Consider the following 72,089-nt stretch of genomic DNA (forward strand, 5'->3'; position numbering starts at 1 on the left):
TTCTAATTAGCTTATCCTTTTATTTCCAATTTAAGCACAATCCCCTGTGGGAACGATATTATTTTTAAAACTATACTACTGTGACCCGTGCACTTACGGAAGCTACTTCACAGCTAGCACACATCAACCACTGCTATTTCACCTTGCCACCACCACCATTTAACTATTGTTGTCACCATCACCACCATCACCTAGCCACCACTATTACTTGACTACCAATCATTACAACTATTATCACTTATTATTAATGTAATAAATAAATTAAATATTAAAATAAAAATTATCATTATATTACATTACTTATATTTTTATTTTGCTACTAAATATGGGAATGTAAAGATAATTACATTATATTACAATATTGATTGTGTTAAATAATTGATTACATTATATTACATTGTGCTGTTCCAAAATGACCATGCAATTGTCCGAATCAGTGGAACTATCAGCAATAGTCTAGCTAGTTTCTTCCGTTTAACTAGGCCAAATTACAAGAAAATTTGCTAAATTTGTGCTGTGTATCAATTTTAATCAGATGTTTTGATTTTGTCAATCATCAAATTTAAACTTTCAATTGCTATATATTCCAATAATTCTTGAGAACATCCTCATTTCTATCACTATTCAAGAAGTTTTTCCCGCAGGATACAAATTATGAATCATGCGAAAACGCTTCCCAGTATATTGCTGATTGTCTTTATACATCAATTTTGCACTTCACTAGACACCATAACCATTAACCAATCCATTGTAGATGGCAACATTATAGTTTCTACAGGGGAAACCTTTGCACTTGGTTTTTTCAGTCCAGGTAAATCAAGCTACCGTTATCTTGGAATTTGGTACAAAAATTTCAGAAAAATCTGTTGTTTGGGTCGCAAATCGGGATTCTCCTATCAATGATACATCTGGTGTCCTCTCAATCAACAGTCATGGAAACCATGTCCTTAACAACAGAAACCAAACGACTCCCCTATGGTTCACAAACGTTTCGGCTTTGCCAACAAACAATTGTGTAGCTCAACTCTTAGATTCGGGAAATCTTGTATTGTTTCATAGTGGAAGTGCCATATGGCAGAGCTTTGAACACCCGACAAATACCTTGCTTCCCAACTTAAAACTCGGGCTAGACAGAAGAACAGGTCTGAACTGGTTCCTAACATCTTGGAAATCTTCAGATGATCCCGGTACTAGCAATTTCTCGTTTAGGATCAACCCTGAAGGTTGTCCGCAAGTGTTCTTATACGAGGGTCATGTTCCAAAATGGAGGAGTGGTCATTGGAATGGCGTTAGATGGTCTGGAATACCTCAAATGCAGAGAGTTACATTTATCTTCAACTACAGCTATGTGGACAATGAGAATGAGATTTCCTTCTCGTGGAACAATGCATATGGCTCAATCTTGACAAGAGCAGTGCTGAATGAGTCTGGCATTTTCCAGCGGTCCAAATGGCATGAGAACGAAGGTCGATGGGAAGAGTTCGCGTCTGCGCCCAAGGACCAGTGTGACAGCTATGGATTATGTGGAGCCTATGGTAACTGTGTTCGTTACAATGGTGAATTTGACTGCACTTGTCTTCTCGGGTACCAGCCCAAATCACCCCAAGAATGGCATTGGACAGATGGGTCAGGCGGGTGCGTTAGGAAGAATCAAATGCCACTCTGCAGAAACGGTGAAGGATTCGTAGAGGTGGCAAATGTGAAGGCTCCGGATACTTCAGTTGCCCATGTATTGGCAAATTTGGATACGAAAGCTTGTAAAAATGAGTGCTCGAGGAATTGTTCATGCACTGCATATGCAAGTCTAGGTACGACAGAAGGAAGTGGATGTTTGACATGGTGTGGTGATTTCCTAGATACAAGAGTATTTAAAGAAGGTGGACAAAGTATATATGTGCGTTTGGATGCACTCGAGTTAGGTATCTTCAAGCAAACTGTCATTAGAAATTCGGGTTTCTTTTGTTTTCTATTTATTTTGTTGATTATGTGTTTAAATCTGCTCTTCTGCTAACTCTAGATGACTGGTTGATTATCATATTAATAGTTGCAGTGTTTCTTTTTTCTCATCTTCCCTTTTCAGGTCAATATGCAAATAAGCGCAAGGACCTTCTTGCAAGAAAAGGGATATTGGTAATTATGATACTGTCCGTAGCTACAGCAGTTTCCTCTGTTGTTCTTTTCTCATACTGCTTGGTGGGGAGGCAGAGGAGATTATGTAAGCAAATAATTAAATTCCTTTCAGATAGTTTTCCCATTTCCTCGTTATTTTTCAATTTAATAATTGTTAAACTACAATTTATCAATTAACTATGCTTGATTACAAAAAGTTTAAAACTATTTCCTACATTTGGTTGCCAAGAAAGTAAAAGAAAAGATATAAAAGATTCTTATATCCAATTCTAATTAGTTTAAAACTGAGACTTGGTTGACACATGTTCAGCTTTTTATTTTTTTATTATTTTTTTTTTTTTTGATAAGCAATTCATTTTGTTAATAGAAAAATAGTCAAGGAGAAACTTAGCATTAGAACGTCGACTAACCCAAAATGGACAACAATGCTAGTAAATCTTATCTCTAATTATCCGTTTTTGTTCTACATACAGCACAAAATGGGCAACATGAACTGTCTATCTATAGTTCTAGTACTCTCCCAGATGATCCTCCAAGGGAAAAGAAGCTTGACAGATCTGGAAGTCATCCACATTTACCTTTCTTCAATATAGACACAATAGTTGAAGCAACTGACAATTTTTCCAACAAACTTGGAGAAGGTGGTTCTGGCTCAGTGTATAAGGTAGTATCCCATGAAAAGTAAAATTGTCAACTCCTTCATAAAATTTAATGTGAATATTTGGCATGTCACACTTTTAGTACTGTTGTGTGATATATGCGGCCATGGTAGGACGTCTGTGAAATAAGTCTAGAAATGTACTTTCAGGGTCAACTATCAAATGGACAAGAAATAGCAGTGAAAAGATTATCTAAACAGTCAGGACAGGGGATAAAGGAATTCAGGAATGAAGTACAATTCATATCAAAGCTCCAGCACATAAACCTTGTTAGGCTTTTTGGTTGTTGCATTCATAAAGAACATAAGATGATAATCTATGAATATTTACCGAACAAAAGCTTGGACTACTTCATCTTTGGTATGGCTCTTCTTCTATTTGCTTTCACCCATCTTTAATTTGCACTTCTTTCCATAATTCCAATAATCTAAGGGTCTCCAAAACTCAAATTGACTACAGATAAGTCAAGGAAACAAATATTGGACTGGAGAAAGCGTTTTGAAATTATTTTTGGGGTAGCTCGAGGAATTTTATATCTACATCAAGATTCAAGATTAAAAATCATCCATAGTGATTTGAAAGCAAGCAATATTCTATTAGATGCTTCAATGGAGCCAAAAATTTTAGACTTTGGGTTGGCTAAATTGTTCAAGGAACATCAAATTGAAGCCATTACAAAGCAAGTGGTTGGAACATAGTAAGTTACTTAACTCCAACACCATCTCCCTGCTTGGAAACATTAAAAGGTCACAAACCACCAATAAAATCTGATGTCTTCAGCTATGGTGTCTTAATACTAGAGATCACAAGTGACAAGAAAAACACAGAGTATGACAAAGAAAGCCCTTCTCTGAATTTGATAGGGAATGTAAGTTGATAGACATATCTTTTTTAAGATTAATTTCCTATTAGATTCACTGCTAAAGTAGTAAATGATTTCCTCAACTGTGTTTCAGGTTTGGAAGCTATGGAGGGAAGGAAAAGGCTTGGACATAGTTGATTATTCATTGTTGGAACATTCATACCCTTGTCAAGAAATTTTGAGATGCATTCAGATTGGACTTCTATGAATTCAAGAACACCCAGCTGATCGGCCAACCATGCTTGAAGTTGTGTTCATGTTAGGCAATGAAACAAGTCTTCCTTCTCCTAAAAAACCAGCATTTGTTTTCAGGACTCAAAGTGGGCAAGAATCTTTAATAGCTAGAGGAGAAGTGTGTTCTATAAATGATTGCACAATTACTATGATTGAAGGTCGATGAAATTCTAGTAGGATTTTTGACGGAGAAAAGGTCACGTATGTAAAATCTTTGGATCAAACATGTTGTCAATCTTGCAATGGACGAGGCCTTAAGGTAAACCACGTAAATCTTATCTCTCTTTGGATCAAACATGTTGTCAATCTTGCAATGGACGAGGCCTTAAGGTCAAACCACGTAAATCTTATCTCCATTTTTCTTCTCTTTTGTATATTGTGTGTTTATGCGATTGTATAAGAGGTACAGATATACAAGTGGATAGATATAAAACAGCCTTATCACATTTTAACTGTGATTGTAATTACATTGAATTCTGCATATTTTTAGACCCAACCAAGTCTGTTTGGGATTTTCAGAAATCCTCCATCAAAGGAGGGTTTTGAATTTGCATTCCAGTTGTCTCCTTTCTTTTAAGTTCAATGTCGCTCTTAAAATAGATGAAAGAGACAAATTCAGGTGAGGTAGAGGTTTCATTATGAATGCAAATGGAAGAGAAATGCTGGTAGTAAGAGGGTTACCGGTTGAGGACGGAATTTGACCAGGGAGCGCAACTCATGAGAGAGATCAGAGAAGAGACTGGCTGGCTCTGACTCTTGAGTCCAGGACAAGCCATTTTCCACTCGGACTTCTCCAGAGTCCTGAGGACAGGAAAACTTTGACCAGGGATTTCTCCAGCGGTGGACTGGATGCAACTTGCCATGTTTAAAAAGAATTCAGACAAGATAATTGATAATGGGCTTCTCACTAGCTCTTGTAACGAAGAATTCTTTGAGCTTTATGTGACTGAGACTATTAATTTTCAAAATCCAGGTGGATCCAGGCTCAATGTATAAGGCTTAGGATCCACCAATAAGCAAGCAAACTGCAGCTTACTGTTTGCACTATTACAATATTGTCTTTTAAAGACACATATCTTGAGATAAATAAAATATTTATGGCTAATAACTTTTATTTGAGGTAAAATTTTATTAATTTTTAAATATTATATTATTTATTTTTAATGACTCGTTTTTTTTTTGACAAAACTAATTAGTTTCTAAATATTATATTGATTTATTTTTTATAATTAATTTTTAAGTAAAAACTTATTAGTCTCTAAATATATAATTATTTATTTAAAATAATTAATTTTTTGAGGCAAAACTTATTAGTCTCTAAATGTTATATTATTTATTTTTAATAATTAATTTTTTGAGACAAAACTTATTAATCTCTAAATGTTATATTATTTGCTTCTAATTCATTAAGATTAACTTCATTTGTATAAGAAGTTTTAAGGGTTTTTTTTTAATTTGTCACTAAAAAATTCCTTTTTTCCATATTAAAAAAATTGTAATAACTAATCAAACTCTCTCTCTCTCTCTCTCTCTCTCTCTCTCTCTCTCTATATATATATATATATATATATATATATATATATATATATAAGGTGTGTTAAGTATATATGGATTATATTTAGTTAAATAAAAATGTGATTTTAAAAATTAAACGTATAAATACTGACACATATACACTTACATTGTATTATGTTTGTATGTATTAAAATAAAAAATTATATATATATATATATATTAATCAATAAAATTAAAGCTTTTAATTAACATATTGTTATTAATCATTGAGCTAACACGTGTTATTAATTTCTTGAGAAAAAAATTCAAAATTTTGATAAAAATACTTTTAGCATTATGCTACAAATATTTTGATCACTTGAATTTATCAATTATACATATTAATATATTTATTTTAATTATTATTTTTTATTAAACTTGTTCTTAAAATATATAAGTACTAAAATAAATAAAATAAAATTTGATTTTTTCTGAATTGTACGTCTAGGCCCAATCAAATCCCAATAAGACTGCTTCAAGTTCAAATCTATAATTGCAGCAACACTTGAGTTTCATAATATATAATTATTATTACGTTACTTTAAATATAATTGATTATGTTATATAATTATGATTTTATTACATCAAATTTTTTGTGTTATCAAAAAACATAATCAAATATGTAATATTATTTTAATTACATTACAATTTTGATTATGCTATGTCAAACATAGCTTACATTTAATATGATCAGTTTTCAATTTTCTGTTCATTTAAAAAAAATAATAAAAAAGAAGAAGTATTGTTGTTTTCATTTTAAAAGCTTTTCTCATAATCATTTTCAAAACAAAAGCCATAATTGAGAAATCAAAATTCTTGAATTTATCTTCAATATTTCTATTTACATCCATTAAAATTCATTTAATATATTTTTTTAATATGAATAATTATAATTTTAATAGTAAATTATATGAAAAAGTGAAACTTGTGCTAAATGAGTGCAAATTACATTTAATGAATTATAAATTGTAATTCTCTATGCTAATAGAATGCTTTAATTGAATGTTTTACACCCATTAGAATTACTTTTTTTTTTTGTTTTTTTAATTTATGCTTCTCGAGAGTTGCTTGTGTTTGTCTTACATTTCGTGTTCCCCTCCTTCTCATCCTTTGTTTCTTTAAATTTTCCCACTCCTCCTTATCATACTCTTATACTTCCCTGCTCTAATGGCTGCTCATCACTCTCAGGCAATGTGTTTTTGCTAGATTTTCCAAAACTTTGAAATCTTATGTCTACGATTTTCCCAAATATTAAAATGAAATCTGTGTGAAAGTCAAAGAGTTGCACAAATTAATTAATTAAATTGATTTTGATTTCTATGAGTTTATGCAATTGATTTTTGAAGTTGATTAATCCAAATCTTTTTAATATTTATGAAATATTAAGTATATATTAAAAAAATAACACACATATATATATATAATGGAAGTAATTTAATGGAAGTATTATTTTTAATCAAAGAATGACAATTAAGTTAAAAAAATAGTTATTATTTTTAAAAGAAAAAATTGTTTTTAACAGGTAATATATAACTGCACTTTGTGGGACCCATAATCACTCATTTGGCATTTAATCACTGGTATGCCATTCCACATTTGCAAACCTACGTGACGTCACCGGGTTAGGATATAATTTCTCATAAAACTTATGATTTCCTTTGAAATAAATTATTTGCAAGGAAAAAAAATTTTTAAATTTTTACACAATTATTTTTTATTTTTATTTCTTTTAAAATGAAAATTTTTTAAGTTAAAAAGAATTAAATTAAAGAATTAAATTTTTTTTCATTTCAAATACGTGATTGACCAAAAAGAAATCAATTAAATCAAATTATTACAAAATTTTAGTTTTCAAATAAGAGGTTTATGAGGTTTTCAAACTTAAAATAGGTAGATGGAGACGTTAAAATAGGTTGTCTAGCTTATGCTTGATGAATCTTTAAGGGTAGGAAAGGGTGGGCTTGTAAGGTTCAGGTGGGATATATGGTTTCTTTCCCTCATCTTGCTCACTTTTGCTTTCTTCTTCTTTTTCATTTTTCTCGCTTTCAACTAAATTTTCTTCTTTTGTACTCTCTTTTTCTTCTCTCTTGTTTTCACTCTCTTGACCAACTTTCTTACCACTTCTCAAGGTCACAACCTTACATTGTTCATGGGGGTTTTGTGGTTGGCTAGGTAGTTTCCCATAGGATTTGCTTCCCGATGAGCTTGCTTGTTGAGACAATTGAGTCTCCAACATACGATTGTGGACTTGTAATTGATCCATGGTTTGTCTCATGTGTTGCATTTCTTCCTCCAATTTTCTATTCATCTTGCTTTGTTCAGCAAAAAATTTCTCCATCATGCTTTCCAAGGTTGGCTTTGGTTCATGAGGTGGAAGGGATTATTGTGCTCTTGCTTGATATCTAGGTTGTGGCTGCCTTGTGAGCTGAAATTGAGGCTGAAACTGAGGTCTATTCTGCTGCATATACTGCTGGTTATGAGCATAATTTGAGCTTTGACCTTGTTGAGCAAAAGTTGCTTGTGGCCTCCATGCTGAGTTGTTCACATTAGAGTAAGAATTTCCCATAGGTTTTTGTTAATAACCTCCTGCATAAGCAGCTTGTTCTTGCAAATAATCATCACCATAAGAAGAGTAATCAACTCCACAACTTTGGGTTCCATCTGTGTAGGCAACTTGTTGCATAGTTGTAGGAGTTGAGGTTGTTGCCTTTGTGCAAAAATCACTAAGAAGCTGAGTCAACTGATCAAATCTTGCATTCATGTAACTAACTGAGTCAAGTTCATAAATCCCAGCCTTCTTTGGCTCAAGTGCTCTAGGATTTCCCCATAAATGGGTATTATGAGCAATCTTCTCTAATAAATCATAGCATTCTTCACTTGTCATTCTCATGAAATCTCCTCCTGCTTGTGAATCAATTGTGTTTCTTATGGCTGCAGTAACTCTAGTGTAGAAATTCTGAACAATCATCCATTTGGGTATTTCATGATGAGGACATTGCCTTTCAAGCTCCTTAAATCTCATCCAAGATTCATACAAAGTTTCAACATCCCTTGGCTAAAAAGCTACCATCAAATTCCTCAAATAAGTAGTCTTCCCAGGTGGGAAAAACTGAGATAGAAAAACTTGAGATAGTTGCTCCCAAGTAGCTATAGTAGCTTTTGGAAGTGAGCCATACCACTCCAATGCTGAATCCCGAAGAGAGAATGGAAATAAGGTGAGCCGAATAACTTCATCTGAAACTCCAGGCTGCCTTTGTGTACCACATATTATCAAAAATTTCTTCAAATGAGAATGAGGATTTTCAAGTGGACTACCTCCAAATTATGAATTCTGAGCCATTTGAATAAAACCAGTCTTTAACTCAAATTGATTAGCTCCAATAATAGGTCTGTTATCTCTCACATCAGCACATCTAGGAAAAGCATAATCTAACATGGATCTTCTCTGAGGATCATTTTGATTAATAACTTCATTCTGCCTATTTTGCTCATTTCCTCCATTATCTCCACTAATAGCTCTATTTTGATTCTCCATATTTTCAATTATCTCCTCTTTGTCAAATCTTTGTTATTCTTCTTTTTCTGCTTCCTTTCTTCTCTTGTATTCCTTTTTGTTGGCTCGACAAAATTTTTCAATTTCAGGGTTGAACAACAATTCAGTATCACTTGTACTTTTCGATCGTCTCATAAACAAGAAAAGTACCTGAAAAACACAAGGAACAGTAATGAAAATAAAAGAAAATAAAAATTCTAATCGGCTTAAAATAATTAAAATCTAACTTAAAAACAAACAAGTCCCCAGCAACGGCGCCAAAAACTTAATGTGTGCTAGCTGTGAAGTAGCTTCAGCAAGTGCACGGGTCACAGTAGTATAGTTTTAAAAATAATATCATTCCCACAGGAAATTGTGCTTAAATTAGAAATAAAAGGATAAGCTAATTAGAATGGTAAAATTTAAAGATATTAAAAATGAAATTTAAAATTAAAATTGGTATTTGAGGAATTTAAACTAAATCAAACAATTAACTAAATTAATTAAACTAGATTACCAAAATTTAAATTGAAATTGCTAATTATGAAATTGGGAGGAATTAAATCTAAATTCAGTAAAAATTAAAGTGATTCTAGAGATAGGGTTTTCAATATTGTTTGCATGTGGCTTATCCCTAATTTAGCCAAACACATGAGAATTGCAATTTTGAGGGAAATCAATTCTTAGTTCTTTGAAACCTTTTTCAAGCATTTCAAAGTTGGTATTCATTAAATCAAACCCTGTTTTCATAGTATTTCAAACCTAACAAAAACCCAATTAAAGCTCTAATTGATTTTGGAAAGTCCCCTTAATCCTCTTAGCTTATCTCTAACACCAAGAAAACTACGTTTATTGCAAGATTATCTATCCCAAATATTCACTTTTCAGTCCATCTGTTAAGGATTAAAGCTTAACTTAATGAGGGCCCATTCATCAAGCAAGGCAACAAGCTCACAAGTAATAAATCAAAATGCAGCAAATCTCATTTAAATGACTAAATTAGTTCAAAAAAAACCACAATACAAAAGAATATTTACAAACCCATCTCTAGAATCTCAAATATCTACTCACAAATCATGGTTTCAAGACAAACCCAAGTATAGAAATGAAGAAATAATGAAAATCTAAGCTAAGGAATAGAAAAACCCAGTAGAATGATGATGAATCTGCTGCTGGAGAGTTGCAGAAATGTCCTCTGCTGCTGCTGCAAAATGATTCACGTGCTCCTCTTCCTCTCCTTCTTTCTTGCCAAAAATCTCTCCCTCCTTCTCCTTCTTTCTTGCAAAATCTCTCTCTCTTTCTCCTTATAGAAAGAAAGAGATAAAGGAGCTTTTATATGGTTCAGAGGTCTGCCCTAGAATGGGTAAAAAGGCAGAAGATTCTAGAGAAAGTGATGTATTAAATCAGAGGAACGAAAATGCCACGTCAGCCATTTTCAGTAAAACGACACAAGTGATGCATACATTTTGCATAATCATTTAGGTTTAATTTCATAGCCATTTTATTTGTTTATTAGTCACTTTTAGCTAATTTCATTAGTTAATTAGTTAGTTTTTCATAATTGTCAATTATAAATTAATTTGTAATTTTTACTTTGTTTTGTAGGAAAAATGGTATTTTTGAAGGACTGAAAAGAAATTTTGCCATTGAGGAGTAACTTCTACAGCTAAATATGTCAAAAACAAGTTTTAAAGTTGAAATATGCATTGGCCAAATTGCGCATAACTTGCCGCATAAGCTATGCAGATCTGCATAAGGAGAAGAAACACTGTCCAACACCTGCCGAATTGTGCATAAGGAGAGTGCATAGCCTATGCAAATTCATGCATCCCTTATGAAATCTCACTGAATTGTGCATAACCTATGCGCCAAGTCATGCAGTTTCGCATAAGTGAACCAGAAACAGCCAAAAACTGCATAAGGGACTGCATAACTTATGCAGTCCACTTATCTTGATCCACAAAGGTTTCATTAATGAGCTGGCAGAAGATTCTCTCAGAAAATTCCTCCTAAAACACACCATTTTAGGGCTCCATGTCAGAAAATGCTATATATAGCCCCATTTCCCATTTTAGAAAAGAAGAGAGTAGAGGAAGAAAAGGAATAGGGGAGGCAGCAGCTGAAGAGTCACAATCATCTCCCACTCCATTTCCAACCAGATTTGGAGATTTCTTTCTTTTCTTACATTTTTCCTACATTTCTAGTGTTTAGTTTCTTGTTTCTTAGTTTAGATTAAAGCTTTATTTGCATATAAATTCAGAATATCTTGTAAATATTATGGATAGTGAGTACTTTACCTTAGATTCTGGAGTAAGGGTTGTAATATTTGAGATATTTTATGGATTTTGATTGGGTAATCCATATTTTGTGGTCTTAATGAGTTTTATTCATTTCTTGTGTGCTTAATGACATACTTAGTGTAGGATCCCATTAAGTGATGTTCTTAATCCATGGTTGAGGCACCAAAAGGAGAAGGCCTTGTGATAGATAATCAAGAAATTGGACTTAATTAACTTAGATCTAGAAATAGACTAAGGATTAAGAGGATTTACAGATTAATTAAAAAACTTAATGGGTCTTAATTAACTCTAACTCCACGAAAGTAGGATTAGTTTGATTAAGGCACTATTTGTCTCACTCGAAAGGGTATTCAAAGGATTTAAGAATTAATCTCCTTAAAACCCGTAAGTTCCATAAGATTGGATAACCAATTTAAAAATCCCGAAATAGCTTGAATATGAAATCCCGAACTCCGGAATCGCCTTTTTATCGTTATTAATTTCTAATCGAATTTAATTGCTTGCCATTTTAAATATTGCCACATTTGAATTTCCTTATTTTAATTTGATGCAAATTTAGTTAAATCATTACATAATTGAATAGATTATTAATTTTGCACATATAGATTTCATACTCCAATACCCATCAATTTACTGCTTTAATTTCGAAAATAGTTCAGTTTAGTCAACTTTTTATATCAAAAATTTAATCATTAACACAACTCCTCGTGGGAACGATATCTTTTCTATATTACTTGTACGACCCGTGCATTTGCGGTTGGGCCACATCAACAAGCTGAATCAGTTGTGTCGCGGGTTGTGAAACCTGCTGCCCAAGAAAAACTGCATGTCTGACAATCGACACAACTTGTGACACAAGCTGTGTCGCAGGTTGTGTAACTTTCGGTCTCTTTAACTCAACTTCAAAAATTTTTGCAATTCAACTCTAATTTCTTCCAAATGGCTGCTCTGATCAAAATACACCAAGTTTCTCCAAATTTAACCTGCAAAACAAATAAATTCTAAAAATTAAACTAAGAAGTGTAAAATTGCAAAATTGACTAAATATATGCTAATATCTATGGTAATAGCTATGAACAAGGGTAAATTATGTGCAAAAATTATACCTAAATGATGATATAAAATGCATGCATCAATTATGTATTAATAACTCAATTCAAAATTTAAATGCTAATTCAAGTATGACTTTTTAAGGAAATAATTATATAAAATTATTTTAAGAACTGAGAACCGAACAGGAATAATACCAACCGAACCGAAACCGAAGAACTGAGAATTGTACCGAACTGAAACCGAAACAATGAAGAACCAAACCGAAACCGTACCCAAATTTCAAAATTCAGGTTTGATTCCGATTCCTAGGCAAACCCCGAACTGAAATGAAACCGAACACTCCTAGTGATTAAGACTATTAATTTTCCAAATCCAGGTGGATCCAGGCTCAATGTATAATTCTTAGGATCCACCAATAAGCAAGCAAATTGCAGCTTACTGTTTACACTATTACAATATTGTCTTTTTAAAGACATATCTTGAGATAAATAAAATATTTATTGCTAAAAACTTTTATTTGAGGCAAAATTTTATTAATTTCTAAATATTATCTTATTTATTTTTAATAACTCATTTTTCTTAGACAAAACTTATTAGTCTCTAAATATTATATTGATTTATTTCTAATAATTAATTTTTAAGGTAAAACTTATTAGTCTCTAATTTTATAATTATTTATTTATAATAATTAATTTTTTGAGGCAAAACTTATTAGTCTCTAAATGTTATATTATTTGTTTTTAATAATTATTTTTTTGAGATAAAACTTATTGATTAAATGTTATATTATTTGCTTCTAATTCATTAAGATTAACTTCATTGATATAAGAAGTTTTAAGGTTTTTATTTTTTTAATTTGTCACTAAAAAATTCCTTTTTTCCATATTAAAAAAATTGTAATAACTAATTAAACTCTCTCTCTCTCTCTCTCTCTCTCTCTCTCTCTCTCTCTCCATATATATATATATATATATAAGGTATGTTAAGTATATATAGATTATGTTTAGTTAAATAAAAAAGTGATTTTAAAAATTAAACATATAAATATTAACACATATATACTTACATTGTATTATGTTTGTATGTATTAAAATGAAATATATATATATATTAATCTATAAAATTAAAGTTTTTAATTAACATATTGTTATTAATCATTGAGCTAACACGTGTTATTAATTTCTTACGAAAAAAACTCAAAATTTTTATAAAAGTATTTTTACCATTATGCTACAAATATTTTGATCATTTGAATTTATTAATTATACATATTAATATATTTATTTTTAATTATTATTTTTTATTAAATTTGTTCTTAAAATATATAAGTACTAAAATAAATAAAATAAAATTTGATTTATTTTGAAGTGTACGTCTAGGCCCAGTCAAATCCCAATAAGACCGCTTCGAGTTCAAGGCTAAAATGGCAGCAGCACTTCAGTTTCATAGCATTACTCATTGAGGGAAAACATTGTAGATATTAATAATGGCTGCCACCCAACTGTTTGTGTATACATTCTGTCATAAGATTCAGGCAATCTTGTTCTATTCCAGGATGATACTGAAAGGGTTATTTTGTGGCAATGCTTCGACCATCCCACAAACACTATACTTTCTTCTTTGAAACTTGGGCTCCACCAGAGAACCGGCCTCTAACGCCTTGAAAGTTCGCCAACGATCCAGGAATTGGGGACTGGTCTTACCAGTTAAGACCACTGGGGATCCCCTTAGATGTTTTTGAACAAAGAATCAGGGGGTAAAAGAGTAGTTTCATTTTGACAATTGGCAAACCTATTATAACAAGTCAAAAAGACATTTTAAATGTAAATTAAAATTGAGTAATATTATTTTAACAAATTAAAATTGAGTGACTAAAATAAAACAATTAAATGACAATTGATAAAATTTAGTCTATTCCAATATGTGATTTGGTAGTTAACTCTTTAACATGAACTTACTTTAGTGGTTATCAATAATTAACTTATAGAACATTATTTATAAAAAAAAATTTATTTATAAAAATGAATTAAAAAAGAGAAAAAAAATTTGCATATGAAATTATGGTCCTCTATAAGAATGGTAATTTTGTCTCTGGATAACAAAACTTTTTTTCATATTAATTAGGTTATGTATGGCAAAGTGTAATGTAATGTAACATAATTAACAATGTAATGCAATCAAAATCGTAATTGTCATTACATTTCTATATTTGATTATAAAATAAAAATATAAATAATGTAATCTAATGATAATTTTGATTTTAATATTTAATTTATTTATATAATATTAATAATAAGTAGTAATGGTTGCAGTGATTGATAGTCGAGTGGTAGTGGTTGCTAAATGATAATAATGGCGGTGGCGACAGTGATAGTTAGATAGTGATAATAGTGGCAAAGTAAGTTAGTGGTGATGGTATTAGCCAGGTAGTTATAGAGCTGACAATGTTTAAGTGGTGATAGCGGCGGTCAAGCGATAGTGATAGCGATAGTAGTAACATGGTGGTGTTGGTGGTTGTGGTGGTAGTCATAATAGTAGTAGCAATGGTGACAAAATAGGGGTAGTGGTTGTGGCAATAGTTATGGTGGCAATAGTAATGGCCGAGTAATGGTGGTGGTGGTGGTGGTGGTGGTGGTAGTATTGATAATAAATAAAAAAAAAATATAAATAAATAATCATGATTATATTAATTTTTATATGTAATGATTATTACGTTATTTTAAATATAATTGATTATGTTATATAATTATCATTCTATTACATCAAATTTTTTTGCGTTACCAAAAAACATAATCAAATGTGCAATATAATTTTAATTACATTACAATTTTGATTACGCTAGGTCAAACATAGCTTACAATTAGTATGATTGGTTTTCAATTTTCTGTTCATTTAAAAAAAAAAAATGAAAAAAGCAGAAGTATTGTTGTTTTCATTTTAAAAGCTTTTCTCATAATCATTTTCAAAACAAAAGCCATAATTGAGAAATCAAAATTCTTGATTTTATCTTCAATTTTACTATTTACATCCATTAAAATTTATTTAATATATTTTTTAGTATGAATCATTACAATATTAGTAACAAATTATATGAAAAAGTGAAAACTGTGCTAAACGAGTGCAAATTACATTTAATGAACTATAAATTGTAGTTCTCTATACTAATAGAATGCTTTAATTGAATGTTTTACACCCATTAGAAAAACTTTTTTATTTTTTAATTTATGCTTCTCAAGAGTTGCATGTGCTCCAAAATCCTTTCATTTATTCTTTGTGTCACATTTCGTGTTCCCCTCCTTCTCATCCTTTCTTTCTTTAAATTTTCCCACTCCTCCTCACCATACTCTTATCCTTTCCTGCTCTAATGGCTGCTCATCACTCATTTGGCATTTTATCAATGGTTTGCCATTCCACATATGCAAACCTATATGAAATCACCGGGTTAAAATATAATTTGTCATAATAGACACACACACCAAACTAGTCCAATTAATTTGGACTTTAAAAACTTTTGATTTCCTTTGAAATAAATTATTCAGAAGAAAAAAAAAATCAATTGAATTCTCAAACAATTATTTTTTATTTTTATTTCTCTTAAAATGAAAATTTTTTAAGTTAAAAAGAATTAAATTTTTTTTCATTCTAAATGTAAGATTGACAAAAAAGAAATCAATTAAATCGAATTATTACAAAATTTTAGTTTTTAAATAAAACAAGAACAATAAATCGCAGGCTACAAAGCAATGTTTGAGTTGAAATTCAAAACCTCACATCCTAACTATAATTTTATATATATATATAATTTTTCATCTACATGTATAGACCATTTCTGAGTGGTATCCGAGCAGCATCACGACTAAACTTCATAGACAAAGCCTCAGGTGGTATCCAAGCAGAGAATGTGTTTCTTCTTCAATAGTTTGATCGAAGCAAATTTTAACCAAAATAAAAAAATTCAAAATTTTTTGCTATTGCTAATTTTTTCCCCTCTATACTCATCAATACTATTCAATGATTAACCAACCCACCCATCTTTCAAATTTAAGAAAAAATGGGAAAATAAAAATGAATTACCCATTTTAATTCCTTCTTGCGAAGCTCTCTTGGCATCAAGGGTTCATAACTTTGTCTGTTTTCATCTTCTTCATCTCGAAGAGAAGAAAGAGAGGAGGTGGGGGGTTTGTGGTAAGAAAAAGAGCAACCCAATAGCCTGGAGAGCACAGAGACCATGGGCACTCCAACAATTATTCTACTGAAAGTAAGCTTGAAGACCATCAAATCAAAGTAAAAGGTAGCGAAAGAGTAGAAGAAAATCCCTTTCTCAATAAACACGTGAATGAGCATTGCAAGAAAAGAGAAACATCATAAATTTGAGAACGAATCGTCTCAAAAAAGGAAGAGGAACCATCAAAGCAGCACTCTTTGCAGTAAAACAATATGGTTTTGTGTGGATGGCATGTTTAAAGGAAATGGTTAATTTGATGTGGTACGTGTAAAGTGGGGGAAAAAACTGTGCGAAGGGAGACGGAAGACAAAATAAAACCTCAAAGGAAACGACAATAACACCTCCAATTAAGCCAAAACCACAAAATCACACTCCAATTTTCACTGTACAAACAATAGTAAAATTTTTCGGATAACTTTTATAGCTAGTCTCTGAATTTTGTTTTGTATTTCACTTATATCTCTTTACTTTAATTTGTTATAAAAAAATTCTTAAATTTTAATTTTATTTCGAAAAAATTACTTTAGCCTGTAATAGCAACTTTTCATATTAAAAAAATTTCTTTAAGCTATAGTATGACATCTATAAATACAGATTTAATACTTTCCAGTGAAGAGTAATCTTCCTCCTTTACAAGAAGCAGATCGTTGTGATAGCATTAACATTTTCGTGAAAAGTCCAGATGGTGGTTGAAATGGTCGGTGTTTTTTAAGTGTGAGAGGAAAGGAAGGCAAAAGGTAATTTCATTACTTTTATTTAACCTAAAAAACCTTCTATAGCAGCTTAGAGGGATTTTTGTAAAATAAAAATAAAGTTCAAAGATTTTTTAGTAACAAATTAAAGTTAAGGGACGGAAGTGAAACACGGAGCGAATTTTAGAGATGGGCTGTAAAATTAGTCAAAATTTTTCACAAAAAATTACGTATTTTAATGTATTTAATCATGTGGAAACAGGTGCATGAAAGAAGTAAATATGAGGAAAAATATTTCTCAAATGTATTTTTAATTGGCACAAACTTGACTATAATCCATTGCGTTCCAACGTGAAACTTGGCCAATCCTTCCTTCCAAGATCAAATATTGAACATTTCTATTTCCATCATAGGTAAATTATTTTGCATGACTCAACGGGACGGTCGTACTCAGATTCCTAAAGTTCATGCTCTTTCTTTTCCTCTGTTAAGTATTACATTCTCTTGTAGTATTACTCGGCTAAAATTATCTATGAGTTTGAGTCTGCTTTAAGCTAGGCTTATTTGCTGGTCTGTTTGGGCTCTAGATTTGGTGCATTTTGTTGTTTGGGCTTCGGCCTCATCATAGCCAGCTCATGTATCAGTCTTCAAATTAAAATCTAATATCAGTTCAAAAAAGAAAAAAAAAAAGAAAAAGAAAAATTGATGCCTTCAAAATTAGGCTCTCTTTCCACTAATTGCAACTTGATTATGTAAAAACATATGAGGAAAAAAAAGTTATAATGTCACATCTCATGTGGGCTAGATGTTTGCAGGTATCCATTTCTCAATGAGAACGACAAGAAGCGTACGTCTAGACAATTGGATTTATTTTGAAGTGTACGTCTAGACCCAGTCAAATCCCATTAGGACCGCTTCTAGTTCAAGGTTATAATGGCAGCAAAACTTCAGTTTCATATCATTACTCCTTGTGGAGAAACAATGTTGATATTGATAGTGGCTGCCGCCCAACTGTTTATGTATACATTCTCTCACAAGATAAGAAGTTGTTCCTGGATTCAGGTAATCTTGTTCTAATCCAGGATGATGCTGAAAGGATTATTTTATAACAATGCTTCGACCATCTTGGGCTCTACCAGGCTCTTGCTTAATATGGCACATTCCCTTATCGGGTAAATTATTATTTACTTTTCAAATTACATCATAATTAATAAATTATTTTTTATATCTTTAAAATTACTTTTTTATTATACATATAAAGAAAAAAAATTAAACTTAAATCTTTCAAATATATATATATATATATATATATATATATACACATTTACTATATAGCCCCACTAGTAGCAGGAGGGGATATATTATTAATAGATTGAATTGATTGGACAAAACATGGATTTTATATCGGGCAGGTGTCTTGAGCTGCCGGCATTCTTTTGTTCTTTATCCATAATTTTTAGAAGCTAGCCAGCTAAACAAGATGGAACTGGTCTGGTCCTACTACACCTCTACCTTCGCGTTGGGCATGTGCCTAATAATTCAATAGACCAACCTAATTATCGTAACTACTACTTTATAATTAAATAAATACAAATTTTATATAGCATGTTAAATATATATATATGGTCTACGTGTCTATTAATTAGTGTTAAGGCCTCTATTCTCAAGGGATGGGATATCCATCAATGATAAGCTACTATATAATAAAAATGATATTAATAAATTATAAATACATATTTGCAAAACATATTGATAGTCTAGCAATTAAATATTTATCTTAAAGTGGTAAAAAAAATTAATAATTTCTTCTATAAAACTTGGGCTCTATCAGAGAACTGGTCTTAACCGGTCCCTAACATCTTGGAAGAATTCGCAAATGATTCAGAAACTAGGGACTGGTCTTATCAGTTAGATCACAAGGAATCCCCTCAGATGTTTTTGTTCAAAGAATTAGGGATAAAATTGTAATTTCATTTTGACAATTGACAAACTTATTATGACAAGTCAAAATGACATTTTTTAAATGTAAATTAAAATTGAATGATATTATTTTAATAAATTGAAAATGAATGATTAAAATAAAATAATTAAATGATAATTGATAAAATCTACTATATCTCAATATCTGATTGCTTCGTTAGTTAACTCTTTAGCACGAATTTATTTTAGTGGTTATCAGTAATTAATTTATATAATATTATTGATAAAAATTTTATACATAAAAATAAATTAAAAATTTTCCTTCTAAATATGAGATTGATAAAAAAAGAAATTAAATTAAATTAAATTATTATTAAATTTTAATTTTTAAATAAAAAATTTATGAGATTTTCAATCTTAAAATAAATAAGTGGAGAGATTTGTACTTAAAACATCCCTCGTACTACACTTTGATGGTGAAGCAAGACCATGCTATTGGCCCTTAATAAATATGACAACAAAGCAGAGAAAAATTCAATGTCAAAAATTCATCCCTGGTACCTTAAAGCTGACAAAGAAATCAATAAAATTAAGTGTCAGGCTTGTTTTTCAAAGTTTGAATGATTCAACTTGTTACTCCATGTGGCACATTGTTGTTGTCAATTATTTAGATGATTTAATCCTCGCATGGACCAAATATAAGTTTTAGTCTAGCTCCAAGATTTTCCACGTGTCATGTCATGGTGGCGCAAAGTGTTGGAAAACTATTGGGTTAATTTTATTTGTGGTTATACAATATAGGTGGTTATATAAGTAAAGTAACTTAACTATAATTTATATTATTAAAATTTTTAAACTTTAATTTGAGTATTATTAAAAATTTTGTAATTTGATATTATTCATTTGAAGATTAACTTATGATTAAATTTCACTCATTATCCCTTAATTTAGATAAGCATACCATATAAGTCTCTCATAAAAATTTCTAAATTTTAATTTAATATATAAATAATTTTTAATACAAAATGTGTTAAATAATAATTTAAATTTGAATATATTATTTGGCAAATGTAAGAAAGAAAGACAAAAACTATATAATATCAACCCATGCAATCCATTTTTAATTAGAGTATGAATATCATTAAAATAAAGTAAAATAGTATATTATCAATTTTCTTCCATTAAAATAAAATCAAAGAATTAAGATAAATTATATGTGAATTATTTAGACATCAACCTAAAATTGAATTAAAAAGTAATACAAGTAAAAATAATATTATTAATTTTTATTTAAAATAATAATATTAATTATATAACTTTTAATAAAAAATTAAATAATTGATCAATTATAATTATTTATAAAAATATTATACCATTTTTTAAAGTACGATTTTTATTTTAAAATAAGTTAAAAATAAATAAATTTTTAAAATTTTAAATTACCTATAAAAGTTTGAAAGAAAATTTATATAATCATAATTTATGATTTACTGTAAATACTTTTATAAAATTTTTTTAACAAATAAATTAAAGTATAAATTTTTATGATGCAAAACGAAGTTCAGGAATAACTATGATACACTCATTTAAGTTGAGAGACAGTAAGTGAAATTTAGTTATTAGTTAACCTACATATTGATATAGTAAGTTACATGGATTTTAATACACTAAAATTGAAATTAAGTTATTTTTATTACACAAATTAATTGCTTTTTCTTTGCATTTTTTGCTCTTTCGTCTTTTTTCATCTGAGGAGGCCGACCTCTATGTGATTGTTGTTCAGTGATTCCCTTTACCCCCTTTGGGCCGAGAGAACCTCCATCCCTGTCCAATACGTAGGTTGTGTCCTCTCCTCCTTCGGATGGGGTTTTGTTTATAAATAAGGTTTTGAGTGGATTTTTTGGTGGTAGACCATTATTAATTAGCGAGGACGTCTTGTTAGTCTAGTATGTTGGGTTTTGCTTCTTTGGTTGGATTTCTTGCATGCAAGAGATTGTTTTATATGTGTGATATTTTTGCTCTAGGATAGGAACACATTTTTAGAATAATGACATCTCAAGGGTGCTTAGTCGGGTTCGCCTTCATAGCCGACCCTCAAGGCTTTCATTGCCATTTTGAGCTCTGCCTCATCACCCTCCATGAGCTGTTGACCTTACCTGCAATGGTGATCTTGGTTACACGATCTTCTTCTCTTTGGTGCTTCATGTCTTTTCTTTTGCATTGCTTGATCTTGCCGTTTGTGAGTTTATTGATTAGGCAATGGTTTTGCTAGGACTTCCTCAGGAATCGTCATTGTTTTCTTATCCTTGATTTGGAAGGGCTTTGCCCCTATGATCCATTTGATCATTGTTTCTTCCCCAAACGGTGTTGCAACATTCAATTTGTGGTTCAACCTATTTTCATTTGGGTTACTTGAATAGATTAATTAGGGTTTAGTTATCTAATGGGGCTTGGGCTCTTATCTTTTAAGTCTCTTTGTTGCTTTGTAGATTGGACTACTTTTGATGGGCCTATTATTGTATAACCCCTTCTTTTTATTAATTAAACTCTACATTCTGAGGCAAAAAAAAAAGGAAATTTATTATACAAATTAAAGTTGGACATCATTGATACAATCAGCAAATTGAGGGACAAGTGGTGAAAATAACCCATATTTTAGAGTAAGCACTGGTGTCTGGTCTTCCATGTCTCATGCCTTATGTATTGGTAAATCCTATCTACTGCAATTACACTGTCATGTTTGGTATGATATAATCAAAGTTATAATATAATTATGATTATATTGCATTTTTTATTTTGTTGTTTGGTACAAAAGAATTTGACATAATAGAATGACAATTACATAATATAATCAATTATACTAAAAGTAACATAATGATCATTACATATAAAATTAAATAAAAATATGATTACTTGTTTTGATCTTTTTTTTTATATATATTGTCAATACTGCCACCACCATTACCACTACACGCCCATCATTACTACTACCACCACCACCATTCTGTTACCACCATCGCTATCACCGCTACCACCATTATTGCCACTTAGCTACTATCACTTATACTACCACTTAGCCACTACCACCACTACTATCTCATCTTGCCACCACCACCATCTAACTATCGTTGTCACTGTCACTACCACCACTTAGCCACCACTACCACTCAACTACCAATCACTAGCACTAGCACCATTATCATCACTTAGTCGCTATCATTTCTATCATCACTTAGCCATTACCACCACTGCTATTTCACCTTGCCACCACCACCATTTAATTATCATTGTCACTATCACCACCCCCACTACCACTTGATTACTAATCATTTCAACCATTAATATTTATTATTAACACTATAAATAAAGTAAATATTAATTAAAAATTATTATTGTATTACACTATTTAGATTTTTATTTTGCAACCAAACACAGGAATGTAATAACAATTATATTACATTAAAACTTTGATTGCATTATATAATTAATTATATTATATTGCACTATGCTCTATCAAACATAACCATGCGATTGTCTTAATCAGTGGAACTATCAGCAAAAGTGTAGTTAGTTTCTTTCCATTAATTAGGCCAAATTACAAGAAAAATTTGCTAAATTTGTGCTACGTGTATCAATTTTAATCATATGCTTTGATTTTGTTAATTATCAATTTTAAACTTCCAATTTGCTATATTTTCCAATAATTCTTGGGAACATCCTCATTTCTATCACTATTCAAGAAGTATTTCCTGCAAGATACAAATTATGAATCATGTGAAAACGCTTCCCATTATATTGCTGATTGTCTTTATGCATCAATTTTGCACTTCACTAGACACCATAACCATTAACCAACCCATTGTAGATGGAGACGTTATAGTTTCTACAGGGGAAACCTTTGCACTTGGTTTTTTCAGTCCAGGTAAATCGAGCTACCGTTATCTTGGAATTTGGTACAACAAAATTTCCGAAAAAACAGTTGTTTGGGTCGCAAATCGGGATTCTCCTATCAATGATACATCTGGTGTCCTCTCAATCACCAGTCACGGAAACCTTGTCCTTAACAGCAGAAACCAAACGACTCCCCTATGGTTCACAAACGTTTCGGCTTTGCCAACAAACAATTGTGTAGCTCAACTCTTAGATTCGGGAAATCTTGTATTGTTTCACAGCGGAAGTACCATATGGCAGAGCTTTGAACACCCGACAAATAATTTGCTTCCCAACTCAAAACTCGGGCTAGACAGAAGAAAAGGTCTGAACTGGTTCCTAACATCCTGGAAATCTTCAGATGATCCTGGTACTGGCAATTTCTCGCTTAGAATCAACCCTGAAGGTTATCCGCAAGCTTTCATATACGAGGGTCATGTTCCAAAATGGAGGAGTGGTCATTGGAATGGCGTTAGATGGTCTGGAGTACCTAAAATGCAGGGAGTTACATTTATCTTCAACTACAGCTATGTGAACAATGAGAATGAGATTTCCCTCTCGTGGAACGTTGTATATGGCTCAATTTTGACAATAGGAGTGCTGAATGAGTCCGGCATTTTCCAACGGTCCAAATGGCATGAGAACGAAGGTCGATGGGAAGAGTTCGCGTCTGCGCCCAAGGACCAGTGTGACAGCTATGGATTATGTGGAGCCTATGGTAACTGCGTTCGGTACAATGGTGAATTCGACAGCACTTGTCTTCCCGGGTACCAGCCCAAATCACCCCAAGAATGGCATCGGAAAGATGGGTCAGGCGGGTGCGTTAGGAAGAATCAGACGCCACTCTGCAGAAACGGTGAAGGATTCGTGGAGGTGGCAAATGTGAAGGCTCCGGATACTTCAGTTGCCCATGTATTGGCAAATTTGGATACGAAAGCTTGTAAAAATGAGTGCTTGAGGAATTGTTCATGCACTGCATATGCAAGTCTAGGTACGACAGAAGGAAGTGGATGTTTGACATGGTATGGTGATTTGCTAGATACAAGAGTATTTAAAGAAGGTGGACAAAGTATATATGTGCGTGTGGATGCACTCGAGTTAGGTATCTTCAAGCAAACTGTCATTAGAAATTCGGGTTTCTTTTGTTTTCTATTTATTTTGTTGATTATGTGTTTAAATCTGCTCTTCTGCTAACTCTAGATGACTGGTTGATTATCATATTAATAGTTGCAGTGTTTCTTTTTTCTCGTCTTCCATTTTCAGGTCAATATGCAAATAAGCGCGAAGACCGTCTTGCAAGGAAAGGGATATTGGTAATTATGATACTGTCCGTAGCTACAGCAGTTTCCTCTCTTGTTCTTTTCTCATACTGCTTGGTGAGGAGGCAGAGGAGATTATGTAAGCAAATAATTAAATTCCTTTCAGATAGTTTCCTATTTCCTTGTTGTTTTTCACTTTAATAATCGCTAAACTACAATTTATCAATTCAAAATGCTTGATGACAAAAAGTATAGAAAATATTTCCTAGATTTGGTTGTCAAGAAACTGAAAGAATGGATATAAAAGATTATTATATCCAATTCTAATTAGTTTAAAACTGAGACCTAGTTGACATATGTTCAGCTTCTTCTTCTTCTTTCTTTTTTTTTTCTCCTTTTTTTTTTTTTTATCTTTTGTAAGCAATTCATTTTATTAATAGAAAAATAGCCAAGGAAAAACTTAGCATTAGAACATCAACTAACCCAAAATGGACGACAATGCTAGTAAATCTTATATCTAATTATCTGTTTTCATTCTAAATACAGCAGAAAATGGGCAACTTGAAATGTTTATCCATAGTTCTAGTACACTCCCAGATGATCCTCCAAGGGAAAAGGAGCTTGACAGATCTGGAAGTGATCCACATTTACCTTTCTTCGATATAGACAAAATAGTTGAAGCAACTGACAATTTTTCCAACAAACTTGGAGAAGGTGGTTTTGGCTCAGTGTATAAGGTAGTATCCCATGAAAAGTAAAATTGTCAACTCCATAAAATTTAATGTGAATATTTGGCAAGTCAGAATTTTAGTATTGTAGTGTGATATATGCGGCCATGGTAGCACGTCTGTGAAATAAGTCTCGAAATGTACTTTCAGGGTCAACTATTAAATGGACAAGAAATAGCAGTGAAAATATTATCTAAACAGTCAGGACAGGGGATAAAGGAATTCATGAATGAAGTACAGTTGATATCAAAACTCCAGCACAGAAACCTTGTCAGGCTTTTTGGTTACTGCATTCATAAAGAAGATAAGATGTTAATCTATGAATATTTACCCAACAAAAGCTTGGACTACTTCATCTTTGGTATGGCTCTTCTTCTATTTGCTTTCACCCATCTTTAATTTGCACTTCTTTCCATAGTTCCTATAAGCTAAGGATCTCCAAAACTCAAATTGACTACAGATAAGTCAAGGAAGCAACTATTGGACTGGAGAAAGCGTTTTGAAATTATTTTTGGGGTAGCTCGAGGAGTTTTATATCTACATCAAGATTCAAGATTAAAAATCATCCATAGGGATTTGAAAGCAAGCAATATTCTACTAGATGCTTCAATGGAGCCAAAAATTTCAGACTTTGGGTTGGCTAAAATGTTCAAGGAACATCAAATTGAAGCCATTACAAAGCAAGTGGTTGGAACATAGTAAGTTACTTAACTCCAACACCATCTCCCTGCTTGGAAACATTAAAAGGTCACAAACCACCAATAAATTGTTTCTTTTTATCTACTTGTAGTGGCTATATGTCTCCGGAATATGCAATGGATGGTCTATATTCTGTAAAATCTGATGTCTTCAGCTATGGTGTCTTAATACTAGAGATCATAAGTGGCAAGAAAAACACCGAGTATGACAAAGAAAGCCCTTCTCTGAATTTGATAGGGAATGTAAGTTGATAGACATATCTTTCTTAAGATTAATTTCCTATTGGATTCACTACTAAAGTAGTAAATGATTTCCTCAACTATGTTTCAGGTTTGGAAGCTATGGAGGGAAGGAAAAGGCTTGGACATAGTTGATTATTCATTGTTGGAACATTCATACCCCTGTGAAGAAATTTTGAGATGCATTCATATTGGACTTCTATGCATTCAGAACACCCGGTGATCGCCAACCATGCTTGAAGTTGTGTTCATGTTAGGCAATGAAACAAGTCTTCCTTCTCCTAAAAAACCAGCATTTGTTTTCCGAACTCAAAGTGGGCAAGAATCTTTAATAACTAGAGGAGAAGTGTGTTCTATAAATGATTGCACAATTACTATGATTGAAGGTCGATGAAATTCTAGTAGGATTTTTGACGGAGAAAGGGTCACGTATGTAAATTCTTTGGATCAAACATGTTGTCAATCTTGTAATGGACGAGGCCTTAAGGTCGAACCACATAAATCTTATCTCCATTTTTCTTCTCTTTTGTATATTGTGTGTTTATGCGATTGTATAAGAGGTACAGATATACAAGTGGATAGATATAAAACAGCCTTATCACATTTTAATTGTGATTATAATTATATTGAATTCTGCGTAATTTTTAAGTTTGTGCCAATATATTTTAGACCCAACCAAGTCTGTTTGGAATTTTCAGAAATCCTCCATCAAAGGAGGGTTTTGAATTTGCATTCCAGTTGTCTCCTTTCTTTTAAGTTCAATGTCGCTCTTAAAATAGATGAAAGAGACAAATTCAGGTGAGGTAGAGGTTTCATTATGAATGCAAATGGAAGAGAAATGCTGGTAGTAAGAGGGTTACCGGTTGAGGACGGAATTTGACCAGGGAGCGCAACTCGTGAGAGAGATCAGAGAAAGAGACTGGCTGGCTCTGACTCTGGAGTCTAGGACAAGCCATTTTCCACTTGGACTTCTCCAGAGTCCTAAGGACAGGAAAACTTTGACCAGGGATTTCTCCAGCGGTGGACTGGATGCAACTTGCCATGTTTAAAAAGAATTCAGACAAGATAATTGATAATGGACTTCTCACTAGCTCTTGTGACGAAGAATTCTTTGAGCTTTATGTGACTGACAGGGCTGTGCACGGTTTTTGGGGAAACCGAACCAAACCCGAAGAATCGTACCGAATTAACAGGAATAGTATCGAACCGAATTTATTTTATATTTTGGTTCGGTTCTGATTCTTTACTAATAATCGAACCGGAACCGTGTCAAAACCGAACCAAAACCATACCAAACAAGAACCGAACCGAGAACCGAATTTGTATATACGTTTTTTTATATTTTTTTAAATGTATTATATACTTTCAATACAATTATATATACTTATGTATATATATAATTATGAACTAAATATAACTTAATATTACATTTTATTTTTCTATATTTTCTTAATAATTTTAGTTATAAATATATTAAATTACCTTATCATTCTTAATTATAAATAAATAAATATATATATATATATATATATATATATATGTATCTTATAGTTAAATATTATATGATTAATAAATAGTTAAAATGTATATTATATGTATAGTTATATATTATATAATATATTTAATCTTAAGTTATATATGCACCTTATATTTAAGGATTATATAATTTAGGTAGAGCTAAAAGATATATTATATGATGGATTATGTATTAATAACTCAATTTAAAATTTAAATGCTAATTCAAGTATGACTTTTTAAAGAAATAATTATATAAAATTATTTTAAGAACCGAGAACCGAACTGGAATAATACCAACCGAACTGAAACCGAAGAACCGAGATATGTACCGAACTGAAACCGAAACAATGAAGAACCAAACCGGAATCGTACCCAAATTTCAAAATTCTGATTTGGTTTCGGTTACTAGGAAAACCCCGAACTGAACTAGAACCGAACACTCCTAGTGACTGAGACTATTAATTTTCCAAATCCAGGTGGATCCAGGCTCAATGTATAAGGATTAGGATCCACCAATAAGCAAGCAAATTGCAGCTTATTGTTTGCACTATTACAATATTGTCTTTTAAAGACATATCTTGAGATAAATAAAATATTTATTGCTAATAACTTTTATTTGAGGCAAAATTTTATTAATTTCTAAATATTATATTATTTATTTCTAATAACTCATTTTTTTAGACAAAACTTATTAGTCTCTAAATAGTACATTGATTTATTTCTAATAATTAATTTTTAAGGTAAAACTTATTAGTCTCTAATTGTATAATTATTTATTTATAATAATTAATTTTTTGAGGCAAAACTTATTAGTCTCTAAATGTTATATTATTTTTTTTTAATAATTATTTTTTTGAGATAAAACTTATTAATTAAATGTTATATTATTTACTTCTAATTCATTAAGATTAACTTCATTGATATAAGAAGTTTTAAGGTTTTTATTTTTTTAATTTGTCACTAAAAAATTCCTTTTTTCCATATTAAAAAAATTGTAATAACTAATTAAACTCTCTCTCTCTCTCTCTCTCTCTCTCTCTCTCTCTCTCTCTATATATATATATATATATATATATATATATATATATATATATATTAGGTGTGTTAAGTATATATAGATTATGTTTAGTTAAATAAAAAAGTGATTTTAAAAATTAAACATATAAATATTAACACATATGTACTTACATTGTATTATGTTTGTATGTATTAAAATGAAATATATATATATATATATATATATATATATATATATATATATATATATATATTAATCCATAAAATTAAAGCTTTTAATTAACATATTGTTATTAATCATTGAGCTAACATGTGTTATTAATTTCTTAAGAAAAAAACTCAAAATTTTGATAAAAATATTTTTACCATTATGCTACAAATATTTTGATCATTTGAATTTATTAATTATACATATTAATATATTTATTTTTAATTATTATTTTTTATTAAATTTGTTCTTAAAATATATAAGTACTAATATAAATAAAATAAAATTTGATTTATTTTGAAGTGTACGTCTAGGCCCAATCAAATTTTGTCCTATTCCAGGATGATGCTGAAAGGGTTATTTTGTGGCAATGCTTCGACCATCCCACAAACACTATACTTTCTTCTTTGAGCCTTGGGCTCCACCAGAGAACTGGCCTCTAAGGCCTTGAAAGTTCGCCAATGATCCAGGAATTGGGGACTGGTCTTATCAGTTAAGACCACAGGGGATCCCCTTAGATGTTTTTGTACAAAGAATCAGGGGGTAAAAGAGTAATTTCATTTTGACAATTGGCAAACCTATTATAACAAGTCAAAAAGACATTTTTTAAATGTAAATTAAAATTGAGTAATAATATTTTAACAAATTAAAATTGAGTGACTAAAATAAAACAATTAAATGACAATTGATAAAATTTAGTCTATTCCAATATGTGATTTGTAGTTAACTCTTTAACATGAACTTACTTTAGTGGTTATCAATAATTAACTTATAGAACATTATTTTATAAAAAAAATTATTTATAAAAATAAATTAAAAAAGAGAAAAAAAAAATTTGCATATGAAATTATGGTCCACTATAAGAATGGTAATTTTGTCTCTGGATAACAAAACTTTTTTTCATATTAATTAGGTTATATATGGCAAAGTGTAATGTAATGTAACGTAATTAACAATGTAATGCAATCAAAATCGTAATTGTCATTACATTTCTATATTTGATTATAAAATAAAAATATAAATAATGTAATCTAATAATAATTTTGATTTTAATATTTAATTTATTTATATAATATTAATAATAAGTAGTAATGGTTGCAGTGATTGATAATCGAGTGGTAGTGGTTGCTAAATGGTAGTAATGGCGGTAGTGACAGTGATAGTTAGATAGTGATAATAGTGGCAAAGTAAGTTAGTGGTGATGGTATTAGCCAGGTAGTTGTAGAGCTGATAATGTTTAAGTGGTGATAGCGGCGGTCAAGCGACGGTGATAGCGATAGTAGTAACATGGTGGTGTTGGAGGTTGTGATGGTAGTCATAATAGTAGTGGCAATGGTGACAAAATAGGGTTAATGGTGGTGGTAATAGTTATGGCGGCAATAGTGATGGCCGAGTAATGGTAGTGGTGGTGGTATTGATAATAAACAAAAAAAAATCTAAACAAATAATCATGATTATATTAATTTTTATATGCAATGATTATTACGTTGTTTTAAATATAATTGATTACGTTATATAATTATCATTCTATTACATCAAATTTTTTTGCGTTACCAAAAAACATAATTAAATGTGCAATATAATTTTAATTACATTACAATTTTGATTAGGCAAAGTCAAACATAGCTTACAATTAGTATGATTGGTTTTCAATTTTCTGTTCATTTAAAAAAATAATAAAAAAGCAGAAGTATTGTTGTTTTCATTTTAAAAGCTTTTCTCATAATCATTTTCAAAACAAAAGTCATAATTGAGAAATCAAAATTCTTGATTTTATCTTCAATTTTACTATTTACATCCATTAAAATTTATTTAATATATTTTTTAGTATGAATCATTACAATATTAATATCAAATTATATGAAAAAGTGAAAACTGTGCTAAACGAGTGCAAATTACATTTAATGAACTATAAATTGTAGTTCTCTATACTAATAGAATGCTTTAATTAAATGTTTTACACCCATTAGAAAAACCTTTTTTTTTTTTTATAATAGAATTCTTTCATTTATTCTTTGTCTTACATTTCGTGTTCCCCTCCTTCTCATCCTTTCTTTCTTTAAATTTTCCCACTCCTCCTCACCATACTCTTATCCTTTCCTGCTCTAATGGCTGCTCATCACTCATTTGGCATTTTATCAATGGTTTGCCATTCCACATATGCAAACCTATATGAAATCACCGGGTTAAAATATAATTTGTCATAATAGACACACACACCAAACTAGTCCAATTAATTTGGACTTTAAAAACTTTTGATTTCCTTTGAAATAAATTATTCGGAAGAAAAAAAAAAATTAATTGAATTCTCAAACAATTATTTTTTATTTTTATTTCTCTTAAAATGAAAATTTTTTAAGTTAAAAAGAATTATTTTTTTTTTTTCATTCTAAATATAAGATTGACAAAAAAAGAAATCAATTAAATCAAATTATTACAAAATTTTAGTTTTTAAATGGAAAAAAGAACAATAAATCGTAGGCTACAAAGCAATGTTTGAGTTGAAATTCAAAACCTCACATCCTAACTATAATTTTTTTTATAATTTTTCATCAACATGTATAAACCATTTCTGAGTGGTATCCGAGCAGCATCACGACTAAAATTCATAGACAAAGCCTCAGGTGGTATCCAAGCAGAGAATGTGTTTCTTCTTCAATAGTTTGATCGAAGCAAATTTTAACCAAAATCAAAAAATTCAAAATTTTTTGCTATTGCTAATTTTTTCCCCTCTATACTCATCAATACTATTCAATGATTAACCAACCCACCCATCTTTCAAATTTAAGAAAAAATGGGAAAATAAAAATGAATTACCCATTTTAATTCCTTCTTGCGAAGCTCTCTAGGCATCAAGGGTTCATAACTTTGTCTGTTTTCATCTTCCTCATCTCGAAGATAAGAGAGAGAGGAGGGGAGGGGGGGCGGTGTGGGTGTTGTGGTAAGAAAAAGAGCAACCCATTATTCTACTGAAAGTAAGCTTGAAGACCATCAAATCAAAGTAAAAGGTAGCTAAAGAGTAGAAGAAAATCCCTTTCTCAATAAACACGTGAATGAGCATCATAAATTTGAGAACGAATCGTCTCAAAAAAGGAAGAGGAACCATCAAAGCAGCACTCTTTGCAGTAAAACAATATGGTTTTGCGTGGATGGCATGTATAAAGGAAATGGTCAATCTGATGTGGCACATGTAAAGTGGGGAAAAAAACTGTGCGAAGGGAGACGGAAGACAAAATAAAACCTCAAAGGAAAAGACAATAACACCTCCAATTAAGCCAAAACCACAAAATCACACTCCAATTTCACTGTACAAACAATAGTAAAATTTTTCGGATGATTTTTATAGCTGGTCTCTGAATTTTGTCCTATATTTCACTTATATCTCTTTACTTTAATTTTTTATAAAAAAATTCTGAAATTTTAATTTTATTTCGAAAAAATTACTTTAGCATATAATAGCAACTTTCCATATTAAAAAAATTCCTCTAAGTTATAGCATGAAATCTACAAAATATAGATTCAACACTTCCCAGTGAAGAGTAATCTTCCTCCTTTACAGGAAGCGGATTGTTGTAATAGCATTAACATTTTTGTGAGAAGTCCAGATGGTGATTGAAATGGCCGGTGTTTTTTGAGTGTGAGAGGAAAGGAGGCAAAAAGGTAATTTCATTACTTTTTTTCACTGAAAAACTTTCTCTAGCAACTTAGAGGAATTTTTATAAAACAAAAATAAAATTCAAGGATTTCTTAGTAACAAATTAAAGTTAAGGGACAGAAGTAAAATACGGAACAAAGTTTAGGGATAGACTATAAAAATTACTCAAAATATTTCATAAAAAATTATGTATTTTAATGTATTTAATCATGTGGAAACAGGCGCATAAAAGAAGTAAATACGAGGAAAAATATTTCTCAAATGTATTTTTAATTGGCACAAACTTGACTATAAGCCATTGGGTTCCAACGTGAAACTTGGCCAATCCTTCCTTCCAAGATCAAATATTCGACATTTCTATTTCCATCATAGGTAAATTATTTTGCATGAATCAACGGGACGGTCGGACTCAGTTTCCTAAAGTCCACACTCTTTCTTTTCCTCTTTTATGCTCTGTTTTTCCTCTGTTAAGTATTGCATTCTCATGTAGTATTACTCGGCTAAAATTATCTATGAGTTTGAGTCTGCTTTAAGCTAGGCTTATTTGCTGGTCTGTTTGGGCTTTAGGTTTGGTGCATTTTGTTGTTTGGGCTTCGGCCTCATCATAGCCAGCTCATGTATTACTCTTCAAATTAAAATCTAACATCAGTTCAAAAAAGAAAAAAGAAAAAGAAAAAGAAAAATTGATGCCTTCAAAATTAGACTCTGTTTCCACTAATTGCAACTTGATTATGTAAAAACAAATGGGGAAAAAAAAAGTTATAATGTCTCATCTCATGTGGGCTAGATGTTCATGGAATCCAGTTTGCAGGCGTCCATTTCTCAATGAGAACGACAAGAAGCTTCACATCGGTTCATGTAGAAACAAGCTAACAGCTCCATTAAAACAATTGGATTTTATTTTGAAGTGTATGTCTAGACCCAGTCAAATCCCATTAAGACGTCTTCTAGTTCAAGGCTATAATGGCAGCAAAACTTCAGTTTCATATCATTACTCCTCGTGGGGAAACAATGTTGATATTGATAATGGCTGCCACCCAACTGTTTATGTATACATTCTCTCATAAGATAAGAAGTTGCCCCTGGATTCAGGTAATCTTGTTCAAATCCAGGATGATGCTGAAAGGATTATTTTATAACAATGCTTTGACCATCCCACAAACACTATGCTTTCTTCTATGAAACTTGGACTCTACCAGAGAATTGCGCTTAACCGGTCTCTAACATTTGGGAAGAATTCACAAATGATCCAGGAATTAGGGACTGGTCTTACCTATTAGACCACAGGGATCCCCTTAGCTGCTTGTTGCAAAGAATCAGGGGTAAAATGGTAATTTCATTTTGACAATTGCAAACCTATTATGACAAGTTAAAATGACATTTTTTAAATGTAAATTAAAATTGATTGATATTATTTTAATAAATTAAAATTAAATGACTAAAATAAAATAATTGAATGACAATTGATAAAATTTAGTATATTCTAATAACTGATTGCTTGTTAGTTAACTTTTTAGCATGAATTTATTTTAGTGGTTATCAATAATTAACTTATATAACATTATTGACAAAAATTTTATGCATAAAAATAAATTAAAATTTTTCATTCTAAATATGAGATTGACAAAAAAGAAATCAAATTAAATTGAATTATTACCAAATTTCAGTTTTCAAATACCACTGTCAGTTCGGCGAGTGAATAATGCAGAATCATGTGAACTAGAGAGAAAACCAAGTTGAGCAAGAGTGGAACTAAATTTGGCAAACCAAGCCCTGGGAGCTTGTTTTAATCCATATAAGACACGCCGAAGTTTGCAAACCTTATGAGGAGAATGATAACCAGGAGGAGGATGCAAATAAACCTCTTCTGTTAAATCACCATGAAGAAAAACATTTTTGACATCCATCTAGAAAAGTTTCCATTTACGAACTGCAGCAATAGCTAAGAGACTGCGAATAGATGTTAATCGGGCCACTGGAGCAAAAGTTTCTTCATAGTCGATACCATACTCTTTAGTGTACCCTTTGGCTACTAAGCGAGCTTTGTAGCAATCAATAGTTCCATCAGAACGGGTCTTGATTTTGTAAATCCATTTGCAACCAATAGGGGTCTTGTTTGGTGGAAGATCAACTAAAGTATGAGTTTTCTCTAAAGCCCAAGTTCGCCGCTATAGCTTGTCGCCAAAGAGGGTCGATGCTTGCCTCACGATAAGAACGAGGCTCATGAAGGGTTGCAATAGTAGAGTAACAAAGTGAAAATCGAAAGATAATGAGGAGTTTCTCTTACACGGTAGAACGACGAAGAGTAGTGCTAGGAGGAGATGCAGCGCAGTCTTTGGATCAACAATCGTGCCGATTTAACAAGGGCAGGTGTAGTTGGGCTAATATTGAGCACATCACAATCACCTGGATCAGGACTTGGAAACAGCTCTTTGGAGGAGTCAGTGAAAAATAGAGAGTCAGTATTGACAGAGTGATGAAATTTGGAAAGAGAAGAGAACATAGTATTGTCCCAAAAGTTAACATGACGAGAGATGCTTAACTTATTAGAAACAGGATCCCAACAACGATACCCTTTGTGTTCAATGCCATAACCAAGAAAACAACATAGACGAGCACGGGGTTCTAATTTGGTATGTTCATGAGGTTGTAAAAGAACAAAAGAAACACATCCAAAAGGTTTAAGGATGGAATAGTCAGGAGGTTGTCCAAACAACTTTTCAAAAGGAGATAAATTAAGTAGAACCAAGGTAGGAAGACGATTAATAATATAAACAGCATGAAGAGCTACTTCTCCCCAAAATTTTTTTGGACATGAGGCAAAAAGAAGAAGAGTACGTACAGAATCAAGAATATGGCGATGCTTGCGTTCGGCTTGCCCATTCTGTTGAGAGGTGTGAGGACAAGAACGTTGAACAACGGTGCCTTGTTGACTAAGAAACTAAAGTAAAGAAGAATCCCGATATTCCATGGCATTGTCTGTTCGGAGAATTTTAATATCACAAGAGAACTGAGTTTTAATCATTTTTGCAAATGTGATGTAAATTTGTGATAACTCAGATCGATGTTTCAAAAAATATATCCAAGTAAACCGAGAATAATCATCAATAAATATTACAAAATAACAAAAACTATTTATTGAAGAAATAGGAGAAGGACCCCAAATGTCAGAATGAATTAAACCAAAAGGAGTGTCTGAAGTAATATTATTATGAGAAAAAGATAATGCAGGTTGTTTTGTAAGCTGACAATTTAAACAATTAAATGACTCAAACTTAGTAGATCCTAATAATCCACGAGAAATTAAAGGTTGAATTTTACTGGCAGAAGCATGACCAAGACGAAGATGCCATTGGTGAATGGAGGAATTAGGGATTGTAGCTGCAGACACAAATCTCTAAGGAAGATGTAAAGATGTAAGCTCAAATAATCGACCCACTCTGCGACCCTCCCCAAGAATTTGTCCCATTTGTGGATCCTGTACCTGGACACCATGGTGAGAAAAAATAACATTTAGTCCTTTTTCACACAACTGACCAACAGAAATAAGATTGAGTGCCAAATTAGGGATATAATAGGTGTCAGGGAGATGAAGATTTGAGGTAGACACATGACCAGTATGTGTGATGTTCATTTTAGTACCATTTGCAGTATGGATTGGTGGTAAGGAAGATACAGGTTTTGCAGAAGACAAGAATTTAAGATTAGTGGTCATATGATTACAACATGCAGAGTCAAAAAGCCAATAAGAATTACCCGGAGTGGCAGACATGGCAGCAGGAGAATTAGAAGAGATAACCTGTTTGAATAGTGCCTCAAGATCACTCATGGTGATGGCAATAGAGCCCTCAGTAGCAGTAACAGCAGTGACAAAGGAAGATCCAGGCTTTGAGACATTCTTGAATTTAGAATGCCCTCCTTTTGGTCTTGGAGGACGTGTGGGACAATGTTCAAGAATATGACCATAACCATGACAATATTTGCATTTTATAGTAGGACAATATGCAAAAGCATGACCAATTTGATTACAATTCTTACAGAGTTGATTGCCAGATTTTTGATGTGAGGATCAAGTAGTTGCAAGAGTAGCTTCAAATTGAGAAGTTTTATCCAAACTGAGACGAGTCTCTTCAAAAATAATCTCTTGAATAGCAGTATCCAATGATGGGAGTGGATTTCGATGTAGCAGGGACGCTCGAACGACCTCATATTCTGATCGAAGAGCCATTAGAACTTGAATGAGATGAAGATGATCTTCACTGATTTTGGCCTGAGATATTTGATTCCAAATAGGTTGGACCTGGGCAAGAAAATCATTCACAGATTAACCTGCTTCTTGTTTCAGATTATGAAGAGTAGTCCACAACTGATAATAGTGGGCAAGTCTAGTGGTCTGATATCGATTAGCCAAAAAATCCCAGATTTCTTTTACAGAGTCATAATTAGCAAATTGGATGTGGATGGACGAGACAGAGGTATTGCGAAACCAGGTGATGATCTGATGATTTTTACTATCCCAATCCTCAAGATGGTCAGCAAATTTTGCATCAGTTTCATCGTTCTCTCTTGTCGGCGTAGTGATATCTCCGGTAACAATACGCCAAAGCTTACGACCTATCAAAAAACTTTTCATTCCTTGAACCCAAAGATTATAGTTGGAACTAGTCAGAACTGTTGCAATAAGTTTTGAAATATCAGATTTCTCCATTGATAATAAGATGAGGAGAAAAAAAAATGGTATAATAATAGGTATGAAAGAATGAACTAGAACAGGTTGTAGAGAGAGAAGAGAGACCCCAGAAACTAGAAATAAAAGCTTTACGGCTCTGATACTATGTTAGAAGAAAGAATACAAGTAATGAATGAAAGAATAGTGTATTTGTCTGTGATTTATTTATAGAGATATTACATCTATTTATACATAAGAATATGAGCTAATTTGGACAAGAATAATAATTGCTATAATTATGCTACATAAATCTCCTATAATCATGCTAATTGCTGTAATTATGCTACACAAATCTCCTATAATCATGCTAATTGCTGTAATTATGCTAACAAGAGGGTTTACAAGGTTTTCAATCTTAAAATAGATAGATGGAGAGATTTGAACTTAAGACATCCCTCTTACTGCACCTTGATAGTGGAGGAAGACCATGCTATTGGTCCATAATATATATGAAAGCAAAGCAGAGAAAAATTCAATGTCAAAACTTCATCCCTGGCACCTTAAAGTTGACAAAGAAATCAATAAAATTAAGTGTGAGGCTTATTTTTCAAAGTTTGAATTATTCAACTTGTTACTCCATGTGGCACTTTTGGTTCCAAGTAGAATCAACCATTATTGTTATCAATTCTTTAGATGATTTAGGGTTTGTTTGGTTTAACTATTGAATACAGCTGATAATTGTTAGCTGATAGTTGTTACTATTAGTTGATAGCTGATAGCTGATAGCTAATTTATGTTAAGTGTTTAACAAAATTATATTTAGTTGTTGCTGTTGATATATGAAATGACTAATAATGATATATATTATATAATTTATTTTATTATTGAAATAAATATAAAATTATAAATTTATTATATTATATTATTATTTTATTATAAATTTAAATATATAATTATCAAATTAATATATTATATTATTTATTATATTATTAAAATAAAAATATAATTATTAATCTATTATATTATATTATTTATTTTATTATTGAAATAAGAAATAATTAAGTTTTTTTAAAAAAATTAATAAGATATAGATAAAATAATAAAGTAATTATTATTGTTGATAAAGAAAAAATTTATAATTAATTTTAAGTTTTTAGATATAAATAAATATTTTATATTTTATGTTATTAATAAAAAATATTTTAACAAAAAGTTTAAATGTGTTTATTAAAATATTAAAATTATAAATGAAAAATATAAAAATATTAATAATATTAATTTTTGAGTTAAATAAAAAAAGATAATATTATCAAAATAAAAAATAAAATCAAATCAGCTATCAGTTGATGAGAAACAACTCTAAAAATAGAGTTGATACAAATACAGCTGATCTTATCAGCTATCAGCTTTATTTTTTTAAACTTACCAAATACTTTAATTTACCTATTTGGGTGTCTATCAGCTATCAGTTGCACCCAATAGGAGAACCAAACACCTCCTTAATCCTCGCATAGATCAAATATAAGTTTTAGTCTAGCTCCAACATTTTCCATGCGTCATGTCATGATGGGGCAAAGTGTTGGGAAACTTTTGGGTTAATTTTATTGGTGGTTATACAATATAGGTGGTTATATCAACAAAGTCCCTTAACTACAATTTATATTATTAAAATTCTTAAACTTTAATTTGAGTATTATTAAAATTCTTGTAATTTGCTATTGTTCATTTATAGATTAACTTATGATTAAATTTCACTCATTATCCCATAACTTAGATAAGCATACCACATACGTCTCTCAACTTTAATTTACATCACAAAAATTTTTAAATTTTAATTTAATATATAAATAATTTTTAATACAAAATGTGTTAAATAATAATTTAAATTTGAATATATTATTTCGCAAATGTAAGAAAGACAAAAACTATATAATATCAACCTATGCAATCCATTTTTAATTAGAGTGTGAACATCATTAAAATAAAGTAAAATAGTATATTATCAATTTTCTTCCATTAAAATAAAATCAAAGAATTAATATAAAATATTTTTAAGTTTGTGCCAATATATTTTTAGACCCAACCTAGTGTATTAATTGTGTTTGTGAAGTGTAATTATAGACCAAACCAAGTCTATTTGGGATCTTCAGCAATCCTCCATCAAAGGTTAGTTTCGAGTTTGCGTTCTAGTTGTCTCGTCTCTTTTTAAATTCAAAGTCGCTCTTAGTAGATGGAGACAATATAAGGTGAGATGGAGGTTTCATTATGAATGCGAATGGAAGAGAAATGCTGGTAGTAAGAGGGTTATCGGTTGAGGTGGAAATCGGACCATAGGACGGAATTTGACCAGGGAGCGTAACTCGTGAGAGAGAAGAGACTGGCTGGCTCTGACTCTGAGTCCAGCGACAAGCCATTTTCCTCTCGGATTTCTCTAGAGTTCAGACGACAGGGAACTTTGACCAGGGATTTCTCCAGCGATTGAATTTCTGGTATTGCCCGGGCCCTAGTTTATGGGCAACTTGCTCTGTTTAAAAAGAAGTCGGACAAGATAATAAATAATGGGCTCCTCACTAGCTCTTGCAGTGAAGAATTCTTTGGGTTTGATGTGGCTGATTCTACTAATTTTCAAAACCATGTGGATCGAGGCCCAATATAAGTCTTGAGATCACTTTTCGGCTAGTTTTATCTAAAATTTGCAATTCTGGAAAAGACTCCTGAATTTCCTATCAATCTGTGGGAAAAAAAAAATGTTGAATTTCCACCTTTAAAGAATGACATTCTGAAGAATAATACAATGCACATACTTTGACCGTTGTCGAGTTATACATACTGTTATTCTAAAATTTTTAGGTCTTAATAGTTTCCATTTTTTCAAAGAACTTTTTAAGTAAAAAGTATGAAATTTCCACCAACTCCAATAAAAATTCGTCCGAGAAAGAGTGAGGAGGAGGTTTGGAAGGTAAAGAAAGAGGTGGATATACCATCATACAAGACACTACTTATAATATTCGAATTTCGAAACCATAAAAGAGGTGGATTGCTAGTGACTACAAGAAGCATGAGAGGAAGAACAAGTATGTGGTTTTTACGCTCAAGTTGGAAGTGATATTCATATAAAGTCCTCTCAATAATGACAATTCTAGAATTTAAACAATCCGTTTTATAAATAAAATTCGCATAGAGATCAATTCCATACCACTGATAACTTTGGTGACGAGATTATAAAGGATAGATCTGTCTATAAGGCCAAATTAAATAAAAGTTTTTATTTCTAGATAAGAAACATCGTTAATTATTCTACAATGAATGGCTTCTTGCGATGGAAATTTTTCATTGCATTCATTTTGTTTTTACTCCTCATCAATGTTTGCATTTCTATTGATATCATTACTCCTAACCAACTGATTGCTGATGGTGACATTTTAGTCTCTAGTGGACGCATCTTTGTCCTAGGGTTTTCATCTCTGGCAATTCAACCAATCGGCACTTGGGAATTTGGTATCTTGTTCACAACCAAACTGTTGTTTGGGTGGGAAACAAAGATAATCCTGTCAATAACACTTCACGGCTCCTTTCAATTCAAAGCGATGGAAACCTTGTTTTATTTGACATGAATAACAACATTTCCATCGGGGCCACAAACACTTCAGTGTCAATCAAGAAAACTTTCCTAGCTCAGCTCCTTGATTCAGGTAATCTTGTTCTATTCCAAGATGATGCTAAAAGGTTATTTTGCGGCAAAGTTGCGACCATCACACAAACACTATGATTTCCATCTTCAATAATCAATGCAGACAGACTGCATTCTTTTTTCCTAGGAGGAAAGGTGTATCTTGCAACGTAAATATCTTCTTCAAGTAATGACCTCTCAACCTCAATTTTTTCTTAGCATGCATAAGATTGGTGATATCAGTGATTATAATTATAAATACCGTTGATCTCCTTATCTTACGAGAGAAAAAAACAGGTCTTACCGTTCAATGTTATTCTTAAATTCATGACTTCATGATTCCAATGCATATAGAATATTAAGAGTTAGATTAACCTTCTAGGCAAAACATCATGGCTAGAAAAGCATTTAAATTTGTCTATCCATTAAATTAGCTATTCAGGCTACAAATAATATTTAGATAATGAAACATGAAAAATTTTTTTTCAAAAGGCAGTGAAAACAGGTTTGCATTAACGCATTGGGGAATATGAGGATTAAAACATATAGTTAAAAGCAACATAAATCTAATAAGGAAATAAATACCCCTGAAAATAAATAACTCTAGCAGCAATAGCTGGACAGTCCAAGAAAGCAGAATAACTCAACACGATAAAGGTCATTTCGGTAATATTAGATGTTCTAGTAGCCATTAGCTGTTTTATAGCTATTAGATATTAATTGCTAGTAGTTAGCTGTTTATATTATGATTTAAAATAAAAGTGTTCAATAAAAATAATTGTTGGATTAGCTGTTAAATATAAAAATAGTAATATAATCTTGTTGATCCTACTCAAAACGCTCCCTCAACCTCTAAAAACTATGAGGTGTAGCTTTTTATGAAGTATCCCCTAGTGTTTTGAATAGTTGTTGCCTAACAAAGCCTAAATATATATACTAGTTATCTTAAATAAATAAAAAAAAATGGAAAAAAAAAAAATGGCAGGCTACAAAGCAATGTTTGAGTTGAAATTCAAAACCTCACATCCTAACTATAATTTTTTTTTATAATTTTTCATCAATATGTATAGACCATTTCTGAGTGGTACCCGAGTAGCATCACGACTAAACTTCAGACAAAGCCTCAGGCGGTATCCAAGTAGAGAATGTGTTTCTTCTTCAATAGTTTGATCGAAGCAAATTTTAACCAAAATCAAAAAATTCAAAATTTTTCGCTATTGCTAATTTTTTCCCCTCTATACTCATCAATACTATTCAATGATTAACCAACCCACCCATCTTTCAAATTTAAGAAAAAATGGGAAAATAAAAATGAATTACCCATTTTAATTCCTTCTTGCGAAGCTCTCTAGGCATCAAGGGTTCATAACTTTGTCTCTTTTCATCTTCTTCATCTCGAAGAGAAGAAAGAGAGGGGGGGGGGGGGGGGGGGGGGGGGGCCGGGGCGGCGGCGGGGGGGGGGTGGGGGGGGGGGGGGTGGTGGTAAGAAAAAGAGCAACCCAAGAACCTGGAGAGCACAAAGACCATGGGCACTCCAACAATTATTCTACTGAAAGCAAGCTTGGGGACCATCAAATCAAAGTAAAAGGTAGCGAAGGAGTAGAAGAAAATCCCTTTCTCAATAAACACGTGAATGAGCATTGCAAGAAAAGGGAAACATCATAAATTTGAGAACGAATCGTCTCAAAAAAGGAAGAGGAGCCATCAAAGCAGCACTCTTAGCAGTAAAACAATATGGTTTTGCGTGGATGGCATGTATAACGGAAATGGTTAATCTGATGAGGTAAGTGTAAAGTGGGGAAAAAAACTGTGCGAAGGGAGACGATGACAAAATAGAACCTCAAAGGAAAAGACAATAACACCTCCAATTAAACTTAAGACATCCCTTTTACTGCACCTTGATAGTGGAGGAAGACCATGCTATTGGTCCATAATAAATATGAAAACAAAGCAGAGAAAAATTCAATGTCCAAACTTCGTCTCTGGTACCTTAAAGTTGACAAAGAAATCAATAAAATTAAGTGTGAGGCTTATTTTGCACAGTTTGACTGATTCAACTTGTTACTTCATGTGGTGCATCTACCATTAATTTTTTTGGTTCCAAGTAGCAACAACCATTATTGTTATCAATTATTTAGATGATTTAATCCTTGCATGGACCAAATATAAGTTTTAGTCTAGCTTCAAGATTTTCCACTCGTCATGTCATGGTTGGGCAAAGTGTTGGGAAACTTTTGGGTTAATTTTATTTGTGGTTGAACAATATAGGTGGTTATATCAGTGAAGTCCCTTAACTACAATTTATATTATTAAAATTTTTAAATTTTAATTTGAGTATTATTAAAATTCCTGTAACTTGCTATTATTCATTTGTAGATTAACTTATGATTAAATTTCACTCATTATCCCCTAACTTAAATAAACGTACCACATACATCTCTCAACTTTAATTTATATCACAAAAATTTCTAAATTTTAATTTAATATATAAATAATTTTTAATACAAAATGTGTTAAATAATAATTTAAATTTGAATATATTATTTTGCTAATATAAGAAAAAAAAGACAAAAACTATATAATATCAACATACGTAAAAACAAAATCATCCATATTTAATTAGAGTGTGAATATCATTAAAATAAAGTAAAATAGTATATTATCAATTTTCTTCCATTAAAATAAAATCAAACAATTAAGATAAATTAGATGTGAATTATTTAGACATCAACCTAGAATTGAATTAAAAAAGTAATACAAGTAAAAATAATATTATTAATTTTTATTTAAAATAATAGTAATAATTATATATTTTAATAAAAAATTAAATAATTGATCAATTATAATTATTTATAAAAATATTATACCATTTCTGAAAGTACGATTTTTATTTCAAAATAAGTCGAAAATAAATAAATTTTTAAAATTTTAAATTAATTATAAAAGTTTGAAAGAAAATTTATACAATCATAATTTAAGATTTACTGTAAATACTTTTATAATTTTTTTTAAAAAAATTAAAGTATAAATTTTTATGATGCACAATGAAGTTGAGGGATAACTATGATACACTCATTTAAGTAGAGCGACGGTGAGTGATTAGTTAACCTACATATTGATAATAGTAAGTTATAGGGATTTTAATATACTAAAATTGAAATTAAAGTATTTTTATTATACAAATTAATTGCTTTCTCTCTACATTTTTTTCTCTTTCTTCATTTTTCATTTGAGAAGGTCGGCCTCTGTGTGACTGTTGTTAAGCAATTCCCTTTGCCCCATCTAGGCAGGGGGAACCTCCTCCCCTGTCTAGGATGTGAGTTGTGTTCTCTCCTCCTTCGGATGGGGTTTGTTTATAAGCAAGACTCTGAGTGGAGTTTTTGGCAGCAAACCATTGTTGATTAGTGAGGACGTCTTGTTGGTCTACTATGTTAAGTCTCATTTCTTGGGTTGAATTTCTCGCATGCAGGAGATTCTTCCATATGTGTCATGTTTTAGCTCTAAGAGAGGAATACATTTTTAAATAATGGCATCTCAAGGGTCCTTGAGTTGGCTTCGCCTTCATGATTGTCCCTTAAGGCTTTTATTGCCATTTTGGGCTCTTCCTCATCACCCTCCATGAGTTGTTGACCTTGCCTACAATGATGATCTGGGTTATATGGTCTTCTTCTCTTTGGTACTTCATGTCTTTCCTTTTGGGTTGCTTAATCTTGCCATTTGAGGGTTTACCAATTAGGCAATGGCTTTGCTTGGACTTCCTCAGTTGTTTTCTTATCTTCGATTTGGAAGAGTTTCGCCCCTATGATCCACTTGATCCTTGTTTCTTCCCCATACGGTGTTGCAACATTTATTTTATTGTTCATCCTTGATTCTGTCACAGGAATCTCCTCGAGCATGGATTTGCAAAATAAGAAAGCACTGGGTGGGTTAGTTGACCACCACTCCGATGCCTAAATCAGTACTGAGTATTTGGAGAATGAGAGTAGAGTTAAGAGAAAAAAGGTTGCCTGTGTACCTGTCAGTCTCCGTATATATATATATATAATTAGACTCCTATTATATATGTATCAATTAGACTCCTATTATGATTAAGAGTGTTGGGTATAGATTCCTGCTAGGTTTAGGAGTGTTGAGTCACAATAGAGAATTGATGCCCGGATGTCTCGGACTTGCCTTGTTAATAGAGCTCTTATAGGGACAAGAGTCTTTTCACATTAGGATTCTAACTCGGTATGCGAGTATCTTGGAATCCCATATTTGGGAGAGGGATATCTTTGCCTGAGTATCCTTGAGTGAGCAATATCTGTGGGCGATTGCCCTTGCTCCTTATTCCTGCTAAATGGGCGATTGCCCCGTGAGTATGATGAGCAACCTTTATTTTAGTTGGGCGGGCGGACGCCCTATAAGCGAGTGGAATTGGGGTGAGCAACATCAAGCCTGTTTTCATTTGGTTTACTCGAATAGATTAGGGTTTAGTTATCTAATGGGCCTTGGGCTCTTATTTATTAAGTCTCTTTGTTGCTTTATAGATTGGGCTACTTTTAATGGGCTTATTGTTGTATAAACCCTTCTTTCTATTAATTAAACTCTATATTCTGATGGAAAAAAAAAAGAAATTTATTATACAAATTAAAGTTGGACGTCATTGATAAAATCACTAAATTGAGGGAAGAGTGGCGAAAATAACCTAGACTTGAGAGTAAGCACTGGTGTCTAGTCTTCTAGGTCTCTTGCCATGTGTATTGGTAAATCCTATCCACCGTAATTGCACTGTCATGTTTTGTATGGCGTGTCAAACCCTACTCCTCCGTAAGGTATGACATGATCTCGTAGTGTATCTAATGAATTATCGAACTTCGCCTACCGATAACCCATTAATTATACTACAAGGGGTTTTTAAATGATTCCATTTTTATTTTTAAGTTAAGCGTGGTGAGAAAAATAATTTCAAAGGTAAATTTATTCAAATTAATATTATAATATTTATTGGAATTAAATTAACATTTTTATAATTTTGCAAAAATTCGACATGGTGCCGGCTAAAAATGTAACAAAACAGTTCTTCAAAAATCTGTAGAAAAACAATTTACAAACATATTTCATCTCAATTAACCCAAGCATCTCAATTTCATTCAACCTCAACATCAACCAATTCAGTTTAGCTCATATGCAAATTTGCAATTCAAAAGATAGCAAAATATTATTATTACAGTTTATTCGTACAACTGCTCATTGTTTTATAGATACATATGAATAAAATTTACATCAAAATAAATTTACAAGGATATAACTATTATACCCGATGAATATCCCAAAATCGGCTTTAACCACTACTACTAGCAGCTCACTCTACTGCTTTGTTCTTTTCCTTATCTGCGACAACAGGAAAAAGCTATCGCTGAGTAATTCACTCAGTGGTACACAACTAAATTTAAAACTCATTATAAGGTACCATGTATCAAATATAACAAATCAAAGTTTCCATGATTAATGAAATATTTCCATAACTCTAAGTCAACAAGAATCATTTATTTCAAATCACAATTCACAAATCACAAAGCAAAGGTGTTGTCAAGAACACATAGTTTAGACTATAACATAAAATTTCACGATCAATGCTGTGTTGTACACCACGACAAAATCACCTCACTAACCGTTATTAATGAGGGAAGGCTAGCTAGTTAATGAGTACTCATATAGTCTTATCCCACTAACTGTTATTAATGGGAGACTTTATCATAATCAATCATCAAACCCCAAATAGTCGTTACTACTGGGGAGTTCCAAATGGGACTGTCATGCTAACTGTGGTTTAAAAATAATTTCATAAAGTTACCATTCAAAGAATTGCATTGCAAATCACATAACACATTTCATTCAATAAATTTACCTTATAGGGTTGGCAACACATAAATAATTTTTTTTTAAAGCAAAGAAATATCATAACTCATTCAACCATTTACAAATTTAAAAACAAGAAAGGATTTAGTTATGTACAAACCTTTAATGAGTCTCCTCTTTTCTGGACTCACTCTTTCTTATCCTTCATAGTCTCTTTTTCTACTATAACACACAATAGAAGTGTCTCAATACTTATTCCAGTTATCTCCAATAACTAATCAAATGCATGTCTAATGAATGCCTAAGTTATTTATGAAATTTCAAGGAATTTGGGTTCTGGACAGATTTATGCCCTGACTCAAATTCAACCTACTTCTAGTTCTCATTTAATGATATGATCTTAATGAAAGTTGTTCCTTTATGTGTTAAGTTTGGTTTCCAATTTAAATCACTTAATTTGGAGTTGTGTAGCTCTAGTTATGGTCAATTTACTAAGTGCTGGTCCAGTGACTAATATTATTCCAGAATAGGGCAGATTCTGGAACTCAACTTGGTCAAGCTAATTGAACTAGTTATTGTAACACCCTCACTTTAGATAGTCCATACATTCTACTATTCCGATGACCAATATCTGTCCGGACAGCTAGAATGACTGGAACTATATGTAAACTAGAGTGAGGAGTCATAAATAACCCAAATAATGGTAAGGAAAAAAAATTTAGAAAAATTTAAGCTATGAAATACACTAAGGTTAAATGAGCCGGTGCCCCGGTGATGGGTGACCCTAATGGGAAGTTGCTGTCTTCAAAACTAGTAGCCCTAAACCCGAGGAAAATCCTGTGAAATAATTTTTGAGATGCCAGAGAAGAGTTACGGTGCCCTAGGTAGCATTAGAATGCCAAGAAAAGGTTAGGAGAATTTTTAAGATCAGTACAGACAATTTTGACTCCTTAAGCCAAACAGAGGGCATTTTGGTCATTTTGTCTTCAGAGATGATTTTGACCAACTTGTCCATTAAGTAAGTGAAATATATGATATAAAATGTGAATTAATATTGATGAAAAATTTATTTCAAAATAAGTAAAGAGAGAAGCAAGAAAAACAAAACAAAAATAAGATTTAAACTTAATTATTACCTAAGCCTTATGTAAATATGAGGTCATTAAAATTTTTGACCAATCAAAACTTACCAAGCTTACATAAAACAAATAAGAAAGGATAAAAAAATGCATAAGAAATCAGTTTCTTCTTCTTCAATTCCCACTTGGCCGAACCAAAGAAAGTGAGTCCACCATTGAAGCTCTTCCCACAAAGCTTAGCAAACCTTGATTTTACACCATAAAACGACCTCCTCTCTTCATTAAACCTGACCCTTTTACCTTGAGTAACTTGAGGCAGTAAAAAGGAAGGATAAATTAAGAAGTCTTGGCAAGCTTGGGTGTCACATAAGTGATGTTAGTGACCAATCTCTCTCTTTCTCTTTCAATTCATGTTTAGGGAGTTTATTTAAGTTAGAAATTGTAAGAAAATTTGATGAAAACCACTTGGATGTATCTTCTCAATTTCAGCAGCCATGATAGGATGTAGGGTTTGATGGTTTTTGATGGATTTGAATGGCTTAGAAATGGTGTTTGATGTGTAGACATCAATTAGAAATTAATTAGTATGCCTAATGTGATATGTGTTGTGTAAATCTTGAATTGGAGGTAGGGTTTTGAATTTAAAACTTAGGGTTTTGCTCATATGCTGGTGCATGGAAGTTCTAATGGTCAATTAGTGGCCATTTGGCTATATTTGATGAAGAATTAAAGTGAACTGTGCCAATGGAATTGAGGTTAGATATGCTGCCTTTGGTGACCTGCAGGGCTAAATGTGAGTCCAACAGGTTTGGCAGCTGTAACTTGAGTTGTGTAGATTCAATTGGTGCAAGGCCAATTGGAAATGAAATTAGATACATAATAGCACAACTTTGATGGCGAAACCCTACCCAGAAAACCACAATAGACTGACCTAAAAATTGACCAAATTCGCGTAACACACATTCTGCCTGGGCAAAATGACCAAATGAAGAGTATTCATTCATTTGGTCATAACTCAGTGTAGAAAGGTCCAATCGACCTAAAATTTATATCAATGAAAAGCTTAGACAATTTAGAACAACTTTTATGTAGAACACAAACTCAAATTCTGGACTTAACCAAATGATATTGCTAGCCAAATTTGAGCTACCAAATCTGGCAGAACTAGAATTGCCCATAAATTCTGGGTACAGGTCAGTTCGGCCAGTTATGGTAAAATGGCCATAATTTTAGCTACAAAACTCCAAATGGAGTAATTCAAAAAGGGAATTAAAGAAGACACATAAAGGAACAACTTTGATTGGGACAAGTTAGCTAAATTCTCACTGTATCTTAGACTAATGGAATAATAAACATAGGACACAAAAATTATAATTTTTGATTTATTTTCTATTGGTTTTAAGTATTGATTGACAACTAATGCCAATACTTTTGTGAACCAAAATATAATAATTTCATGTCGTTAGAACTCATGTAACTATTATGTATGAGAAAGTCAATATCTTGACTCGAATAGTAAAATAAATAGTAACCTTACATGTTAAACACAAATATTCAATTAAGAGCTTTGTAATATGCCCTAGTAGACCTAGTAAGATTGGTTTGGATAGGTTGGCATGCCAATAGGGTTCTGATAGCAGTACTGCGTATGGCTTCATGCCTTTCTATGATATGATAGCCTATGGCTATACTAATTATGATGTTATACTTGGCTTTATGCCTTATTGCTTTTATGGCTTATTAGCCATTCTGTCTGCACACCGGGAGACACATTGTGACCGATGGTGTGATGGCCCGACGTACCTGATACCCAGTGCTAGTTTACCCGTTTATCCAGTCCAATCAATTTACATAGGTTACTTGGGCATGAAAAAGTATAAAATGTAATTGAATTGATTATTAAAGGAAGTAAGGAAATTAAATATCAAGATAAAGAACAAGAATGATTTGAATAAAAAGAGGCTCAAAATCATCATGAGAATGATTAATAAAATGCTAGGAAGAGTTAATATCATAAGATGTAATTAGCCTTCAACTAAACAATAAATTAGTAATTATTTATTTTCTTATAAGTACAATAACTAGAAAATTTTTACTTTTATTTGTATATTATATTTTCTTATGTTATTGGCACCACTAAGCTTTATGCTTAGTGCGTCGTTGTTTGCAACGCGTAGATACTGAAGATTTGGCCAGAGAACCCAGTAGACCATAGACTAGGAGATTAGAAGTTTTGATATGCATTTGGGCCCCGAGTGTCACCTCCTCAGCAGTGCATATTTTGGTAGTGTCCAGCAGCTTGTATTTTATTTTTGATCATTGTAATCAAATTTTGGACATTTAATGTAAATTATGTATATTTGTACATGAAATGTACATGAAATGTGCATAAATTATGTATATTTCTGAACCAAAGTTGTAGCCCTAAGTCTTAATTTTTCAAATCATTTTGGCTTATCCCATTTGGAATTTTCTAGTAAAAGTTATGGGCTAATTACTATACTGGGGTCAATTGGTTAAAATGATTCCAGTGCTAGAATTCCAGATTGGGAAGTTTTGAATTTTCCTAACAATTTACCTAAGTTCTTCTAGGTAGGTTCTGGCCAAAACATCAAAGTTGTAGTTCTAGGTCTTATGAAGATTTTGGTTTTTGAATCACTACATTTTCAGTTTTATAGCCCAAGTTATGGCATTTTTACCAAAACTGGTCGGATGGCCATTTGTCCAGGATTTCTAGGTTAGGTTTGGTTCTGGCAGATTTGTTGGACTAAATTTGCTTAGCAATTTGATTGGGTTAGGGTTAGAATTAGGGTTCCTGATCTTCAAGAAAAATGTTCTACTATGTCTAAGCTTTTCATAGGTTCAAGAATAAGGTCATTTAGAGCTTTCTACAATGAGTTATGCCTATTTGAATATACACTATTCATTTAGTCAATTCTGGTCAGGTCCAGAACACCAACTCCGGATTCAAGCAAATTTTAAACCAACTTATGGTCAGTTTTTGGGCAAGATTTCTTCATGAAAATTGTGGCATTTGGTCTTAAGTTTCATCTCCAATTGGCCTCACACCAATCGGAGTTGTCTAGCTCTACATATAACCATGAAAGCACACTGGACTCAGAGGTCCAAAAATCCAGCAATTCAACAACCATGAATTTCTCAATTCCATTCATCAATTCACATCAATTCTCAATTCAAAACATACCAAATGACAATAATTAGGCCTTTTAACCATCAATTATTAATCATTCCACAAAACCCTAATTTTCACCAAAACCCTAATTCTCTTCTTCCTAATCCATGTAAATTCATACAAATTCACTTCACCAATCACATATACAACTTCATTTAAGTTCAATTCATGTTCAATTTAAATTGAACACATCAAAATCCTAAGGTACAATGGCTAGCCAAAATTCACACATCCATAATCAAACATGATTTTCTTATTTTCTAATGAAATTTCCCTTAGCCAAACACCAATTTCCATGAACACATAGGTGACTTACCTTATTTGAGCAGAATTTTATCTCTCCCAATCTTCAAGTCTCTTCCAACTTCTTGTTCTTAATCTTCCTACCAAGATCCTAGAACAAATTTTTGTTCAATTGAGCATGGGATTTAGGGAGAGAAACTAGGGTTTTTGGAGCTTATTGGGTGCATCAATGGAAGAAGATGAGAGAGGTAGAGAGAGAGAGAGGAGTTCGGCTAGTTTGGGGAAAGGAAGAAGACAATTTCTTTTTTTAATTGATTTTTTTGGTCTTTTGTCTCTTATTTTATGTAGATATGTCCATTAATTAAATCATTTAAATTATATTTATTAATTGTGTCATGCTTATGTCAACATGATGTCATAAATCCAATTTAAATTTGAATTCCTCTCCATCATTTTCTTTTTCATACTCATTTGTTAATATTTTTAAGTATTTTTCATTATTTTAATCTCATACATTTTAATGAACATTTGGGCCAAAAGTCACCTCTAGGAGTAAATTGACCAAAATGCCCCTCATTGGTTTCAATCCATCTTTCTAATAGTGTTTGGTTACTCCTTGAGTTCTGATTCGCTTATTCAAGCTTGTTCTCTTTTTATTCCTGTGATTTTCTAGTTCCCAATAGTTTCGCAATTATCCCTTGACCTAGGGTGTCATGGGGTCCCATACGAACTTAAGGTAGCAACTAAGCTCACAGTCGCTTCCAGGGTCGGTCACCCATCGCTAGGACCTCAGCTCATTTAACCGATTTAGGCTTTATTTCACTTATTCTCTTCCTACTACATTTGCTCTTTATCTAATTTATTTATGGCCTCTCTATGTGATCTAAGTACATTCTAACTGTCTGGACAGACACTAGTCACTGAAATAGTAGAATGTATAGACTACTTAGTATGAGGTTGTTACAATTCTCCCATCCTTAAAAGAAATTTCATCTCAAAATTTTACATGGTATCAGTCTTTGAAGAGTTATGGGTGTTGTCTCCTCATGTCCTCCTCCCGCTCCCATGTAGCCTCCTGGCCTGAATGATGCTTCCATAGCACCTTGATTAGTGGTATCTGCTTGTTTCTCAGCTGCTTCACCTCAAGTGCCAAGATTCTTATGAGTTCTTCATCATATGTGAGGTATGGATTCACTTCAATTTCTTCTACTGGCAAGATGTGGGATGGGTCTAATCTATACCTCCTTAGCATAGAGATATGAAAGACATTGTGAATCTTCTCTAACTCTAGAGGCAATGCAAGTCTTTATGCTAGCGGACCCACTCTTTCCAGAATCTCATATAGCCCGATGAAACGAGGACTTAGCTTCCCCTTTTTACCAAATCTCATAATTTTCTTCCAAGGAGAAACTTTAAGAAATACTTTGTCACCCACAGAATACTCAATATCTCTCATCTTCAGATCAATGTAGGACTTCTGACGGTCTGATGCAGCCTTGAGTCTATCTCTGATAAGCTTAATCTTCTCCTCAGTCTGCTAAATAATTTATGGGCCAATCAACTTCCTTTCAACCACTTCATTCCAACACAAAGGAGTTCTACACTTCCTACCATACAAAGCTTCATATGGAGGCATCCCAATGCTTGACTGATAACTATTGTTGTAGGCAAATTCAATTAAAGGCAAATGTGTGTCCCAGCTTCCTTCAAACTCAATCATACAAGCCCGAAGCATGTCCTCCAAAATCTGAATTACTCTCTCAGATTGGCCATCATTCTGTGGATAGAATGCGGTGCTGAAGTTCAATCTAGTTCCTATGGCTTTTTGAAAACTATCCCAGAATCTAGAAGTGAACCTTGGGTCTCTATCCGATACAATGGACACTGGCACTCCATGTAGTCTCACTATCTCATCAATATATAGTTTAGCCAATTTGTCCAAGCTATAGTCCATTCTCACTAGCAGAAAGTGTGCAGACTTTGTCAATTTATCAACAATAACCCAAACTGCATCATAATTCTTCTGAGTACGCGGAAGTCCCATCATAAAATCCATGGTAATTCTCTCCTATTTCCACTCAGGAATTAGCAATGGCTGTAGCAAACTAGCTGGCACTTGGTGTTCTGCCTTTACTTGCTGACAAGTTAGGCATTTGGCTACATATTCTGCTATGTCTTTCTTCACACCCATCTACCAATAGTGCTCTTTAACAGTTCTATACATTTTTTTTCCACTAGGGTGCATGGTAAATGGTGAGTCATGTGCTTCCCTCATTATGAATTGCCTTAATTGTCCACATCATTAGGAATGCACATTCTACCCTGGTATAATAGTAAGTCATCATCATTCATTGAAAACTCTGGTTTCTTGCCATCCCAAGTCTCTTCAATCAATTTCAAATGCTTTTCATCATTCTAAGCAGCTATTTTAATTGATCAATTAGCATTGGCTTCACTTGCCAAGTAGCTATCATTCGCCCCTCATCATTAATCTCTAAGTTAGTAAGTAGTGCCCTCAACTCATGCACCATGGATAAAGGTGAAACCCTTAAACTTGCCATGGTTTTACGACTCAAAGTATCAGCTACCACATTTGCTTTCCCAGGCTGGTAATCTATCAGACAATCATAATCTTTTATTAGTTCTAACCACGTCCTCTGCCTCAAGTTCAATTCCTTCTGTGTGCCCAGGTACTTTAAGCTCTTGTGATCTGTGTAGATATAACACTTCTCCCCATACAAGTAGTGTCTCCAGATCTTCAAGGCAAATACTATAGCTGCTAGCTCCAAGTCATGTGTAGGATAGTTTCTCTCATGTGGTTTCAGTTGACGTGATGCATAAGCAATGGCATTTCAATCTTGCATCAGTACACAGCCTAACCCATTGTGAGAAGCATCACCGTATATGATATATTCTTTACCCGGTGTAGGTAAAGTTAAGACTGGAGCTTCAGTTAAACACCTTTTTAATTCATCAAAACTCTCCTGGCATTTGTCAATCTACTGAAATTTCAGATCTTTCCGAAGCAACTTGGTTAGTGGAGATGCTAACATGGAGAATCCCTTCACAAAATGACGATAGTACCCAGCTAACCCAAGAAAATTGCAAACTTTAGTGATATTTCTGGGCGATTTCTAGTTAAGGATAGCTTCTACCTTGCTGGGGTCCACCTTAATAACCTCTGCTAATACAATGTGCCCCAAAAATGCAATTTCTTTCAACCAAAATTCACATTTCGACAATTTGGCATACAACTGTTTCTTCCTTAAAGTTTATAGTACTATCCTCAGGTGCTTGTCATGCTCCTCTGCATTCTTCGAATACACCAGTATATCATCGATAAATACCACAACAAACTGGTTTAGATATGGCCTGAAGATAGTGTTCATCAGGTCTATAAAAGCAGCTGGAGCATTAGTTAACCCGAATGGTATTACTAAGAACTCACAGTGGCCATAGTGAGTCCTGAAGGCAGTTTTTGGAATGTTCTACTCTTACACCCTCAATTGATAATAGCCCAATCTCAAGCGAATTTTGGAGAACACAGCTGCATCCTTCAACTGATCAAATAAATCATCTATTCGAGGTAGTGGACATTTATTCTTTATGGTCACCTTATTCAATTGTTTGTAGTCGATACACAGACAGAGAGTACCATCCTTCTTTTTAACAAACAAAACTGGTGCTCTCTAGGTTGACACACTGGGGCAGATGAAACCTTTATCAAGTAACTCCTACAACTGCACCTTCAACTCCTTTAACTCCACAGGCTCCATTCTACATGGAGTGATGGAAATTAGTATCACACCATGCATGACCTCAATTTCGAACTACACCTCTCTTTCTAGAGGTAATCCTGGTAATTCTTCAGGAAAGACGTTTGGAAAATCACATACAGTAGAAATATCCCTTAATTATGGACTCCCTACTTGGGTGTCTATCACATGAGCCAAATATGCTTCACAACCCTTCCGAATCATTCTTCTAGCAAGTGCAGCTGAAATGAGATTTGATGGCAATAACTGCCTCTCCCCATGTATTACCACATCACCATACTGAGGGAGACCAAAAGTGACTGTCTTCAGTCTACAGTCAATCATGGCATGATGCCTGGCTAGCCAATCAATACCCAAGATGATATCATAATCTCGGAAGGGCATTTCAATCAAATCAAATAGGAAGGTATGTCCTGGGATTACTAATGGGCAATCCTTATACATTTGGTTCACCCTAACCTCTTGACCTAACGAACTAGTTACTAGCACCTCAAAATCTATTTTCATATAAGGAATAGCAGTAAAACAAGCAATGCTGGTACTAATATAAGAGTGTGTTGAACTGGGATCAAATAATGCATACACATCTTGCTCAAAGACAGAGAATGTACTAACTACAATATCAGAAGTCTCGGCCTCTTCTCTCTGATGCCTAGTGTATACCCTAGCCGGTGTACCACTTTGCTCAGGTTGATTAACAGTGCCTTGACTACCGGAAGAGCTACCCCTGCCTCTGCCTTAGCCTTTGCTAGCTGACTGTGACCCTCTGGAAGCAAAACCTTACATTGACCCTTTAATGGTGGTAGGTGGCCCAGATCTGCGGGCACTGGTGCAATCTCTAGCACAATGGCTAGTTTCACCACAATTGTAGTAGGCTCCTGTGGTCTTATAGCATACTCCCCCATGTGTTTTGCATATGTTTCACAAGTACGGATTGGGGGTGTTCCTCTAAATGTCTGCTGGCTAGGTCGAGGTGGCCTCTGCCCTGAAAACCTTCCGCTACCAGATTTTTTGCTACTTTGTCCCCCAAAGTTCTTCCTTTTACCAGAGTTACCACTTGAACTCTAACCTGTGGTCTTTCCACTTTTCTCTTTTTCAACTGTTCCTTTCTTAGATGCCCCTTCTGATCCTATTCTCTCTAGTTCAAGGGCTTGAGATATTAGTTCAGAGAAGTTTTCATGCCTGAACCCCACTACTTGTATCCTTAAACTAGGCTTCAAACTAGACTCAAATCATTTACATCTGTCCCTGCTAGTAGTGAGTAGGTTTCCAGCATATTGGCTTAAGCGGGAGAAATCCCTTTCATACTTAGCCATTATCTTATTACCCTACTTCAAGCTCAGAAACTCTTGTAACTTCATATCCACATACGTGTCTGGGACGTATTTCTGCTTGAACTCTCTAAGGAAGTCATCCCATGTTAGAATTGGGGACTCCACCAAACTATAGGGAATGGTCTTCAATGTAACACCCTACTCCCCCGTAAGATGTAACATGATCCCGTAGTACACCTAATGAATTACCGTACTTTGCCTACCGATAACCCATTAGATATACTACAAGGGATTTTAAAACAATTTTCGTGAAATTTAAATCATCGATTAAAATCTGGTGTTATAAAAATTTTTTCAAATTTTCGACAAAGTGCCGGCTGTGTTTTGAGAAAATAGATCTTCAAACCTGAAAAGGAAAACTCTCCCAATATATTTTCTCAAATACAACTCCAATAACTTCATTTCAACTCACAATTCAAATCTCAATAATCAAATCAATTCACTTTCAAACCAATCTCATCATAAAGAACATTTCATTGATTACAAGAATCAACATTAATATTTCAAAACTATTCAGGTAAATGAAATCTCAAATTTTCATTTACAATAATTTACATTTAATTACATACCAAAATATTTTACAAGAGTTTTTATACAACTGCTCAAATAATTTAGATACACATTATTACATACATACATCAAAACCTATGTACATGGGTATACCTATGATATACCTGGAGCTGATCTGAATGTCTCTTCAAAGAAGCTTACTCAATTGCTCTATGCTCTTTTCACCTGCGACAGCATACAAAGCTATCGCTGAGTGGTGAACTCAGTGGTGCACAACTATAATTTAAAACATTGTACAATATATATTGACAAAATTTACAGCAAATAATTTGAAAATCTGAATACTCATCAAATTTCAAAACTCAAAATATTCATTGCCAATAATATAAATCATTTGTATAAAATGACTTTGATCACAAAATTCAATTTATCAAATCACAACCAAACATTTAAGGTAGTTCCAACAAAATCAATTATATACAAAACATAATTGAAATCACAATTCTTTACTATTCAAAAACATTCTTTATCTCGAAAACCATTCTTTATCTCATTAAGCATTCTTTATCTCACTAACTATGCAAGACTAATCCGAAAGGGCCATCTTCGGGGTGATTCTAACTCCCTATGGTCGGGGAGGTCGAATCGGATTCTAACTCCCTATGGTCGAGGAGGTTGAATCATCGTGCACAGTACACACCACAATAATGAATCTTCCGAAAGGGCCATAACATAAAAAAAAAAACTTAGATCTAACCTCTAATAAGAGGAGAATCTAAGCCTGTGCACGTACCATAGTAATCAAAACAAAACTAACTCCATTGTCTTCTCAATAAATGAGAGAGACGGGTAATAACCTAGTCAAACATCTATAGTGAGATATAAAACAATATCACAATCCTTTTAGTAAGCATAAATCACAATACAATTCGATTCAAAGTCAATTCCAATATCCAATAATTTTTATGCTCATCACAATTCAAAACTTAAATTTGCATTTTTCCATGCAAATTGCCCATCACAATTCAAAACATGTTCTATCACAATTTTCCAAAACATAATTTATTCAATTCACAATAATGCTTAATATTGTGGAAATACCATTTCACAAAGCTAAATTCATACATACTATAATAATTTCAATAATCACTGAATTAAATCCAATGCTTGTTAAACATAATACATAAGAAAAATATGTCATTTAATCATACGAAATTTTTAGAACAAAATCAGTTAAAAACTAGTTGTGCACTAACCTTTGATAAATGTCTCTTGGCCCTGACTCAGTGTTTTCATCCCTTTTCCTGAGTCTTTGCTAACTGAAACACACAATTTGAAGTGTTTCAGTACTCATTTATACTGTTTTTAACAATAAAGTTTAATAATTAATTTATTGAATTCTATTATTTTCCTTAGACAACCTAAAATGTTGACCCTCGATGCACTCTAGGTGAATTAGGTTTTAATGTTATCAATAGTCACATTTTATAGCCTTTTAGTATTGGTACATGTTACCAAATTCATTTTCAAGTATATTGCATTTTATTGCAATTTGCCAGATTTCGGTTTACTAATTTAACCTAGCCGGATGACCTAGTTCCCTCAGTTTTCGGGTTTCGGTCCAAACTACAAACTTGTAGGTCTATGTCTTATTGCATACGGGGCAAAATTTCAGGTCATTCTGAGCTGTGTAGACCAAGTTATGGTCAATTTACCAATGCTGGATAGAATGTACCAAAATGGTAACTTTAGGTCATTTTTAGGTCACTTTTGGTTCGGCCAGTTTTTATACCCAAACTTGTGCTTGCTATTTGACTTACTTGTGGTCATTTTTGGGTTTTGGTGTCTTCATAAGAATTGTAGATATATGTCTAAACTATTCATGGTAAAAATTTCAGGTCAATTGGACCTGTTTTGTGTGAGTTATGGTCAAAACACTAACTTCTGCCCAAATGGTCAATTTTCAGGCTTTCAAGTCACTAATCCGGATTTGGTCATTTTTCAAGTCACCTTCTAGGCAGAATTTAGGTAAGCTTCCTTCATGAAAGTTGGCACATTTTGTGCCTAGTTTCACCTCCAATTGGTCTTATACCAATTGGAGTCACACACTTAAGGTTCTAAGCCAAAACATACACTGCCCTACTACACACTTCTCATCACTTACCAATTACATATTCAACACTTACCAAATTACTTCCTTCATACCAATTCTGGTTTGTACCTTACCATTAACACCTTTAACAACACATTTTTGGTCATTTTGGATAGCTTGTAACCATTCTCATATGCACACTATAATACAGAATTTTCCAAAGTCCATTTACATCATTTAACCACATGAACATACCCCATTTACATACCCAATTCCAAACCATTACACATATCCATGCTGCCATCAATAACAACATCTTAAACAACCATAAACAAGTAAAAACAAGCTACATATACTGAATTTCCATGGCTGCCAAAATGTACATCTCCATTAAAACATTAAACTTAAAAAATTCTTTCATAAATCAACCACCCACAACCTTGGTTACACTTTTAATGAAACAAGAATTGAAAACACTTACTTACCACTTTTGAAGTTCTTCAAAACCTCATCAAAACTTAACTTTCTTACTCCTAGTATGCTGCCCAAGGTATGGTGGTCAAGTTTAATGAAGGGAGCTTAAGGTTTTTATGGCTAAATCATGGTGCATGGAGGTGTTTTCACTTTGGCCATGGGAGCTTTCATGGGAAAACTTCGGCTGGTGCAAATTCTAGAGGTTGAAGATGACAAAATTTTCTGTCCAAAGGTTGATTAAAGGTCCACTTAAGTGATGTTAGTGGAGCACTAATCGATTAAAAATCTATTTTAATGTTAAACTTTCTAATTTTTGCAATTTGGCCACCACACTTTCACTATTTACATAATGTATCTCATTTTAATTTTTCATAGTCTTTTAAAAGTTTAATATCATTTATTTTTAATGGACATTTAGGTCAAAAGACAACTCAGGGTGTCAAATGACCACAATGCCCCTATTCGGGTTGCATTCCCGATTTTTCGGTAACACCGAGTTTTGTTATTTTCTCGATTTCTCGTTTTTCTTTGTACTAATTAATTAATTTTTCTTTGATATTTCTAATGACATTTATACTTCAATAGATGTTTATTTAAGTCTTAAAAATATTTTCCAGGGTTCCCCGCGGTCCAGGGCTAGTCAACGGTCCACACCACAACTTCTCAGTGCGGTCACCCATCGCTATGGTTCTCGGCTCGTTTAACTTGGTTACATTTTATTACTATTATTTTTCCTTCATTTTTCTTGTATTTTTTTTTTCTTGTATTTCATTATTTAATGTCTCCTCACCCATATCTAAGTGTAGTTCTAGGCATCCTAGCTGTCCGGACAACACTGATCACTAGAACAGTAGAACGCACTACCGAACATAGGGGTGTTACATTCAACCATTCATATGCATCTCCATGCAGTAAGGACATTGAATACTCAAATTTTAAGTCATCCATGCAGTGCAATTTCTTGAATACCCTCTCCATTCTTTTTAGCTACTTCTCTGCTTCCAGTGGATCCACCGTTCCTTTAAATTTATTTGCCCCATATTTCATTAGTTTGTCATACTGCCGAGCTGGGAGTGGTGGTTGCACTGCTGGTGTTTTCACGGGGGCTTGGGCTTGCATATTCCCAGCCATTTGTTAGAATAGAGTAGCCATTTGTTGGGCAAATTGGGCAGGAAACTTTTGCATTAGTGGATTAGATGCAATTGAACCTCCACCATTTTGGGGAGCTAGGGCCTCACCCTGTGCCTCAATTGCCACTGACTGCTCTACTGAATGATTCCCTTCTTCCATTATAATTCATAGAAATTCTACTCCCTGACAACCAACACAAGGAGAATTATCCCCATTAGTTCATATTCATGATGTAAATACACCATAGTATCAATTAATGACATTGAGCAGTTGTACTTACCAAAAAAATTATTTCAATTTCACAGTTCAAAAATGCTTGAAAAACTAGCTCTGATACCACTTAAACATGTCACACCCTACCCCTCCATAAGGTATGACATGATCCTGTAGTATATCTAATGAATTATCGAACTTCGCTTGCCGATAACCCATTAATTATACTATAAGGGATTTTAAATGATTCCATTTTTATTTTTAAGTTAAGCATGGTGAGAAAAACAATTTCAAAGGGAAATTTATTCAAATTAATGTTATAATATTTAATTGGAATTAAATTAGCATTTTTATAATTTTACGAAAATTCGGCATGGTGCCGACTAAAAATGAAACAAAACAGTTCTTCAAAAACCTGTAGAAAAACAATTTACAAACATATTTCATCTCAATCAACTCAAGCATCTCAATTTCATTCAACCTCAACATCAACCAATTCAGTTTAGCTCATATGCAAATTTGCAATTCAAAAGATAGCAAAATATTATTATTACAGTTTATTCGTACAACTGCTCATTGTTCTATAGATACATATGAACAAAATTTACATCAAAATAAATGTACAAGGGTATAACTATTATACCCGAAGAAGATCCCAAAATCGGTTTCAACCACTGCTACAAGCAGCTCACTCTACTGCTTTGTTCTTTTCCTTATCTGCGATAGCAGGAAAAAGCTATCGCTGAGTAATTCACTTAGTGGTACACAACTAAAATTTAAAACTCATTATAAGGTACCGTGTATCAAATATAACAAATCAAAGTTTCCATGATTAATGAAATATTTTCATAACTCTAAGCCAACAAGAATCATTTATTTCAAATCACAATTCACAAATCACAAAGCAAAGGTGTTGCCAAGAACACACAGTTTAGACCATAAAATAAAATTTCATGATTAATGCCGTGTTGTACACCACAACAAAGCAAATCACCTCACTAATCATTATTAATAAGGGAAGGCTAGCTAGCTAATGAGTACTCATATAGTCTCATCTCACTAACCGTTATTAATGGAAAACTTTATCATAATCAATCATCAAACCCCAAATAGTCGTTACTACTGGAAAGTTCCGAATGGGACTATCATGCTAATTGTGGTTTAAAAACAATTTAATAAAGTTACCATTCAAAGAATTGCATTGCAAATCACATAACACATTTCATTCAATAAATTTCCCTTATAGGGTTGGCAACACATAATTAATTTTTTTTTTAAGTAAAGAAATATCATAACTCATTCAACCATTTACAAATTTAAAAACAAGAAAGGATTTAGTGGTGCACAAGCCTTTAATGAGTCTCCTCTTTTTAGACTCACTCTTCCTTATCCTTCATAGTCTCGTTTTCTACTGTAACACACAATAGAAGTGTCTCAATACTTATTCTAATTATCTCCAATAACTAATCAAATGCATGTCTAATGAATGCCTAAGTTATTTATGCAATTTCAAGGAATTTAGGTTCTAGACAGATTTGTGCCTTGACTCAAATTCAACCTACTTCTAGTCCTCATTTAATGATATGATCTCAATGAAAGTTGTTCCTTTATGTGTTAAGTTTGGTTTCCAATTTAAATCACTTAATTTGGAGTTGTGTAACTCTTGTTATGGTCAATTTACTAAGTGCTAGTCTAATGACTAATACTGCTTTAGAACAGGGCAGATTATGGAACTCAAATTGGTCAAGCTAATTGAACTAGTTATGGTCATAATTTAGCTTGGTGTTCTTCATGTGATTTGTTCACCTATGTCTCATGGTTACCCAGGTTCAAAAATTCCTAAATTTGGGTTGTATAGGATGAGTTATGGTAATTTAATCAACCTAGACTCAAAACCCTACAACTCCATAATTCCAAGTTCCAAATCAGGTCTTGCAATTAAAATTTTAGATCCTTACACACAGAATTTGAGTAAGGTTTCTGAACTAAAGTTGTAGCCCTAATTCTTAAGTTTTCAGATCATTTTGGTTCATCCCATTTGGAATTTTCTAGTGAACGTTATGGTCTAATTACTATCTTGGGGTTAATTAGTTAAAATGATTCCAGTGCTGGAATTCCAGATTGGGAAGTCCTGAATTATCCTAACAATTTTCCTAAGTTCTTTTAGGATTTAGGTTCTCACCAAAACATCAAAGTTGTAGTTCTAGGTCTTATGAAGATTTTGATTTTTGAATCACTACATTTGCAGTTTTATTGCCCAAGTTATGGCATTTTTGCCAAAACTGATTGGATGGCCATTTGTCCAGGATTTCTAGGTTAGGTTTGATTATGGCAGATTTGTTAGACTAAATTTGCTTAGCAATTTGATTGGGTTAGGGTTAGAATTAGGGTTCCTGATTTCATGAAAAATGTTCTATTATGTCTATGCTTTTCATAGATTCAAGAATCAGGTCATTTGGAGCTTTCTACAGTGAGTTATGCCTATTTGAATATCTAATGTTCATTTGATCAATTCTGATCAGGTCTAGAACACCAACTTTGGATTCAAGCAAATTTTAAACTAACTTATGGTCAGTTTTGGGCAATGTTTCTTTATGAAAATTGTGGTATTTGGTCTTAAGTTTCATCTCCAATTAGCCTCACACCAATTGGAGCTGTCTAGCTCTACATATAACAGCTCTACATATAACCATGAAAGCATACTGGACTCAGAGGTCCAGAAATCCAGTAATTCAACAACCATGAATTTCTCAATTCCATTCATCAATTCACTTCAATTCTCAATTCAAAACATACCAAATGACAATAATTAGGCCTTTTAACCATCAATTAGTCATCATTCCACAAAACCCTAATTTCCACCAAAACCCTAGTTCTCTTCTTCCTAATCCATGCAAATTCACTTCACCAATCACATATACAACTTCATTTAAGTTCAAATTCATGTTCAATTTAAATTGAACACATCAAAACCCTAAGCTCCCATGGCTGGCCGAAATTCACACATCCATAATCAAACATGATTTTCTTGTTTTCTAATGAAATTTCCCTTAGCCAAACACCAGTTTCCATAAACACACAATAGTTTAAGCTTGTAGGTGACTTACTTTATTTGAGCAGAATTTTATCTCTCCCATTATTTAAGTCTCTTCCAACTTCTTGTTCTTAATCTTCCTACCAAGATCCTAGAACAAATTTTTGTTCAATTGAGCATGGGATTTAGGAAGAGAAACTAGGGTTTTTGGAGCTTGTTGGGTGCATCAATGGAAGAAGATGAGAGAGGTAGAGAGAGAGAGAGAGCTAGTTTGGGGAAAGGAAGAAGACAATTTCTTTTTTTAATTGATTTTTTTGGTCTTTTGTCTCTTATTTATGTAGATAAGTCCATTAATTAAATCATTTAAATTATATTTATTAATTGTGTCATGTTTATGTCAACATGATGTCATAAATCTAATTTAAATTTGAATTCCTCTCCATCATTTTCTTTTCAATACTCATTTCTTAATTTTTTTAAGTATTTTTCATTATTTTAATCTCATACATTTTAGTGGACATTTAGGCCAAAAGTCACATCTAGGAGTGAATTGACTAAAATGCCCCTCATCGGTTTCAATGCATCTTTCTAATAGTTTTTTTGTTACTCCTTGAGTTCTGATTTGCTTATTCAAGCTTGTTCTCTTTTTATTTCCGTGATTTTCTAGTTCCCAATAGTTTCGTAATTATCCCTTGACCTAGGGTGTCATAGGGTCCCACACGTATTAAGGGTAGCAACTGAGCTCGCAGTCATTTCCCGAATCGGTCACCCATCACTGGGACCTCGACTCATTTAACCAATTTAGGCTTTATTTCACTTATTCTCTTCCTACTACATTTGATCTTTATCTATTTTATTTATGGTCTCCCTATGTGATCTAAATATAGTTCTAGACATTCTAATTGTCCGGATTGACACTAGTCATCGGAACAGTAGAATGTATGGACTACTTAGTATGAGGGTGTTACATGATGTAATCAAAGTTGTAATGTAATCGTGATTACATTGCATATTTGATTACGTTGTTAATTTAGTAATACAAAAAAATTAACGTAATGGAATGACAATTACATAATATAATTAATTATACTTAAAATAACGTAATGATTATTACATATAAAAATATATGTAATCATGATTATTTATTTTAATTTTTTTTTTAGTTATTGTCAATACTACCACCACCATCATCACTATACGACTACAATTGCTACTACCACCACCACCACAACCACTACTACTACCACACCATCATGTTATCACTATAGCTATTATTACTATTTAGTCACTATCATCTCTATCATCACCTAGCCACTACCCCCACTGCTATTTCACCTGCTATCACTACCATTTAACTATCATTGTCACAATCACTACCACCACTACCACTTGATTACTAATCATTGCAACCATTATCACTTATTATTAATACTATAAATAAATTAAATATTAAAATAAAATTTATCATTATATTACACTACTTATATTTTTATTTTACAACTAAACATGGAAATGTAAAGACAATTACATTATATTACAACTTTGATTGCATTAAATAATTGATTACATTACATTACAGTATGCTCTACCAAACATAACCATGCAATTGTCCGAATCAGTGGAACTATCAGCAATAGTCTAGCTAGTTTCTTCCGGTTAATTAGGCCAAATTACAAGAAAATTTGCTAATTTTGTGCTATGTGCATCAATTTTAATCATATGCTTTGATTTTGTCAATTATCAATTTTAAACTTCCAATTTGCTATATTTTCCATTAATTCTTGAGAACATCCTCATTTCTATCACTATTCAAGAAGTATTTCCTGCAAGATACAAATTATGAATCATGCCAAAATGCTTCCCATCATATTGCTGATTGTCTTTATACATCAATTTTGCACTTCACTAGACACCATAACCATTAACCAACCTATTGTGGATGGTGACATTATAGTTTCTAGTGGGAAGACATTTGCACTTGGCTTTTTCAGTCCAGGTAAATACCGTTATCTTGGAATTTGGTACAACAAAATTTCAGAAAAATCTGTTGTTTGGGTAGCAAATCGGGATTCTCCTATCAGTGATACATCTGGTGTCCTCTCAATCAACAGTCATGGAAACCTTGCCCTTAACAACAGAAACCAAACGACTCCCCTATGGTTCACAAACGTTTCGGCTTTGCCAACAAACAATTGTGTAGCTTAACTCTTAGATTCGGGAAATGTTGTATTGTTTCATAGCAGAAGTGCCATATGGCAGAGCTTTAAACACCCGACAAATACCTTGCTTCCCAGCTTAAAAACCGGGCTAGACAGAAGAACAGGTCTGGACTTGTTCCTAACATCTTGGAAATCTTCAGATGATCCTGGTACTGGCAACTTCTCGCTTAAGATCAACCCTGAAGGTTATCCGCAAGCGTTCATATACGAGGTTCATGTTCCAAAATGGAGGTGTGGTCATTGGAATGGCGTTAGATGGTCTGGAATACCTACAATGCAGATAGTTACATTTATCTTCAACTACAGCTATGTGGACAATGAGAATGAGATTTCCTTCTTGTGGAACGTTGTATATGGCTCAATCTTGACAACAGCAGTGCTGAATGTGTTCGACATTTTCCAATGGTCCAAATGGCATGAGAACCTAGGTCGATGGGAAGAGTTCTTTCATGGGCACAAGGAACAGTGTGACAGCTATGGATTCTGTGGAGCCTATGGTAACTGTGTTCAGTACAATGGTGAATTCGACTGCACTTGTCTTCCCGGGTACAAGCCCAAATCACCTCAAGAATGGCATCGGAAAGGTGGATCAGGCAGGTGCGTTAGGAAGAATCAGACGCCACTCTGCAGAAACGGTGAAGGGTTCGTAGAGGTGACAAATGTGAAGGCTCCGGATACTTCAATTGCCCTTGTATTGGAAAATTTGGATATGAAAGCTTGTAAAAATGAGTGCTTGAGGAATTGTTCATGCACTGCATATGCAAGTCGAGGTACGACAGAAGGAAGTGGATGTTTGACATGGTATGGTGATTTGCTACATACAAGAGTATTTACAAAAGATGGACAAAGTATATATGTGCATGTGGATGCACTTGAGTTAGGTATCTTCAAGCAAACTGTCATTAGAAATTGGGGTTCTTTTTTTCTATTTATTTTGTTGATGATGTGCTTAAATCTGCTCTTCTGCTAACTCTAGATGACTGGTTGATTATCATATTAATAGTTGCAGTGTTTCTTTTTCTGGTCTTCCCTTATTCAGCTCAATATGCAAATAAGCGCAAGGACCTTCTTGCAAGGAAAGGGATATTGGTAATTATGATACTATCCGTAGCTACAGCAGTTTCCTCTCTCGTTCTTTTCTCATACTGCTTGGTGAAGAGGCAGAGGAGATTATGTAAGCAAATAATTAAATTCCTTTCAGATAGTTTCCTATTTCCTTTTTATTTTTCACTTTAATAATCATTAAACTACAATTTATCAATTCAAAATGCTTGATGACAAAAAGTTTAGAAACTATTTCCTACATTTGGTTGCCAAGAAAGTTAAAGAATGGATATAAAAGATTATTATATCCAATTCTAATAAGTTTAAAACTGAGACCTAGGTGACACATGTTCAGTTCTTTTTCTTCTTTTTTTCTTTTATAAGCAATTCATTTTATTACTAGAAAAATAGCCAAGGAAAAACTTAGCATTAGAACATCGACTAACCCAAAATGGACAACAATGCTAGTAAATCTTATATCTAATTATCTGTTTTCATTCTACATACAGCACAAAATGGGCAATTTGAAATGTTTATCTATAGTTCTAGTACTCTCCCAGATGATCCTCCAAGGGAAAAGGTGCTTTACAGATCTGGAAGTCATCCACATTTACCTTTCTTCGATATAGACACAATAGTTGAAGCAACTGACAATTTTTCCAAAAAACTTGGAGAAGGTGGTTTTGGCTCAGTGTATAAGGTAGTATCCCGTGAACAGTAAAATTGTAAACTCCTTCACTTTTAGTGCTGTTGTGTGATATATGCGGCCATGGCAGTATATCTGTGAAATAAGTCTAGAAATGTACTTTCAGGGTTAACTATCAAATGGACAAGAAATAGCAGTGAAAAGATTATCTAAACAGTCAGGACAGGGAACAAAGGAATTCAGGAATGAAGTACAATTGATATCAAAGCTCTAGCATAGAAACCTTGTCAGGCTTTTTGGTTGTTGCATTCATAAAGAAGATAAGATGCTAATCTATGAATATTTACCGAACAAAAGCTTGGACTACTTCATCTTTGGTATGGCTCTTCTTCTATTTGCTTTCACCCATCTTTAATTTGCACTTCTTTCCATAATTCCTATCATCTAAGGATCTCCAAAACTCAAATTGACTGCAGATAAGTCAAGGAAGCAACTATTGGACTGAAGAAAGCGTTTTGAAATTATTTTTCGGATAGCTCGAGGAGTTTTATATCTACATTAAGATTCAAGATTAAAAATCATCCACAGGGATTTGAAAGCAAGCAATATTCTATTAGATGCTTCAATGGAGCCAAAAATTTCAGACTTTGGGTTGGCTAAAATGTTCAAGAAATATCAAATTGAAGCCAATACAAAGCAAGCGGTTGGAACATAGTAAGTTACTTGACTCCAACACCATCTCCCTCCATGGAAACATTATAAGGTCACAAACCACCAATAAATTGTTTCTTTTTCACTACTTGCAGTGGCTATATGTCTCCAGAATATGCAATGTATGGTCTATATTCTGTAAAATCTGATGTCTTCAGCTATGATGTCTTAATGCTAGAGATCATAAGTGGCAAGAAAAACACCGAGTATGACAAAGAATGCCCTTCTCTGAATTTGATAGGGAACGTAAGTTGATAGACATATCTTTCTAAAGATTAATTTCCTATTAGATTCACTACTAAAGTAGTAAATGATTATCTCAACTATGTTTCAGGTTTGGAAACTATGGAGGGAAGGAAAGGGCTTGGACATAGTTGATTATTCATTGTTGGAACATTCATACCCTTGTCAAGAAATTTTGACATGCATTCAGATTGGACTTCTATGCATTCAGGAACACCCAACTGATCGGCCAACCATGCTTGAAGTTGTGTTCATGTTAGGCAATGAAACAAGTCTTCCTTCTCCTAAAAAACTAGCATTTGTTTTCCGGACTCAAAGTGGGCAAGAATCTTTAATAGCTAGAGGAGAAGTGTGTTCTATAAATGATTGCACAATTACTATGATTGAAGGTCGATGAAATTCTAGTAGGATTTTTGTTGGAGAAAGGGTCACGTATGTAAAATCTTTGGATCAAACATGTTGTCAATCTTGCAATGGACGAGGCCTTAAGGTCAAACCGTGTAAATCTTATCTCCATTTTTCTTCTCGTTTGTATATTGTGTGTTTATGCGATTGTATAAGAGGTACAAATATACAAGTGGATAGATATAAAACAACATTATCACATTTTAACTGTGACTATAATTACATTGAATTGTGCATAATTTTTAAGTTTGTACCAATATATTTTTAGACCCAACCAAGTCTGTTTGGGATTTTCAGAAATCCTCTGTCAAAGGAGGGTTTTGAATTTGCAGTCCAGTTGTCTCCATTCTTTTAAGTTCAAAGTCGCTCTTAAAATAAATGAAAGAGACAATTTCGGGTGAGGTAGAGGTTTCATTATGAATGCAAATGGAAGAGAAATGCTGGTAGTAAGAGGGTTGCCGGTTGAGGACGGAATTTGACTAGGGAGCGCAACTCGTGAGAGAGATCAGAGAAAAGATAAGCTGGCTCTGACTCTTGAGTCCAGGACAAGCCATTTTCCACTCGTACTTCTCCAGAGTCCTGAGGACAGGGAAACTTTGACCTGGGATTTCTCCAGCGGTGGACTGGATGCAAATTGCCATGTTTAAAAAGAATTCAGACAAGATAATTGATAATGGGCTTCTCACTAGCTCTTATAACGAAGAATTCTTTGAGCTTTATGCGACTGAAATGATTAATTTTCAAAATCCAGGTGGATCTAGGCTCAATATATAAGGCTTGGGATCCACCAATAAGCAAGCAAACTGAAACTTAATGTTCGCACTATTATGATATTGTCTGTTAGAGACATATATTTTGTGACAAATAAAATATTTATTGCTAATAACTATTATTTGAGGCAAAATTTTATCAGTATCTAAATATTATATATTTTTTTATTTCTAATGACTAATTTTTTTAGACAAAAACTTATTTACCTTTAAACATTATATTGATTTGTTTCTAATAATTAATTTTTTGAGGTACAAACTTGTTGTATCTAAATGTATAATCATTTATTTATAATAATTAATTTTTAGAGGCAAAACTTATTAGTCTCTAAATGTTATATTATTTGTTTTTAATAATTAATTTTTTGAGGCAAAACTTATTAATCTCTAAATGTTATATTATTTGTTTCTAATTCATTAAGATTAACTTTATTTATATAAGAAGTTTTATGTTTTTTTTTTTTTATGTCACTAAAAATTCCTTTTCTCATATTAAAAATATTGTAACAACTAATTAAACACACACTCATTCACTCTCTCTCTCTCTCTCTCTCTCTCTCTAAGGTCTTTGTTATACATCACTGCTTTTGGATTCTCTATTCCGGAGCTTAAGATGTTGATCTTTATGAGGATTATTGCCCGTTGAGCCGTATGCCAAGGAGAAAGGGGTTTCACCAGTTGTTGATCTGGGAGTAGTTCGGAATGGCCATAGTACAAACAAGTAGTTCTTCTAGCCATCATCCTTTTACTTTATCTAGTCTTCTTTTTAGCCCACTTAGGAAAGTTTGGTTGGTGAACTCTGTCATGCCGTTGGACTGTGGATGATATGTTGAAGCCAATTTGAGATTAATTCCCCATTTTATGCAAAATCCTTTGAATTTGTGCCCTTTGAACTGAGTTCCATTATCTATGATGATGACATTAGCGATACCACTGTGGCAAAAGATGTTTTTCTTGATAAAAGGTATAGCTTTGTTGACGATGATGAGTTGTGTTACTTTTACTTTAGGCCATTTAGTGAAATAGTCTATGGCAATGATGACATACTGCCTATATCTAATAACTTTAGGGAATGGTCTGAGTATATCTTTTCCCTATTGGTAGAACGGCCAAGGACTTCCAATTGCTGTCAACTTTTCTATAAGGGTTTGAGGGATGAAGTTGTGTTGCTGGCATTTTCTGCATTGCTGAACTAGATTTTTGGCATTGTGTACTGCTATAGGCCAAAAGTGTCCTTGTCATAATGTTTTTTTGGTGATTCTCCAAACTCTTTCATGACTTCCACATAGTTCTTCATTAATCTCGATCAGGACTGCTACTTATTCTTTAGGTGAGATGCATTTTAACCATGGCTGTGTGAAAGACTTTCTGTAGAGCTGTTCATTGAGAACATTATAACTTGATGACTTTTTTACCATTTTCTTCAACTCCAAAAGCTCATCAGGTAATGTCTCATACTCAAGATATTTGAATTGATGTCGATTGGGAGGATCTCTTCTTGGTTAATTGTTTGACTTATTTCCTTGAGGTGGATCAGCTGAGATAGGTGCTGCTCCCCTCCCCTACTGCTGCCATTTTGGTTGGGCATTGGCGTCACAGTTCTCTCCTCTAGGTACTTGTGCAATTATGACATCTCCAAGGTAAGCTCGAATCTAGGCTATTAGTTATTGTATTTTGGCTTCATACTTCTCCAGGTTCAAATTTCATATTTGGAAGTTACCCTGACACTGATTCACTACCAACTAAGAGTCAAAATATATAGTGATGTTAGGGGTTCTTACCTCCTTGATGATGCATAGAGTGATCAATAAAGCCTCATACTCAGCTACATTATTTGTAGCTTGGAAGCTCAGCCGTGCAGCATAATTTAGTTTTATGCCTTAAGGCCCCTCCAAAAGGATCCCAATTCTTGATCTGTGGGTGCCTGCTACTCTATTGACCCTAATGCTCCATGTTGCTTTCTGTTCTGTCTCCACTTCTAGTAGTGGCATGAGTTTGATGAGAAATCGATAAGGACCTATGCCTTTAGGGCTATTCAAGGAACATACATGATGTTGTAGGCTCCTAATATAGCTGACCAAGTGGATAGGTGACGTAACATGCCCAGTCTCTGCAAGATCTTTCTTAAGGGGTAGTTTATGTGTACTTCCATGGTGTGGGACTCAAAGTACGATATTAACTTTGTGGTTGCTGAAAGAACAGCAAAAGCTAATTTCTCCAAGGTTAGATAGTTGAGTTTAACTCCTTTTAGGACTTGGCTTGTATAGTAAATTGGCCTTTGTTGTCCGTCCTTCTCTTTCATTAGAACCGAGCTTACAGTCTCCTTTATTACAGTAAGATAAAGATATAGGATCTTGCCTTGTCTAGGTGAGTCCAAT

General features: G+C 32.9%; 1 protein-coding gene, 1 non-coding gene and 2 pseudogenes across 2 annotated transcripts; all 4 read left to right on the top strand.

The window, feature by feature from the left end:
• The first annotated feature begins 654 nt into the window (after positions 1–654).
• On the top strand, positions 655–3,859 carry LOC131170350 (G-type lectin S-receptor-like serine/threonine-protein kinase RKS1; annotated as a pseudogene).
• Positions 3,860–8,417: 4,558 nt separating this feature from the next.
• LOC131170911 (small nucleolar RNA R71) lies at positions 8,418–8,524 on the top strand. Its single transcript, XR_009141675.1, has one exon. It is a non-coding gene; the product is annotated as a small nucleolar RNA R71 (small nucleolar RNA).
• A 14,268-nt stretch (positions 8,525–22,792) lies between these two features.
• Positions 22,793–26,239, top strand: LOC131170664 (G-type lectin S-receptor-like serine/threonine-protein kinase RKS1). Its single transcript, XM_058130293.1, has 7 exons — positions 22,793–24,193; positions 24,355–24,489; positions 24,897–25,087; positions 25,229–25,439; positions 25,539–25,776; positions 25,869–26,019; positions 26,108–26,239. Exons 1-7 carry the CDS (start codon positions 22,927–22,929, stop codon positions 26,237–26,239), a joined length of 2,325 nt encoding a protein of 774 aa, XP_057986276.1. The 5' UTR covers positions 22,793–22,926.
• A 39,273-nt stretch (positions 26,240–65,512) lies between these two features.
• Positions 65,513–68,989, top strand: LOC110669758 (G-type lectin S-receptor-like serine/threonine-protein kinase RKS1; annotated as a pseudogene).
• Positions 68,990–72,089: the final 3,100 nt, after the last annotated feature.

This window comes from Hevea brasiliensis, chromosome 11, assembly GCF_030052815.1.
Source record: "Hevea brasiliensis isolate MT/VB/25A 57/8 chromosome 11, ASM3005281v1, whole genome shotgun sequence".
In the NCBI taxonomy this organism is placed as follows: domain Eukaryota; kingdom Viridiplantae; phylum Streptophyta; class Magnoliopsida; order Malpighiales; family Euphorbiaceae; genus Hevea; species Hevea brasiliensis.

Bases quoted from the DNA above. Each gene is read 5' to 3' on its own strand.
- LOC131170664 (XM_058130293.1), top strand. From the start codon at position 22,927: ATGAATCATGTGAAAACGCTTCCCATTATATTGCTGATTGTCTTTATG. The intron at 24,490-24,896 runs GTAAGCAAATAA...TTCTAAATACAG, and splicing joins GAGGAGGCAGAGGAGATTAT to CAGAAAATGGGCAACTTGAA. The intron at 26,020-26,107 runs GTAAGTTGATAG...ACTATGTTTCAG, and splicing joins CTCTGAATTTGATAGGGAAT to GTTTGGAAGCTATGGAGGGA.